General features: G+C 36.3%; 3 protein-coding genes across 6 annotated transcripts; 1 reads left to right on the top strand and 2 right to left on the bottom strand.

Moving 5' to 3' along the window:
• LOC109231252 (peroxisome biogenesis protein 19-1-like) lies at nucleotides 13,893-18,018 on the top strand. 3 transcript variants are annotated; one of them, XM_019396853.1, is made up of 5 exons: nucleotides 13,893-13,959; nucleotides 14,369-14,417; nucleotides 14,639-14,930; nucleotides 16,837-17,153; nucleotides 17,833-18,018. In XM_019396853.1, exons 3-5 carry the CDS (start codon nucleotides 14,676-14,678, stop codon nucleotides 17,876-17,878), a joined length of 618 nt encoding a protein of 205 aa, XP_019252398.1. In that variant the 5' UTR covers nucleotides 13,893-13,959; nucleotides 14,369-14,417; nucleotides 14,639-14,675; the 3' UTR covers nucleotides 17,879-18,018. The 3 variants fall into 3 exon arrangements, with proteins under 3 accessions (XP_019252398.1, XP_019252396.1, XP_019252397.1); XM_019396851.1 differs by lacking the exon at nucleotides 13,893-13,959 and adding an exon at nucleotides 13,964-14,117; XM_019396852.1 differs by lacking the exon at nucleotides 13,893-13,959 and adding an exon at nucleotides 14,124-14,229.
• LOC109231251 (probable pectinesterase 68) lies at nucleotides 19,515-24,091 on the bottom strand. 2 transcript variants are annotated; one of them, XM_019396850.1, is made up of 6 exons: nucleotides 24,006-24,091; nucleotides 23,617-23,812; nucleotides 22,444-22,633; nucleotides 21,425-21,631; nucleotides 20,045-20,283; nucleotides 19,515-19,888 (listed from the first exon to the last, which is right to left on the bottom strand). In XM_019396850.1, the coding sequence occupies exons 1-6, from the start codon at nucleotides 24,016-24,018 to the stop codon at nucleotides 19,732-19,734; spliced, it is 1,002 nt and encodes a 333-aa protein (XP_019252395.1). In that variant the 5' UTR covers nucleotides 24,019-24,091; the 3' UTR covers nucleotides 19,515-19,731. The 2 variants fall into 2 exon arrangements, with proteins under 2 accessions (XP_019252395.1, XP_019252394.1); XM_019396849.1 differs by lacking the exon at nucleotides 24,006-24,091 and having other exon boundaries at nucleotides 23,617-23,986.
• Nucleotides 29,505-36,411, bottom strand: LOC109231250 (putative glucuronosyltransferase PGSIP8). The gene is made up of 5 exons (XM_019396848.1): nucleotides 35,746-36,411; nucleotides 31,214-31,472; nucleotides 30,923-31,124; nucleotides 30,661-30,808; nucleotides 29,505-30,355 (listed from the first exon to the last, which is right to left on the bottom strand). The coding sequence occupies exons 1-5, from the start codon at nucleotides 36,015-36,017 to the stop codon at nucleotides 29,812-29,814; spliced, it is 1,425 nt and encodes a 474-aa protein (XP_019252393.1). The 5' UTR covers nucleotides 36,018-36,411; the 3' UTR covers nucleotides 29,505-29,811.

Genomic DNA, 50,598 nt, shown 5'->3' with positions numbered 1-50,598 from the left:
ATCTTTGGTATGTATATAATTTGTCATTTCATTGCACTTTTCGTACGTTTTTACTTTGGGTCTCTATATAAAGTTACGTTCTTATGTATATATTCATTCTCCCTATTGTATATTCGTCTAAATCCCCTCTTGTACATATTCATTTTACTTTCCGCATTTTTCCTTTCTTAGCTTCTTATTTTATGTTCGTAGCTTCTTGTTTTGAGCTTTTGCAATAAGCCTTTGGTTTTCTCAATGCCACGGTTCTTTCCAAAGGTGGAATTTGTATGAACCGAGTGGCTCTTCCCGATGATGGATGGCATGACAACCTTCTTAAGGGTTTGAGTCTATTTTTTCTTTTTGCTTTTTCGTAGTTAGTTGGTAAGGGTTCCTCAAGCAAAGCTTCACTTGGGCCTAACACATTTTCCTTTGATCCTATGGTCAAAAAAAAATCGTTGTGTATAGGATGGTGAAAGTTGTGACCTTGAGACTCTTGTATTGGCCGATAATCATCAAGTGGTTTTTCGGGACCATTGTGTTGCTCAAATCTTATCTAAGGTTGTTTTGGGCCCCCGACTCTGCTTCTTTAGCAATCCCATAGCTTGTGTGGTGAGAATTTGAATTGCAAGTCCAAGTCCCGAGCCATTGGTCTAGAACTTGACCTGAATGTTTGTCTAGGCGAAATCCTAAGTGTAATTTGACTTGAGACATGATTATAGGCTCTCCTTGATCCCAATGATATCTTGAACACTTCCATAGCCTACCAATGATAAAATCCCTAGTCAACCCTTTTGAGCCATAGACCTTTTTCTTTCAAGAACCATGATACAAGCCTTTACCCGTTCTAAAATACCCTCTCTTGGCACCCGATCTTTCCTTAGCACAAGGCAAAAGTATAAGTTTGGGGGGGAGACGAGGAATGCAACAAAGTGGTAAAAGGTACAAAATGAAGAAAAGGAAAGGCAATGAAAAAGAAAGAAAATCAAAAAGACAAAAAGAATGTTCAATGTAGAAAAGAATGAAGGGATTCAATAAAAGTAAAGAGATGAAAGGTGTGGAAAGTTGAGAAAAGGAGAAAAAGATTTGAAATGAACAAGAAAGAGTGACAGTGTGTCTCTCTAACCCCTTAGAAAGAAGTGATATGACTTAAAAAGTCAAGTAAATATGTGCAAAAATGAAGCAAAAGAAGTGCTAAAGGGAAGATGGAACCTACCTAGACCAAACATTTCCTACCCTGAACCAAAAGCCTTCACTATGTCTCCATAAAAGCCCTATATGATCTAGAGTTGAATGAAGCTTACATTAGTGGTGACTCACATAAGGGGCAAGCATATGGTACCTAGAGCCGGACTTGTGAATTTTCTTTGAGAGAGATGGGTGTATTTCCATTAACCTCGTTCTGAGTGCTACAATCCTAAGGGTGAGGTTTGCTTAGGGAGAGTTGAGGATGTGTGAGTTTGGGTTCCACAATGACCAAAGTAATAGAAAGAGTTTCTTTGATGTGTTGAGTCAACTCTTGATGCTCTTGTGTCGCACTAAATCCATGGTGTTTAAAAGATTGAATGTTGTTAATGATTTATTTGAATTGAGGGCAATTGTTAGTCCCAATTGATGCTAGATGAGGTCACTTTAGGTCAGCTGAATTTTCTTCGATTTAATCTTAAGGGGTGGGTCTTATTTTGTTTGCTTGAGGACAAGCAAAATCTTAAGTTTGGGGGAGTTGATAACTAGGGATTATGATGCATTTTACACTCCTTCCTACTTGAGATTTGATTAGAAATGTGTACAAAATAGTCCCAAATGCTTACATGTTATACTTGATTGCAGGGTTTGGTCAACAAGGTGACAATTCACCAAAATCAGCTCAAAAAGGAGTGAAACATGCACAAGTACCAAGAACAAGTCCAAGCACGGTGTAACAGGGCCAATGCGGCCGCACTCCATTCTGTGCGGTCCGCAAAGAGGAGGTTCAAAGTTGGTCATTTCAGGCATTCAAGCAATGCGGCTGCAAAGCATTTCATGCGGACCGCATTGGCTTCATTGCGGCCGCGCTCGATTTTGTACGGTCCGCAAAGCTGGAGTTCAGAGAGTTGCCAAGTTGGGAAAACATTTCCAATGCGGTCCGCGTTCCATTTGTGCGGACCGCAACAGAAGCCACCGCGGCCGCGGTATATTTTGTGCGACCTGCGGTGGCCAAGTTCAGAGAGCAGAAGTTTTAAGCCAAGAGCCTCAGTGCGCCCGCACTCGATTTTGTGCGGTCCGCACTACCTTCGCAGGGGTATTTTTGTCCAGAAAATTTGGCCTAGTATAAATAGTTTCTTTTCCCATTTTTAGGTTATCAGTTGTAATTTAAAGCAGAGCTGCGCTCGTGAACAGTGTCCCTTTACTATTTTGAGTAATTTTATAATAGTTTTATCATTGAATCTTCAAGTTTTAGCTAGTAATCAAATATTATGGGTTTTTCTTCATCTATTTCTTCGTTTTCTTCTATTATCATGAGTAGCTTGACCCATTAGCTAGGGTTGTGGCTCAACCCTAGTGTGGGTAATTGATAGGTCTTGTGTTTTAAGGCTTGAATGTTTATGGGTGTTTGATATTTGGACTAATTTATGGTTTTAATGTTGAATTAGTCGTTGCAAACACTAGTTTATGCCTATTTGACTTGGGCTCTTCTTGAGAAAGAGAGCCTAAGTCTAGGAAAATTAGTCCAATAAGAAATTGGGGCGTACTCAAGAGATTGATAGGCCCAATTAAAGGGTTAAACCTAGAGATAGTAATACCCGACTTGAACCTCAATTGCTTGCACAAATTATCATACCCAATTGATCTTGAGAAAGTCAATTAGGGCAAAATCACTCAAACTACCGAGAGGTATAGAGTGAGTAGAATCGTGCAATGGTTATATCGTAATCCCCAAATATGACAACCTAGCCTTAGACACGAGAACCCGTCAAGTATCCACCTAGGAGAAAGTCACTTCCCTAGTGCCTTTTAACCATTTAGACAACCTTCAATAGTTTACTCTTAGCTTAATTTAGCATCTTAGTAGTATAAACTTAGAAGTAATATCAAAACCAACTATGTTTAGAAGTGCAATTAGGAACAATTAGGCAACTCCAATTTAGATAGAAACTCAATTCTCATCTCTAGCTCCCTGTGGAAATCGATCCCGACCTTCTCGGGTAAAAGCTGCTTCGACCACTCTTGCTACTTTGTAGTAGTGTAGGGTTGGCCTCGATCACTCTTACGCATTGGGTCGGTACGACCTTTTGATTTAAGCTGGCAACAGTGGCTCTTACGTGTAGGGTCGGTACGACCTCTTGATTTAGGCTGGCGATAGTGGCTCTTACGCGTAGGGTCGGTACGACCTCTAGTTTAGGCTTTATTTTTCCCTCGTTGAAGTTTTTTGCATTCGTCCGACTCTTCGACGGTTCGATAAGAACCTCGATTGCGGGCCGTTATGTGACGATGGGCGAGTACCTGGGGAGGTTTCGCTCGATGGCTGTGTTGTTTCGAAGCCGTTTTATTGTTTGGAGCTGATGCAATCGAAGCTCTTTTACTTATGTCGAGCGTAGCCTGGTTAACCGGTTCTTTTCGAAGTATTTTAGAAGTAATTTGAAGGCCTGTGAGTTTTATGGCGACGGTCGGGTGTCCTCGAGTCGCGTTAGTTCGGCTGGTACAACCTTGTGACTGTAGTCATTGTATTTGGCCGTAGCCTTTTAGTCCCCGAGTGAAGTAGCTTCAGCGTCTATATCGTGGGTATGCCTTTTTAGGGGTCTTACAAGTTCGAATATATAGCCTTAAATTTAAGATCGGGATTATGCCTTTTGTAAAGTCTTATAAATTTGAACATGCCTTGCTTGAGGTCTTACAGATAGGTTACTTGGTACAAGTATGATTCATGCCTGGTCTTGAAGGTCTTACAGTTTTGGTATTTCCTTATGGAGGTCTTACATTTTCTAACATTGCCACGTGGAGGGCTTTCGGGCTCGAGGTCGCCCGCGTGGGGTCTTATAGCCTCGAATTCTTGATACCTCGATGGGGTGACCGTCAGTGACAATCCCCGAGAGGTCGAGGGTTTTTGGCTCGGGAGTTGTTCCTTATATATTTTGATGGTTCCTCATTGAGGGCTTACGAACTCGGAGTTTCCGGCTCAGAGGTTTTTACGGCTTCGAGTTTTTGATGTTAGTCCCCGAGTGTTCGGGAAATTTCTGGCTCTGGAGTCGTTTCTTGAAAAAATAGCGGATTTCTTTGAAGCGCAAAGTGTTTTGATGGAAAAATATTCCTCGATTACTTGTCACAAGTATACATGTTTTCGTTGTCAAGGGTTCAATTATTCTATGCGGACACGGTTTATTTTGACCGTTTGGCCCGGTACATCATTTTCCTATTGAGACCCTTTTTGGCTAATCTTGACTTTTTCGAGGGGGTGATCTCCCGGGGGGATGCCCCCCAGTATTCAAGGTTGATTGAAGAGAAGCCTTTGAATACTTGTTAAGTTCTCCTTAGGTAGCATATAGATGTTGCCTCGTTACAAACCTTGCCGGTAAAACCCTTTTTGGGATAAAATTCGATCGAAGGAAAAGAGTGCAACGCATGCTTTTAAAACCCAAGGTCTTCGAGTCAAGGGATGCTTCGGCGTCTTCCATCGGACACCTTAACAGTAGTAGCGTTTGAGCATTGATATGTTCCAATTGCTCGGAAGTTGTTCGCCTTCCATTGTACCGATCTTGTAGGACCCTTTGCCAATTACTCCGAGGACGCGGTGCGGTCCTTTCCAATTTTGGCCTAGCTTTCCTTCATTAAGGTTTCGGGTGTTCAGGGTGACTTTCCTTAGGACCAAGTCCCCGACTCCAAAATGTCGGAGATTCATTCTCATGTTATAGTACCTTTCGATCTTTTGTTTTTGGGCGGCCATTTGAACCAACGAAGCTTCTCGCTTTTCATCCAATAGTTCGAGGGCCGCAGTCATGGCTTCGTTGTTTGAACGTTCGGTGGCGTGTCGGACCCTAGAGCTTGGTTCTCCGACCTCGACCGGTATCAAAGCCTCGGTGCCATATACCAGAGAGAAGGGCGTTTCTCCTATGCTTGATTTTGGAGTTGTTCGATATGCCCATAGCACTTCGGGTAATATTTCTCTCCATTTTCCCTTTGCATTTTCTAACTTCTTTTTTAAGTTTTGAATGATGGTCTTGTTTGTGGACTCGGCCCGACCGTTTGCACATGGGTGGTAGGGTGTCGAAAGGATTCTTTTGATTTTGTGGTCCTTCGAGGAACTGTGTTACTTTGCTTCTGATGAACTGCTTTCTGTTATCACATGTTATTTCGGAAGGAATCCCGAATCGGCATACGATATGGTCCCAGATGAAGTTAATGACTTCTTTTTCTCTTATCTTCTCGAAGGCCTGCGCTTCCACCCATTTTGGGAAATAGTCAGTCATAAATAGAATAAATCTATCTTTACCTGGTGCCATAGGTAGGGGTCCGACGATGTCCATCCCCCACTTCATGAACGGCCATGGTGACAAGACTGAATGTAGCTGTTCACCGTGTTGGTGAATCATCAGCGCGAATCTCTAGCATTTGTCGCATTTTCAGACGAATTCTTTGGTGTCTTTCTCCATGTTGTCCCAATAGTAACTGTCACGACCCTAAAACCAACCCGATCGTGATGGCGCCTATTGTGGAACTAGGCCAGCCGACACAACTCCTGAATTAACCATTATTCAATGAAAGTCATTTTTATACCCTCTATTAATCAATAATCTGATGATGTAAGTCTAAATGAATAGTGCGGAATAAATACACAAGCCCGACATCGGGGTGTCACTAGTCATGAGCATCTACTACAACTGCCTAACAACATAAAGACCAACATGCCAGGAAAAATCACAAGAATACATAAGGAAGAATAAGGAAGGAGGAAAGCAGGGCTGCGATCGCCAGGCAGTTACCTTGCTAACTCCGATGAACCTGCCACCGAGCTCAGAAATACCTGAATCTGCACACAAGGTGCAGGGAGAAATGTGAGTATGCCAACTCAGTAAGTAATAAAAGTAAATAAAGACTGAGCAGTAAGAAATCACGTAAACCACGTCATAGCGCCACAGTGGGTACAACATGTTTCCTAAACAGGGTACAAATCAAATCATCTCGTTTAACTCCCATTTCGGGAAAAATCGTTTGAAGAAAAATGTCTTCCTCACAATTTCAGTAGGAGTTAAATGTAATTTATAGTGAAAGTGATAAAAATCATAATCGACCCCACGGCCAAAACATAGTTCGTATACTGCCTCTCGAGCAACAGAAATTCAAAACCATCTCATAACTTAAAAATCTCAGTGGAAGTAACAAGACCACATCAGTGGCTAAATTCTGAACACCTCGTAAAAACTCCAATTTAATGAAAGTTATTTAAAAACATTTGTTTAACATCTTCGATAGAGGCTCAGTATAAAGATGAGGGAAAGCAGTAATTTAATCAACATATTCAATAGAGACTCTCACTTTAAGGAGGAGTGAAAACAGTAATTTCATAAACAAGCCTCTCAGGCAAAACATCACTCGTATATAAAATATATATATATATATATATATATATATATATATATGGCCCCTCGGGCAAGCCACTCAGTCCCTCATGACTTAACTCTCATCACACAGTACTCACACTCAGCACTCAGGCTCAATGATGTCGTATAATAATAATAATCATAATAATCGCTGCGGCGTGCAGCCCAATCCATATATCGTTGCTGCGTGCAGCCCGATCCGTATATCGCTGTGGCGTGTAGCCCGATCCATATATATAGTCGACTGCACTCACTGGGGTGTGCAGACTCCGGAGGGGCTCCTTCAACCCAAGCGCTATATCGCTGCGGCGTGCAGCCCGATCCAATAAATATATATTATATCGCTGAGGCATGCAGCCCGATCCACTAAATATATATATATAATATCGTTGCGGCGTGCAGCCCAATCCAATAAATATATACAATATCGCTGCAGCGTGTAGCCCGATCCATATAAGTATCGCTGCGGCGTGCAGCCCGATCCATATAAGTATCGTTGTGGCGTGCAGCCCGATCCATATATATATATATATATATATATATATATATATAATCCTCACGATTAGGTCCTCAACCTCTCTCAGTCATCAACCTCACAACTAGACCATCGGTCCCTCTCAGTCATCAGCCTCACAACCAGACCCTCGGTCCCTCTTATTCATCAGCCTCACAAGCCACTCGGGCTATCAGTAAAACAGGGGGGATCAGCCCAAAATATCAATTAATGCATAAAAACAGAGTAATAGAGACTGGGTTATGAAATCAGTAAAACGTAGCATGACTGAGTGTAGATATTAGCCAAAACAATGAGGAAACAGTAGTAAAAAGCCCCTAAGGGTCCAAACAGTTGGCACAAGGCCCAGATATGGCATTCAGCCCAAAACATAGTAATATTTTCAAAAACACAATGATATCAAACAATTTTTCAATCAAATACGCGACTTAACAGTCGCACGGGACGGACCCAGTCACAATCCCCAATAGTGCATGACCCCACGCTCGGCATCTAGCGTGTGTGTCACCTCAAAGTAGTACTACGATGTGAAATCCGGGGTTTCATACCCTCAGGACAACATTTACAATCATTACATACCTCTATCCGGTCCAAACTCTAGCCCGCAATGCCTTTGCTTCTTGAATCGACCTCCGGATGCTCCAAATCGATCCAAAACAGATTTATACCGTCAAAATATGCTAAGGGAACAAAGCCCACTCGAAAATAACCAATTTACATCAAGAATCCCGAAATTGACCAAACCCAACCCCCGGGCCCGCATCTCGAAATCCGATAAAAATCACATCAATAGAATCCTTACACTCTCACGAGTTCGTGCATATCAAATATACCAAAATCCGACCACAAACGACCCTCAAATCCCTAATCAAAGGTCTCCAATTTCAAGCCCTAGTTCTTCAATTTTTAGGCTTTAGATTCCACAAATTTCATGTTTAAACCAGTAAGAATCAACATAGGATCGAGTTTTAGGTTCAATAATTTTACCTCAAAGAAGTTCTCTTGAATTACCTCTTCAATCTCCCTCAAGAAGCTCCAAAACCGAGTCAAAAATAATGAACTTAGGCCAAAATCGTGAAAATGGCCTTTTTAAACATTCTGCCCGGCTATTAAATTTACTTAATCGCGATCGCGAAGAACAAACTCTGCTGGTCCAATTTTTACCCTACACGATCGCGAATATACCCACGCGACCGCGATCCACAAGGTCTTACACGTACGCGATCGCGAATGAACCCACGCGTTCGCGATTCATCACCTGAACAACTCACGCGATCGCAACTCCAGATACGCGAATGCGATGAACGACCTGGAGTGCCCATACCAAAGCTCTACGCGATCGCGAGCCTCCTCACGCGATCGCGAAGAAGGAAAACCTGCAACAGAACTGAAGCCAAAATCTGCAACTTTTCAACATGCAATTTGATCCGTTTAACCACCCGAAACTCACCCGAGGCCCTCGAGACCTCAACCAAATATGCCAACATATCCCATAACCTCATTCAAACTTGTTCCAAGCTTCGGAATGCTCAAAACAACATTAAAACAGCAAAATCATATCGGATTCAAGCCTAAGAATTCCAATAAATTCCAAATTCTGCTTTCGATCAAAAAGTCTATCAGACCTCGTCCGAATGACCTGCAATTTTGCACACATGTCACAAATGACACAACGGACCTACTCCAACTTCAAGAATTCCATTCCGACCCCTATATCAAAATCTCACCTATCAATCGGAAAATACCAAAATTCCAATTTCACCAATTTAAGCCTAAATCTACTCCGGACCTCCAAAACACATTCCGATCACGCTCCTAAGTCCCAAATCACCTAACGGAGCTAACCAAATCATAAAAATTCCAATCCAAGATCATATGCTAACAAGTCAAAACTTGGTCAAACCTTTAAATTTTTAAGCTTCCAACTGAGAACTGTACTTCAAAGTTCATTCCGATTACCCTGAAAACCAAAACCGACGATTTACATAAGTCATAATACACCATACGGGGCTAGTCATGCCCAATAACTGGCGAGCAAAGTGTAGAAGCTCAAAACGACCGGTCGGGTCGTTACGGTAACCTGCTCTGATCACCTTTCGGACTAAGGAATCGGCACCGGAGTGGTTTCCGCAGGTGCCCTTGTGGATTTCTCGGAGCACGTAATTTGTGTCCCCCGTCCCTAGACATACTGCTAGGGGCCCATCAAAGGTTCTCCTATACAGAGTCTTTTTTTCATCGAGCGAGAATGGGTCCAGGGGTAGCTTCCCACTTTCCAAATAATCGATATATTTGTTTCTCCAATCCCATGTTAGGCTAGTGGAATTGATCTCGGCGTGGCCTTCCTCGCTCACTAATTTGGATAGCTAAACGATAGCCCCGGGAAGTATGTCATCTTCCTCGACAGATGATCCCAGGTTTGCAAGGGCATCGGCCTCGCTATTCTACTCTCGAGGTATGTGGATCAGAGTCCATTCTTTGAAGCGGTGCAATGTGACTTGAATTTTTTCTAAGTATCTTTGCATTATGTCTTCTCGAACCTTGAGGCTCCCATTTACCTGATTTACTACCAGGAGGGAGTCACATTTTGCTTCGATGACTTCCGCTCCTAGGCCTTTGGCCAATTCCATACCTGCAATCATAGCCTCATACTCGGCTTCGTTGTTAGTCAATTTTGCGATTTTTATAGATTGTCTAATTATGCCGCCCGTAGGCGGCTTCAAGACTATACCGAGTCCGGACCCTTTCACGTTCGAGGCGCCGTCAGTGAACAAGGTCCATACCCCCGAAGATGTGCCTGTTTTTAACAATAGTTCTTTCTCTACCTTGGGCACGAGGGCAGGTGTGAAGTCGGCCATAAAATCTGCCAGAATTTGGGACTTGATAGCCGTTCGGGGTTGGTATTCGATATCGTACCCCCCGAGTTCGATCGCCCATTTAGCCAGACGGCCTAATAATTCGGGCTTATGCAATATGCTTCGGAGAGGGTATGTTGTTAAAACACAAATACGATGGCATTAGAAATAAGGCTTTAATTTTCGAGATGCGCTTATTAATGCAAGAGCTAACTTTTCTAGGTGCGGCTACCTGGTTTCGGCATCTCCCAGGGTCCGACTTATATAATATACAGGGAATTGCGTACTTTGCTCTTCTCGAACCAGCACACCACTTACCGCTACCTCGAACACAGCCAGGTACAAATACAGCGTTTCATCTTCTTTTGGGGTGTGAAGTAAAGGTGGGTTCGTAAGATATCGCTTCAACTCCTCTAAAGCACGCTGGCATTCCGGAGTCCATTCAAAGCTGTTTTTCTTTTTGAGTAGGGAGAAGAAATGATGACTCCTGTCTGACGACCTTGATATGAATCAGCCCAAAGCTGCTATTCGCCCAGTCAGCCGCTGCATGGCCTTCATATTTTTTACCACCGTGATCTCTTCGATGGCTTTGATTTTATCGGGGTTGATCTCTCTCCCCCTGTTTGACACCATAAAGTCTAAGAATTTGCCCGAACCCACTCCGAAGGCACATTTCTCGGGATTGAGTTTCATGTTGTAGCTTCTGAGGATGTCGGATGTCTCCTGCAAATGAGTTAAATGGTCCTCTGTGCGCAGGGACTTAACTAGCATATCGTTAATGTAAACTTCCATGGAATTTCCTATTTGGTTTTCGAACATCTTATTAACTAGGCGTTAATACGTGGCCCCCGCATTTTTTAGCCCGAAGGGCATCACATTGTAGCAGTATGTACTGTAGTTTGTGGTGAACAAAGTTTTTTTCCTATCCTCGGGGTTCATCTGAATTTGATTATACCCCGAGTAGGCGTCGAGAAAGGTGAGGATCTCGTGGCCAGTCGTGGCGTCGATCAAGAGATCGATGTTGCGCAACGGGAATGAATCTTTGGGGCACGCTCTATTCAAGTCTTTAGCAGTGCTGAAAGTTAATATATTTACGTTTTCTCTAACTGTTAAAGGATGACAAATGACTTTGGCGCTATTGAAATCGGGGCTAGTTGCGTAAAAAGGGAAAAGCATCCTCCTTGGACGCTTTCCAATTAATAAATCCAAGAGGAAATGAGGAAAAATATGCAACGGCGATTTATAATAATCTGAAGGTGCATAAGGTCTTCAAAGTCCAAAACAAAAATAAAATAATACTATCATATAATGGCTTAAATATATGTTTTAGAATTACGGAGGATTCCTTTCAGATTACAATTAAAGCAGTTTTAATCTCAACTTTGTTTATGTGGGATAGGAATAATAACTAAGCAGAGATCATCGCACACAATTATTACCGTTTTGAGATGACTTCTATTGTTATGATGTACATGTTCATATCATGTATATGTACAGTGTATATTAACATTGGACTCATGTCATTGATCATGTATTTTTTTCTCAATATAATGTTTATACATGTAGGATCGTCAATAAGATAATAAGAGCCCAATGCTGCTATGTTGATGCTGCTCAAAAAGATATTTATTTCAAACTGGCAAAAGCAAAGTCTTTAAGAGATGATTCATTTTGAAGAAAAATGCATCTACTATATTACTAAAAAAATTAGATCTCTCAAATGGCTTACATAATTTACAAGGATGGTAGATAGAGGTTTTGACAGTACTATCATATTTCCAAATAAACTTTCGCCTCCAAAAAATAAAGGATATTTTTTTCAATATACTTTTGTTTTGCAATGACATAAAGGAATCACATGCCTAAATAATAACACAACATGTTTTCTCACACGAACAATTATATGCTAGACTTTCAAGAGAGATTATCAATATGACAATAACAACAGTTCTGTGATGAGTGATGACAGATCGGCCAAAGTGATAGAAGGGAATATACACTAAAACATCAAGTAATAGAAATATTATGCACGTAACTTAACTAAATTTATCATCTTTGTAGTTCAGACGATATCAAATTATTTTGAATTCAAGTGTTATGTAAATATAAGTAGCATTGATTTTGACATTTAAATGTTAGTTGCATTTTTCCACGTCATTACTTTATGATATGATCATTTTTCTTGAAAATGGTATTTTAATAGTTATAAATATTATATTCTTTCATATAAATAATGGACTGAAAATTTACGTGCAACGCACGTACATAAAAGCTAGTACAATATTAAAAGCACGAAGACCCTTAGAGAATTATTGTTCGTCGTTTTTACCCTTTAAAACTAGCTTTCATGTTGGACAAAATAGTAATTTAAGTTATTTTCCTAAAATGTAGGTTTGGCCATTTAATTATTTCCCTAATATTTAAAAATAATCTCTTAATTATTTCTCTAATACTTAGGACTTTGGTCTAGAGAATTGTGTTATTTAATTAATTGGAGTCCTTCATATAAACTCTATCTAGGTTTAGGGTACTGAATTCCAAGCACTTCACAAACACTCTTTTTTAAAAGGTTTACGAGTATTTTTTCTTTTTCTTTTTTTGTTATAAAAGTTTAGGTTTAGTTGTCCTAATTTTTCTTTTTTTGGTTTTGGAGTCCTTACTCCCCTCTCCCCCGCCCCGTTTTAACCGTCCTTTTTCAAGGTTTACGAGTATTTTATTTAAATAACAACATAGTTATTTAATTATTATTTTTTTATATTTTGGATTTTGATCAACTAAAGCTTTTGTTATTAAATCATGCTTGAGAGCAAGAACAAATATCTAACGATCATAGACATAGTAATCTCAAAAGTTCATCAATTCTATTTTTTTTAGAATTGAAATATCAAGCTTAACTAAAAAAATATTTTAATTTTAAGAATACAAAAAAAAGAGAAGTTTTGTAAGATACAATAATATTAATGGTTGAACTAATGAAAAAATTCAAGAGTGATATATCATAGTGATTTTTCTATTACTCTGAACATGAAATTCTTATTGGATAAAATTATAATTACATTTAAATATTTGAATTTGGGATGAGCTAATATTAATATTTGAATAAACAAAAATAAATTATCCACTTTAACATTAAGAATAAATTATTAAATCCTTAAATTAATTAACCAAAGCATTATTTGATTTAACTAATTTGCAAAAAAAAATCCAAGTCATTCTTTACGAAATTCATCATATAATCGGTTATAGTATAGTATTAATTGTTAAAACAAACATTAAACAATAAAGATAAAATATATTTTAAGTGAGTTGTTATTAATTATTTTCTTTATTTTGGTATTCATTTAAACAAATGACAACTTTCTATACTTTTTTATGTACTAAGTTTCTTGTTGTAAAATATTAACTTAATGTAGATATTTTAAAACTTAGCATTTGATAATTTGATTTACATGTTCTTCTTGTACTTTAGTGATTGAAGCTAGACACACGCGCGATGTACGTACACTAAAACTAGGTTGTTAAAAGAGAAATTGCAAAATTATAAAAATTTAAATCAAACATATGACGTACGATTAATTAAAGACCATCAAAATTTCAATTAGTATTATAAAGTCGTGATTATTTTCCATCCCAATTTATTGTTTACTTTTGCTAGAGTGTTATTTCGATCAATTTTTTAAGTTAAATCAAAATTAAATAATACTGATAATTCGAGAATAATAGTTTAATTTAATATTCAGATATTACAGGTCCAGGAATTTCTTTCCTTGAAAAATAAACGTATAAAATTCACTGCTATGATTGAATCTGGAAAAGTACAAAACATCAGCAATATTTTGGGACACAATATAAATTGTGTAAAAAATGAAGAGAAAAAAAACAAAAACAAAAAGAATGAAAAAATTAGCCTACATATTTTTTTGTAAAACACGATAAAAAAGGTTGTTTACCTTTACCAACTAAATCTGTCTCGGGAAGTAAAGCCCAAGGTCGGTTGTTAAGACCAAAACGGCGCCGTACATTTTCTTTGAACCCAAACCTTGTATGATCCCATCCCTTTTCCCATCTTCTATGTCAAAAAGATTCATAAAGATTGGATTTTTATTGATATTTTAGGTGAATACACTAAAACCTACAACATATACAATACTTCATCCATGGCTACTGACCACTCTGATGATTTAGACCAACTCCTTGACAGTTAGCATCTTCACCCTTTTCCTCGTATATACTTGATTACATGCCTTAGAACTGCATTTAACTGAATTGAATTAGGTTATTCAAAGTTACCCTTTTCCCCGTTTGTAAATAGGTATCTGTCTTTGACTGTTTTTTGGTCATATATATATATATATATATATATATATATATATATATATATATATCAGATATATATGTAATTAAATGGGATTATTCAAAGTTGCCCTTTTCTTAATTTTCGTTTTTTTCAGGTGCTTTGGATGATTTTCAGAGCCTCAATCTAGCTTCTGGTTCTCAAAGGTTTCTACTTTCTCTTGTGGCATTATTTATCTTTACTTGTGTTTAAAGCTAACGGGTGGAAGCAGCCACTAATGCTTGCATTAGATTAGACTGTCTATATCAAACCTAGGAGGGGACACCGCATAAATGCGGGACCCCCTCCTTTTTCCTTTTTTGTGTTTTAAGCTAATGGGGTTGAATTTTGAGCTGTGAATTTAAAAGGGTTGCTTTTTTGATTGTAGAATTGGGGATGGGGAGGACAAGAAAGATAGTTCTCTTATGCCTGGTAAGGTTCAAGGATTAGGGATGACGTTGCCCGATAGGAATGCTAAGAAAAAGGGGAAGCAAAAGGCTTCTGCTGAGTCAAAAGATTCGCACGTAGCTGAAGCTCTTGATAAGCTTAGGGAGCAGACTAGGGAGGCTGTTAAAGGATTGGAATCAGTGGCCGGGCCGAGACCTGGTGTAGATAACTTGGGGAATGATGCAATGATGGAGGAGTGGGTTAAGCAGTTTGAGGAGCTTTCTGGATCTCAGGTATCTTGTCTTTATGTTTCTTCAATGTTAATGGTGTGTGGTTTTACGGCTTTTAGTTCTTTTTGTAAAATGCTGAACATGGGAACTGCAAAAATATACGTCTCTTTATGAAGATCCATAGTTGAATGCGAAGTCCTCGTTCAGGTATTTGCAAGGAGGCTATGGTATTTCATTCCCAGATGGTGGATTTTTATTTAATGTTTTCTTCATTAAATTATTTAGTTTCAGTAAGGCGGGTGTGGGTTGATACACTGATATAGCTAGACTGTTCAAGAAATAATTTTGCCTTATTTTCATCTTCTTTTTCCTACCAAAGGATTGCTTTGGTGCATCGAAGTGTTGTGCAGTGGGTTATTATGACTAAACATTGTTATCCTGTGCTATTAAAGAACAGTCACCCCGTTGACGACTCGTCGGTGAATTCTTTAAAAGCCTTTATAAATGTAGACCCGGATTCGTTTTGCTCTAAAATCTCTGTACGTAGCTGGATTTCCATTGATCTTTTATCCTGTTTTAAATTAATTGCAATTTTGGCTGTTGAGCTTTAGTTTTGGGCGGATGCTTTATGTCATCTAGTTGCTTCCTGCTATTAAAAATGCCAACTGAGTACGGTCATGAATTGAGGTTAAGGAGTATCTGGGTGCCTGAGGCAGCATTCTGACATATTCTTCTCATAGTACAAGTTCGAAGAATATTGGAATTTTAATGACAGTAATCTCTTAGTAATAAAAGAGTGGATACATTTGGATAGATTCGAACACTTTGCTTGAGGAAAGGACAGAGACTGAATAGGAGAGATCAAGGTGGAGAAGATAATATCTACTACAATGTGGAGTAGCATTCTTCTACGAGTAAAGTTTTTGAAGGTTTCTTTTGGTTTTAATGTGGATATATTGGTGTTTGAAAGGTGAATTGCTGAGGAAAAGACTGAATTTGGGAGATTAATTGACCCTTGCATCAATTACTAAGACAAGGCTAACCTGAATTACACCAAAACCCTATAAGTCATAGAGAACATTGCTTAATATTTGAGTCTAGCAATCCTTTAGTTTACGACTGCAATAGCTAACCTAAATTCAAACTCTGTTTAGGTATCTCCTTACATTCCTTGAAAATAGATTCTCACTGTGGGGCCAAAGATAATTTCTCGCTTTTACTTGTGGTGTATGCTTCATGTGCGCAAGTTTGTGTTTGTAAAGCATGCCTGTAATGGCAGATTTTCATCCCTTGCTGATGTTTTCGTCCCTGCTTTAGTCCATTCTCTGCACTCTTTTTTGGTAATTATTCACAGGTATCCTAGAGACTTTGATTAATTGTTACATAAACTAAGAAGATAGATTAATTCCATTATTGGAATTTGTGATGAAAATTAAATGTATATGAAAGGTATTATCTTAAGCTTGATTTTTTCGGAGTTACTATAATATTTTGGGGATCATAAAACCATTTCTTGATCTATATGTTCCAAATAGGTGAATAGGAGACAAGCAAAATGTAGAGCCTGAAAAATGTAACAAAGAGTCTGCTCCTTACTGTAGAGCATCTCCTCATGTTTTGAAGACATTCAGTGATGTTTCCTATAGGCTATACCCTCATCAAGTTAAGGGTTAAAGCTAACTTGGCAAAATACATGGAAATGTGCGAGGCTTTTTTTTCTTGAATGTAATTCTGGATTAAGTTTTATGATAAAGAAGCTGCATGGTAGGGTCAAGGTATTTTTCTCTAGCAGCAATGAATGGTGTTTACAGCTTTGGATTTGGTTTTGAATGATTGGTCGAGGGTCACTATAAAGAAGTTACTGATGCTTTTTTCTCTTTTACGTGTTCTCATTATGCATCATCTTTATCCTGTAGCTTTTCACTTGCTCTAAGTGGATATATGATTATTTTGTTCCTCCGAGTCGTAGGACATGGAGTCGATAGTAGAGACCATGATGCAACAGCTTTTGTCAAAGGAAATCCTTCATGAACCCATGAAAGAAATTGAAGAGAGATATCCTAAATGGTTGGAGGACAACAAAGCTAAGTTGAGCACGGAAGATTATGAACGTTACAGACACCAGTATGAACTTATAAGAGATCTGAACAAAGTTTACGAGACTGAACCTAGCAACTTCAACAAAATTGTAGAGCTTATGCAGAAAATGCAAGAATGTGGCCAACCGCCAAATGATATTGTTCATGAGCTTGCTCCAGACTTTGATATATCATCTCTTGGACAACTGTAAGTGTTCTAACGTTTTCAGGATTTTGTTCATATTGAGTTAACGGCATACTGACAACTAAGTGGTCCTGATTTCCTTTGTAGAGAGCTATTTTGCCAAGGTTTTTGACGTATGCATGGTTTTCCCAAAAAAAATTGGGTTGTGGTTTAAATTCAACTCAACTACGCTTCAATATCAAACTAGTTAGAGTCGGCCATGAACCCTTAGTAGACATTCTGTTTTATTACAGTTCCTAGCAGTTCATAGTTTGACTAAGTTTACGCTGGTCATTGACGTATCACAACCCTCTTCCTTTATTTGGGGGCGATTTAGAAGTGCGGAAGTATCTTTCCTAGACTATTTTGGGGTTTGCTTATTGTTTACATAAGTAAAGTTTTAGCTTTTGATAGTGATCTCACTAAGTTGAAGTTCATACCTTTGATTATTTTTTTACAAATGGACACAGATCAAGGTTAGCATTATAGTTGTAAAATTTGAAGCGCGGCTTATATGTGTTAAGATCTTTTCAATACGGGAAAAGAAAGGAAATACAAAACTCATCATACGCATGATCTCTACCATCCATAGTGTTTGAAGATAGATTGCGAGAAGTGTTCGATGTTTCGTAATACCTCATTAGACAACCATGTTATTGTGTATCCTTTGGTATATTTAGCTATCTTTCTCGTTGTTTTGCAGATCCCCAGAGATGTTGGAGGGCCAACAGAACTGCTGTGTTATGTGAAAACTGAAATGTCCCCGTTCGAATGTCCTGCTTGTTTTCTTTGTCACCATTGTCACAGTTTGCATAGAACATTTGTTTTGCCCCGGATTCTATTTGTAATCTTATTGCTGTTAATTATCTCGGTGCCTTATTTCCTTTTCTTTTTTGGTGTTCACATAGGAGTCCTGTTAGACAACAAAATGGTTGCAATTCTTAAAATGGTGGAATAAGAACGGGTGAAGTGCAGCAATAGCCACTTTTAAGCCCGCTATTTAAAATATATCGACAGTTTACAATGTATTTAAAGATTAGCCAATTCACCCAAATTTCGAATTTTCGAACTTCGGGATACAATTTTCAAACATTAGGATACAATGTCCTGAATTTTTGAACTGCTAATTTAGAATTTAGGACATAAGATTCGAACTTCACGATACAATTTTTGAACTTTAAGACACGATGTTCTGAAGTTTAAATCTTGAGGTTTAAACTCTAGGACGTCGTGTCCTGAAATTTGAGCTTAATTGGCTAATGTTTAAATACATTGTAAACTGTAGATATATTTTAAACAGCATGCTTAAAAGTGACCACTTGAAGGGGTGTCAATGATTCGGTTCGGCTAGTTATTTTATAAAAGTTGTACTATACCAATTTTTCAGTTATTCTATTATGTATAACCAAAATTAGACTTTTCGAAACCGTCTCGATCATGTCGGTTTCTCTTCGGTATCGGTACAGTTTGGTTAATTTTCGGTAATATTTTGAATGTCATGTAAAAGTCACTAGTAGAAGTAGAATGCAATAACATACGTACTTTTATATGACTTAGCAAAGCTCTTTAGACATTTTTACAGTTTAAAAGGTGATGAATTAAGAAAACATGAAAGATGGCTAGTGTATAGATCCATCAACTATTCTACAACTACGTAAAAGAAACTAAGCAAATACAATAAAAATATAAATTACACGAGTAGAAAGATATTAACCAAGCTAGCACTCAAGAATAAATTCTATAGAAGATTAAATATTCAAAAAGAAAAATCCAAATCATATGAAAGGAAACATATTCAATACATTGTAGTTTGCTACTCATAATCGCTACAATACCTTGTGTCTTGCTAGTGAATATGCTGGAAATAATTTAGTTTTAATAAGAGTAGCATATAGGTTTGGGAATTAGGATTTTGAGTTTAATTACTTGTTGGCTTATAATTATTTCATAATTTCAAGGCCCAAGAAAAAATTCAGTGCTTTATTATTTTTAAACTTAATATATAAATATATTTTTCACATTTTAAATTTATCCGGTACGGTTTGGTATTTTTTCTGTTTATTTCCATAAAATAAAAAATCTACCCTAATTATCGGTACGGTTATGGATTTAGATAAAAACATACGGTTTTATTAAAAGAAATCTAAAAATCGGTTCGGTACGGTACGGTTCGATCGGTTTAGTCGGTTTTTAAATATCCATTGACACCCCTACTTGATGTCATTTCCACAATAAGAACAACACAGATACGGCCAGCCAGTGCTTTAAGTTTAAACAGTAATAGATGATAATAAAAGCATTGATCTAGTTGCTACCGGAGTCACACAAGACTATCTAAATTGATTCACTCAATAGTTGCATCGAAGATTTTCACTTGTTCATATATAGAGTCCAATAATCATATTTCGTGTTGATACAAGAATGGAATTCCCACTAGCTGGAGACAAAAGATAGAAGAGAAAACATAAGTATACAAAGGTACAAAGAGATCACTGACTATGATTACAATCATTTTGTTTCTATATAAACAAGATGAATGGAATGGAATTAAAGAATTGATTAAATGGCAACAGAAACAAACAGTATTCTGTGCAAAAAATGTTTAAGCGTCAGATGGAGCAATCCAGTGGCGTCCGTTGACAAAGCTCTTGGCTAGAAATGGGTGGGCCGTGTCGTAATCCAGCTCACGGGCCCATGATACTCCCATCACTGCTGCTGCTCCCGGGCCCCAGCATTTGTACACTCCAAAAAATGCAGTCCTGGAATTTTTCATACAACCCAGCCCAGTTTAGGATTTAACTCAATATTGGAAGCCCAAAAAAGAGCAAAAATACAACAAGAACTGATTAAAATACCAGCGGATGTATAACTCATCTTGTTCTATTAATGCATATAATCTATATATGTTATCTTACTTGTTCTTGTTGCTGACGTGGTCCCAGTCATCCCAGCCACCATGGGCCACAACGTCATCGAAGTAGGTGTAGGAATAGACAATTCTGGAGTACTGGCCCATAGCACGGCCCACATAAAGTGGGCCAGACCCTGTAACCCTGCACCCTATGAATGCAAATCCAGACTTCTCATCTGGGGATCTTCTATCTTGGGCTGCTATGGACCCAAATCTTGTGGCTATTGAATGTAGCTCGCAGTCCTGCACCAACACAAGCAATAAACAGTTAAACCTCCCTATAACAACGTCATTTGTTCCGAATGTTTTTGGATGTTATAGCGAAGTGTTGTTATAGAGAACATATATTATTATATAACATAAAAATTGGTTCTGGAAAAGCTTGGCTTTTATAGTGAAGTGTTGTTATATAGGGATGTTGTTATAGAGAGGTCCGACTGTATTACAACAACAACAACGACCCAGTAAAATCCCACTAGTTGGGTCTAGGGAGAATAGTGTATACGTAGATCTTACTCCTACCCCGAGGAATAAAGAGGTGGTTTCCAAAAGACCATCGGCTCAAGAAGACAAAGAAGCAAGATATTACACTTTTCTTAATTTTATTTGGACAGTTATTAATAATTACAACACCAACAACTATGTCTCAATCCTAAAGAACTTTGGGATAGGAATAAATTATTAGGAGTATTAGTATGATATACTCTCTCTATCTTAAAAGTTTCACTATATATCATTATTTGAGGATCCAAATAAATTTTTCTCTTTAACTATATTTTCATACATATTTACACTAGGAACCCTACTAGTAATTATTTTGGACGTAAATAGTTGCTTGTAGCATTGTTTACTGCAGCACCCATATAGTAGTCAGGGGAGAAAATTGACCACCATTTGTCAAAAAATTATACTGTTTACAAAGGTAAAATATTAGATTTTAGAGGTATATAACATATATTGAATATCCTTAATTCGTCAGGAAATATTTTTTATTTCTTTCAAGTTTGAACACTCTTGTAGAAATTCCTAATTTCGCCACTGATCGTAATATTAATTTCTAATTAGTCGTGAACGTTTAAAATAATGGAAAAAGCAATACTCCTTTTATGCTACAGACATTAAGAACAGACAAGGATCCAGCTTTAGCAAATCGGTGCAATTATATCTTACTTTTTGAAAAATCTCTTGTACTATTAGTACTATTATCTTCTTTTTCCTCATCTTTTCCAATGCAAGTATGCAACCAAATATAAAACAAATTATATTACTTTGTGCTGATACTTGTAAGATTCATTTAGATGTAACGCAACTTTAAAAGTTAGCTAATTAAATAAGGATTGCCCATGATCATATATAAGAGTAAATTAACGTTTTAGATATATACCTTATACATGGAGCGACCATTGCCAAAAATGAAGTCAATAGAGCCCTCAATGTAGCATTCTTTGAAATAATGGCGGCCAGCGTCGTCGCAGAGAGTGTCCTGTGCGCCGTAGAATCCACAGCCGGAGAAGAAAGCCTTGTCGCCTGATATCCGAAATGCCACTGCTTGCCATCCTTGCATCCCTGGCAATGGTGCTGGTGCTGTGTTCTACAACAGCCAATTACCATTCCATTCAACAAAAATGAGAGATTTTCTTGTGACAATTTTAATAGTGGTAAAAATATGACAATACACTACTAAGTAATAACAATGCATGAATTAACTTATATACAGTCAGACATCTATATAACAACATTCCTATATAACAGCCATTCACTATATAAAAAAGTCCAATTTTTATCGAAACCGATTTTAATATTATGTTATAATATATGTCCTATATAAGAATACTTCACTATATATAGCAGCCAAAAAATATCGGAACATCTGAAATTGTTATAGAGAAATTTGATTGTATACATGTAATTGTCTATAAAAATGGATAAGCAACTTGTAGAATAAAATAGATTAGCTGTTACAGACTAAAATATATTAACTAATTGTGTAAAAATTCTTTAAATTGTAAGTTAAATCCATAGAGATTGGATAAGGCTTTATATATATAGGTTGGGATTTTCAATATATTCTCCAAATTATCTATAGAAAACCACTACAGATAATTATCAATATTTAACGTAAAGTGTAACGCCTAGAAAGAGAGTAAATTACATATAGTATAATCGATAAAATTTTGCAAAAAAATAAAAGATTGTGTAAAAACTTAAATTCATTCTCCGATTGGTGCAAACTGAAAAAGTTTTCTGACATTCTTATCTAGTGTTGTATTTTTCCAACTTTGGCCACAGATAGTGATATGTAACTGTAAAATTGCCTCTCTCTCTCTCTCTCACACACACACACACTTTCTTGTTTAAAAGTTAACTGGAAAGAAAGAAACAAAAAGGAGAAAAAGACCATACTTTGAAGCTAATATTTCGAGCAGAGAAAAAAGGAGCATAAACAGTGACAGAAGCAGTTTGATAGGTACGAAGCTGTTGTCCATCTGCGCCTTTGTCCTTTGCTCTATCATGCCATTCTATTATCGTCAATTCCTTCCCTGCTCCTTGAAATGTTATGTATGGCTTTGTTTCTGGCACCACCACTTTCTCTCTACGTACAGCAAAACCCATTTCCATTAACATAAGAGAGACAGACACCCGTGAACTAGAAAAAGATTGATGAGTCAATTAATGAAAATGTACGAAACATGTTCACGTACTTAAACTAATAAAAATAAATGTCACTATATGTAGATACTACTTGCATGGTATATAAGAGAGATTGAAGAGTTAATCTAAATAGTCGCCAAACCAGCTGCTTAAACTAATAGTCGATAAATGTACGATATATGTATAATTTATTTGTAATATATGTATAACTATATATAATTAATGCATAATATATGTATACTTGTTATAGGAAAATTAAACATGAATTAGTCCAGCTATTTGTATAAAGATCCCTATAAGATATTGAATTATACCATTTGAAACTCCCGAAGGATTTTTGTTTTGAGTGTCTCGCGCAGGTGAAGACACTTGCATAGTTCAAGAAAGGTGTGAATCATTAAATACACGCTTGATATCCTATCTTTCATCAACTCTCTTTAAGTCATGCCTCTTTATAATTTACAATTTAAGAAAAGGATATTTTTAAATTTCTTATGTGTAAAAGATAGATATTTTATGCGTAAAAGTAAATCTCTCATATAAAAAATAGGTTGGGTCATAATTAAAAACTATTGTATTGTATAAAGAGACACAAAACCAAAAAAGATTTAACGTCTACACGTGACAATATAAAAGAAGTTTCATATTATCGAATAATCAATTACATATAATCGTTCATAAAAAAAAAGAATTAGTAAGCTCGAAAATAAATAGGAGTATATTTTACGCACGGCCCGCTTATATAAAGTGAATCCAAAAATTAATTTACCCCGTAATAATATATTTTATAATTAGTAAAGAACTTGATTGCATAAATATTTATTTTTTTATTACACTATTAGTACATATATATATAGAACATAAACATAACGCGTGAAAGTAGTAAAACAAGAAGAGGATGGGTAGGAGGAAGAAAATAATTACATGTAATAACCAGGGCAAATGTCAATAATGACATTCATTCGGTTGTTGTGTGGAATAGAGTCCACAGCAGCCTGAACTGACTGGTAATCTCCAAAACCATTAACGTTAACTGAGATATGGCGAGGGCCTGAAGGTCCGATCCATTTATGGCGGCGGTGCTTGATAAAACTGGAAGCTGCTGACACACTTCTACAATCTGCAAAAAAGAAGAAGAAGAAAAAGTAATGTACGAAGAAAATGGTGAATATGGTAAAATAAGAATAATTGAAAACAGCCATTAAAATAGAATTTAATATCCTGAAAGAATTTGAGAGAGAATGTAATGTTGGGAAACTGGGGAAGAATGTTATTAAGTGAAGGAAGTATATATATGTGTGGGAATTTAGAACCTGCAACGGTCATATTTTCTGTGTTCCCTCGCCTTCAGGAATATATTGTGAATTGTATAATGTGCTACTAATAATTCATTTTGTTATGCGTGACCATTTTGCTCAAAAGTCAAGAACTTGGACTCTTATATTTGTTTCCATCATTTGTAACTTAGATTTCTGTGCTGATTAGCAGTAAAAGGCATAATCATACATTATTTAAAAAGAAGAGGATAAAGGAAACACTTTATTAGAATAGTAAGTCTAAAATGGGCCGGGGAGATATGTGTTTTACGAGGGAAATTAGAAATAATCAGATTTATAACTGATAATTGAAAAATAATCACAATTTCAAAAATAAAATAATTTTGTCGCTTTTTCATGTAAAGATAAAATTTGAAAAAAAATACCCTTAAAATCCGGGAAAAAATCTAACATAATATGTTGGAGTTCGAATTTTTTACATATGAGATTCCAGCATAATGTGCTGGAATTTCAAAATGTGTTAGAGTTCCAACATAATAAGCTGGAAGTTTATACGCAGGAGCTCCATAATCCAGCATATTATGTGGAACTTTTCGTATGCTGGAGTTCCAACATAATATGCTGGAAGTTTATAGGCATGAGCTCCGTAATCCAGCATATTATGCTGGAACTTTTTGTGTCCAGCAAACTAGTGACTATTTTTCAATGACTTTGCGAACGTTACCTATTTTTTAATTACCAGTCCGAAGACTTGCTAGCCGTGCTATTTTCACATGTTTTGTGACCATTATAAATGTTAGTTTAGTTATGCGACCCTTTTATAGAAGTTCGCTAAATATACTGTAACGTAGAAGATACGTAATTAAATAAAACATGTACAGAAAGATCTTAGTATGGTCATTTTATTCAATTCATACTGTAATTGTATTTGGAAATTAGATTATTTACAAAAAATATATCGGTGTGATTCCACAAGTGAAGCCTGGGGAAGGTGAAGTATACGTAGACCTTACTCCTATCTTATGTGAGCTAGAAAGATTGTTTTCAATAGATTATTTTTTATTTACTAGAATAGTGAGTTTGGACGAATTTAGACTATATAAACTGGGAATAGTAAGTTTTAAATTATAATTCTCACACTTCAAGATTTAGCATAATTAATAACTATATTATAAATTTAGCCTCCAAAAAGACAAAGAATTCTGTATTTGAACTTCTGAGAGTTGCCAACTTAGGTGCACAGTTATTATTACATCCCGAGTACAGTTGAAACATCTCTATGACAGCCGCGTTTGTTTCAATAACTTTTGCATGCTATAATGAAGTGTTGTTATAAAGGACATATAATATAACATAACATAAAAGATTGGTTCTGAAAAAACTTGATTGTTAATGGATGACTGTTATATAGAGATGTTGTTATAGAAAGATTTAACCGTATAAATGTCCTATTTTTTTTTTCCGAGTGAAATCATACAAGTATAATATAAAAAACTCATTTTTAAAAATCTAAGTATAAATGGAAGATAACTAAGATCAAAGACCATATATAACTGTTTAAAGTACCGACTTATAAGCTACATTAAAGAAAAATTATGAATAACATCCTTTGTCCAAAAAAAAAATAGCGTGGCAACTGGAAGGACATTGATGCTTTTATCTTTAAAATAAAATCACATGCTTGAATCAGAACTGTACAAAAAGTATTATAACTCAATCTTTTATAGTTAAAGATATATGAATTTACATAGAATAAAACTATAGTCAGAGATAAAGGTTACTGCGCTATCCATATATAGTGGATCACTGGATTGTCATATTCTTTTCAGAAGATTCTTTCAATTTGCTAGAATTCGTTATTTGAACTAAATTACATCTTGTAAAATCATATTGAAAATTAAACGATACATTATGTACCTTGTTAAAAACCCTGATCTTTATTTATCGAACACACATTGTCTAACCAAATTCAATTCTATACATTAAATGCAGACTACAAAGTGGTTCGAATGTTTAGCTGTTATTATCTCTTACTCCCTCCGGTCCACAACAAGTGACTAATTTACTTTTTTATTTTGGTTCAAAATAAGTGTCCATTTATATAACCAAGAAACAATTCAATTTGTTTTTCCAAAAGTACCCTCATGTGCGTATCCCTAAAAAGTCTTTTATTCCTCGCATTAACTATGCTGCAACATTTAATTAAGGGTAGTTTAGTCATACTAATACTTTAATCTAGAATTTAGTAGAAAGCAAATTAGACACGTATTGTATTGTGGACCGAAAATAGATAGATAAAAGGTTGAAACGGTCGTGTTTATTAATCTGCATGTGGGGAACACATAGGAGTAATAGCGATAGTGGTGTGCTTGAAGGGGAAAAATGGTCCTAGCATGGCCTATACATTTTTGTAGTAATAAAATACTATACTGTAGTTGCTTTCCCACTGTGGAGACCCACTATAAGTAATTTATATTTTGTTTTTAATGTTCATGGATATGGGCCCTTGGAGTTTAAAAGGCAGTTTTTTCCGAACGTTAGAAAGGGGGGGAAGGGAACTTTATCCACACAAAGGGGCGATAAGACAAAAATTCCAAACTTGTATAAAGATTGATCTTTTTAAAAGAAACAAGAAAGTTATTTATGATGGGATGTTGATTTTGCTTAATTTTTGGGCGTAGGCCCTCAAATCATTGAAGAAACAGTTTAAAAGAATGAAATACTGTTTAACCATTGAGCAATTAATAGTAATTCTTGTGTAGAATGAAAAAAGAATTTCTCTAAACGAAAAGTTAGTAGTTAGTGCTATTGTAGTAGTATTTAATTAGTAGATTTCGTTCACGAACTATATAAGATTTGAGAACGTAAACTATATATATATATATATACGGATATATATTGCAACTCACCTACATGAAGCCGAAATTGTTAATAATCGCCGGTTAACCATATGGCAATAAATTCGTTCCTGAGCGTTCTACACAACGCCCGACACATTATGGGGGCTGACTATGCCCGAAATCGTTATCTTCATCACATGCGGAAGACAAAAGGTTAACTATGGCTATGATGAGTGGTTTTGTTAGAATATGCAATAATGGAATTGGTGTTTTCGTAAATCATGATGAGAGAAGGATAATTATACTGCAGCAAACTCTTGAAATTGCAAAGTTTCCAAATAACTATTTTGCACCTTTGATTGTACCTCACCGAAAATCTTGTTATTGCGAATAGTTATTAAAGTCACTTCCTCTGATTGATCTACAGTATCAATATGTTTGGTATTAACATTGTTATTCAAGATGTTGGCAGTAAAAATGACTACAGATTTGGCTTTTCTTCAGCGAATTATTATTATTATTATTATTATATATATATATATATAGGTGATCAGGCAGGACATGGTACGAATGCGGATTTTCGAGGACATGGCCCTTGATAGGAAGGTCTGGAGGTCAAGCATTACGGTTGTAGGTTAGGAGGTAGTAGAACTTTTCTTACTTCTTTCTGGGGGTGAGGCGGGGTTGGATTAGGGTTGGCCTTAGATGGCTTGCAGTTTATGTTGAATACACACTATACTTGCTGTTTATCCGAGCCCCGGGCCTGGTTACTGTTATTGCATGTCATCCATCTTTTGATTGTTATGCTTCTGTTACTATTACGATTTCTATTGGAGTTACCAATGAATTGTCTTTTCTTGTTTTTCTTATTTCCATCTTTTTGAGCCGAGGGTCTATCGGAAACAGCCTCTCTGCCCTATCGGGGTAGGGGTAAGGTCTGCGTGCACATTACCCTCCCCAGACCCCACTTGGTGGGATTTTACTGGGTAGTAGTAGTTGTTGTTGTTGTATAAAGATAGCCAACTCTATTATCAAAGAAATAAGGAAAGGGGCGACAATTTGGCACCAGATATCCGGAGGTGTGGAAGAGCACCTGTGAGAAGCGGAAAAACCATCAAAAAACGACGATTGTTCGTGGAGGTTTCTACAGAAACGACCCCTTGGTTCTGGCAAACGGATCACAATTACAGGTACCTGGGAGCATACCGATGGAATGAACGAAATACGAACAGTTAACATAATATGGTCATAGATCTTAGGTTGTAACTTGATCATGAGCGTAATTTGTTGATGTTGCCACCCCCGACAACCAAAGTAGTGTCCAACAAACCTAAAAAAAATATAACGACGAACGACCAGCCAACGACCCTGCCATTATGTGGTATTTCTCCACACTCTTTCTCCTACCAAACTCCATAAAACATTAGCAAAATAGACAACCCAANTATATATATATATAAAATCCGCTTTAGATACTTTTATTTAATCAATGGTGTTAAATTTGTGATAGGAAGGTGGCACATTTTAGGATAAGGCATGGGAATGATCCCTCTAGCTATGAATTTGGAGAAAACAATCTGACAATTGCTTTTATTAGTAGGCCACCATGTCCAACAGATTTTTGGTTGGGGTATCGCGCCAGAAATTATTTATATCTGGTAGTCGTAAAGGTGTATAAAATTTGTTTAATTTTTTTATATAACATATAGAATGTATATATATACAAAAAAATATAAATTTTATACATTTTTTCGTCTATTATTTTTACAGCAATTATACAATATCATTTTTCCTTTTTAGTTTTACATTGGGGGACTTCTATTTTGTTTGCAGTTTGATGGAATTCTTTTGGTTTAATCCAAAGCCTACTTATTCGATTAATTCTGATTTACACTGGATAGGCCAATTAATATGGCTAAAGCATTCAATCCTCTGCAAGAGTGGCTGTAATTTGTAGCGAGAAACAATTAAGAATATAACTATTAGCTTTTATAATTATTTTATTTTAAAAATTATTTTTTTAAATGCTTTTCAAAAAAGTACTTTTAATAAGCAGCAGTTTGTATTTGGCTAATTAATTTAAAAAGCACTTTTGAGCATTATCGTTTGGCTAAACTTTTAAAGAGTGATTCTAAGTGCAGTTTTTCAAAAATGTATTTTTGGAAAGAAATTATGTTTTTTTGCTTCTCCAAATCTGATTTTATTTCTACACAAATATATTTTTTTTACTTCTAAAAGCTTGTCCAAACACCTTAACTTTGGGAAAAATCACGTTTGACCTGAAAAATTACTTTTTGTTAAAAAGAAACTTGGCTAAACAGGCTATATTTTTTTTCTACACAAATATATTTTTTTTACTTCTAAAAAAAATTTAAAATATATTTTTTAGTTTTTAATTTTATTATTTATCGATTTAAAGGCTCAAAATTTTACAAGTTCCAAAATTATGAGTTCAGAGGTTTATGTNAAAATATTTTCCGGAAAATGTTTTCCACTTACCAACCAAACAAGAGAAAATAAGTGATAAAACCACTCATTTTCCATGAAAACATTTTCTAGGAAAACATTTTCCATGGAAAACATTTTCCTTCGTACCAAACACACCCTTTGTTATTGTTGTTGTTGTTGTTTTTGTCAACTGACGGCATAAATGTTACCAAAACTATATCCAGGCCAGTCCAAGTGATCCAGCACAAAGAAAAAATTACTGTAAAAAATAAACTCACCCACATTGTCTAATTTTCTTTACAAATGCATCTGTTTCTGGAATTACAACATAGAGAGCTAATAGAGTTGATAAAAAATCCAATTTCCATTAGTATAATACACCAGTTCATCCCATTTTTACATTGTGTAGTTCATATCAGAATTTGGAACAGATCAAAGAATTTCTTTAGCTTGTGTAACAGCAAAGACTCTAAGAACAGCACAAGCACACTTCCACAAATATTTCTTTGAAAATTTCCCCTTTTGGATATCTTCAATTTTCAGATTCCAATTCATCAATACAGCTTGTTAAAACCAGCAGGTGCAGCAGAATCACTCAACCTAGGCAAGAATCCTTCCCTCTCAAGTGAAACATGTAGACATGACATTATTTTTACTAATGCTGTCCATGCCACAGGAGACGCGCAAAAGGCGTATGCAAATACAGCTAATGCTCTAACAACACCATCAGAATACCAAGGATAAGCCATGACCAAAAGTGCCCCAAGAATTCCTAGCCATGGCATAAGAACAGGTAGCATTGGCAACAAGAATGCATTCAGTGCTATACATGATAGTGCAAATGAACCTAGTAAGTAGAGACCCCATCCGATTATTGGATGAACTGTCCGAGGTATCAAGAAGAAAGGAATTATGTAGGCTGCAAGAATGGACCATATAGCGATCAATTTCAGTCCTGTTCGTATTAAGAAGATGCTCTTGGTGTCTTCACGTCGATAGCACAATTTAGATAAGTTAGGACGTGCTAGGCGTGTCATTATAATTATTCCAAGGTAAAGTACAGTTTGAATCAGCACAAGTGGCATCTCTGCATCATACCTGCAGAATGACAAACAGGTTAAATTTTGACGAATGCACTTCATCAAGCTCTCAAAATGTTCACTAAAAATGGTGATTTCACTAAGGAGGTGATAACATCAGGGATATGAAGAACGGGAAACTGCTTATTGATATTCTAAAGAGTACAATGTTCAATGTAGGAAAATCTTTGATGTGTAGTCCAAACAAAGGTTAAAGGGAGCGACATGGACAGTGAGAATTCATATACAGACCCCAACTTGCTCAGAATTGAGGCGTAGTTATTTATAGTCCGGACATATTATAAGATAGGATTTTAGTTTTACCCAAGAGTTTGACGTCGCTGTTCATGCCACTGAATGCCCAAAGGAAGAACAGGCCATGACCACCAATACCAAGGTTTTAACCATGGTGCACCAGGGAAAGTAATGACACTATTAGGTCCACATGGTACGGACCAACGTAGTCTGAGATCTGAAAAAGAATTAAAAGTAACAGTCATTATATTTTTGTCTCTGCCTCAGAAATGTGTATTAGTGAGATATCACAAAGCGTTGTCCAAATAAAACACGCCATCTCTAAACTTACAATAATAAGAGGCATCCATTTGATAACCAAGAGGCAGTCGATAATTTCCCTGGAGCCTGGTACCATTAAGGGAAGGATGGAACATTGGCTGATCAAGTAAATCAGGGAAATAGCCGCTTATAAAACCTTGATCCGCGCCATCTGGATTGTCCATTCCAACCTTCAACTGATAAAGCATGTCCTTGAATACCATTGTTGATGGCTGCAATTCAAAATTTATAAGTAACATTTATGCCATCACAACTAACAACTAACAACTAATAAAATAAATTGGTCGCGCAGAAAACTGACCTGCAATACAAATAGACCAGTGTGGAAGATACAAGGATTGATGAAGACTGCACAAAAATGACCACATTGGAACAGTTCATCTGTTTTCTGAAGGAAGAGGTTGTCAGAATCAAGCATTACAACCCGTTCATAATTTGTTAGGCTCCACGCGTAAAGTTTGTTCAATGTTAGCTTGAATCTCCAGTTAAAATTGGACTGTCCTTTGTATGGATTGTTCAGATTTTCAACTCTCACCACCTTTGCACCATCTTCCTGCTCTCTGCACACCAAGTACATAATGGAATATATTAGTTTTCAGGGTTGAAGGGGAGCCTTGGAGCAACGGTAAGGTTGTCTTCGTGTGACCTATAGATCACGGTTTCAAGACGTGAAATCAGCCATTAATGCGTCCATTAGGGTAGGCTGTCTATATCACAACCTCGGGGATGCGACCCTTCCCCAGATCCTGCGTAAATGCAGGATGTTATGTGCATTGGACTGTCTTTCAGGGTCAACATAGTTCCAATGAAGATTCACATTTCTATTTTGTTGTGATCCAAGCTAATAAAATATCACTAACTTGATTGATAGCATTGTAGAGCTATGACATGTAACAGTCACACGTATATTTACAATATACATAGGAATGTTATTCTGGTCCAAGAGCAATTTTGTCAACTTTTAGGTACTAACATAGAAAATTACATAGCTCTTATTTAGGTTTGTCTAGTCAAATGTTTGTTGGCTTTCAGATGCATCAAATAATCCGTCACATATCAGAAGGTCAGGAAATTGTTGATTATATTAGGATTATGGTCTTCCACGACAACAACATACTCAGTATTATCCCACACTATGGAGTCTGGGGAGGGTAGTGTGTACGCAAACCTTACCCCTTTCTTGTGAGGATAGAGAGGTTGTTTCCAATATACGTTTAATGAGGGTTTTCACATACTCTATATTTAAAATTCATCATGAAAGTGATGAGCTCAATAAAATCCACTCCTAACACTCTAAGTTCGTCTCTAGCATCTGGGCCAGCAACTTGATTATTTTATTAGGTACGTACTTACTATCTCCCATCAGTATATATATCGAGTAATTCTTCATCAAATTTTAAATAGACCTAAGAAAGATTACTAATATTTTTGTTTCAACTGAAATTTGATGACAACTTAGGCTTTTTTAAAGATGAGCAAGGTTTAGCAACCAGTTTATTTCTGAACAAATTTGTTTTTCCGTTTACTTTTCTAGCGTACGTAATCCACACAATTCATTGACGGAGAAGCCCCGATGCCCCGGTGAGGAGTTGTGAGCGGCTGGCGGTGGTTGGCGCGAGTCGAGGCTGAGGGAGGCCCAAGAGGTATTGGGGAGAGGTGATTAGGCAGGACATGGCTAGAATGCGGATTTCCGAGGACATGGCCCTTGATAGGAAAGTCTGGAGGTCTAGTATCAGGGTTGCAGGATAGGGGCGTCTAGAATTTTTCGTACTTCTGTCCCGGGGCTGGGAGGGGGGGTGGGGGGGGGGGTTTGGTAGGGCTCTCCATAGATGATCTGTGTATTGTATTGTGCCCCCTTATGGTAGTTACTGGTCGATATATTTGCATGCCATTTTATTTATGGTTTATGTTTAGATAATTATTTATGTGATTTTTGCTGGAGTTACTAATGCTCTTTTGCTTTTTGTTTTTTGTTTTTATTTTCCTTTTCCTTTTCCTGAGCCGAGGGTCGATTGGAAACAGTCTCTCTGCCCTTTCGGGTAGGGGTAAGGCATGTGTACGTATTACCCTCCCCATATCCCACCTTGTGGGACTATACTGGGTAGTTGTTATTGTTGTCGTTTGTTTGTTTTGTCATTTTCTAAATTGGGTGGCAGAATCAGGAGACACATCATAGCTTATGAGGTGGACATAATCCTTGTTTTTATCCTCAAAACCATCACTTTGCTTTATAAAAAAGATAAAAACTTTTTCTTTGTGCTATTGGCCGGTGGATAATGTCTTTAGCACTTAGAATATTGCATGTCTTTGGTATACACTAATACACCAATGAAAAGGACTAAAAATAATTACACCTCAAATGATAGAATTGGCATGAGCATGATAGCAACAAAAAGGTGGTTCATCTATTATGATAATATATATTTTAATTACTTTTGTTTGAACGTTAAGTACGTAACAAGAGGAATATCTAATTTTAAAATAATAAATCATTTTTGGGTTCCCACTAAGTTCACTTGAATATGACGTCTTAAAGAATTAGCAATAAAGGCGACATTATATAAGTGAAAACACATTATACCTAAAACAAAAATCGACCTGATGATAAATTTAAGTAGCACAAATAATCTATTTTAGACCAAATTAAGGTCAGGAAGCAATTGTATCCGAAAGTGCTCTCTCAAGTTTCAAGTTTTGCTTTTGGGGGCTTTTTACCTTTAGAAAAATACTTAAAAGTGCACAAAAGACGGAAATATCAGGTCTTAAAAGTGGCTATAATTGAAAGAAGTGGCCAAATTGTTGTGAAAAACAAAGAAAAAGGAGCACTTCCTAGAAACAACCAATTCATGCACGTTAATCAAAACTTTGCCGTATGCCACAAAGACTTGTAATTATCACCACCAAAGTCCCTTCTTAATTGTGATAAACTATACTTTTGAAAGCAAAAGTTAGTGAACGTCTTTCTCCCTTTCTTAGAAAAAGTAGCTTGACCTAATTTTTTACTCCTTTTGTTTTGATGACGGAAAATTTTCTAAGTGTCTGTAGCGCATTATTCGAAATTCAACGGATTTTTGGCTCGCCTCTCTACCCTTCTTGAATTTCAAAGTTTTGTCTACGGTAGAATTTAAATTTTATAACGTGTGTTTAATTCACACATCACGTGTTATGCTTTATTACTAAACCAAAAACTCGTATAGCTTGACCTAATTTCTTACGTACTACTTTATGTCCAATGGTTTATCTTTGATTGTCGTGTTAGTTAACACAGCACGATAACATAACAAAAGTTAATATGATATAAACCTAATATTAGTTCTCCCTTCAACAAAAAAAAACTAATATTAGTTCTAATATATTATAGAAATTCTCTTTTCAGAAACGCGTATGTGCTGGCAAAATCAAGAGGGTGATTGCTTAATAATTCCCTAATTAATATGCGACCCCCTCCTTTCACGGAAAACAATTTATTTTCAAAAAAAAATAAAAAATAAGATGAAACAAGAATTGACCAATTCCAACTACATATTTTAAGTTTCTTCCAAGAATCATTAAATTTCCACTACCCATTTGACAAACGTTTAAAATTGCATTACGAAATAATTGACCCTCATTAAAACTCTCCTTCTTTTTGACAACCTGGTCGACATGACGAGATTTATGTGGGCCTTTCATAGTAACCCAATTTGCAAACTCACTACCTATCTGGAAAATTTAATGCTTTAAAAAAACCAAAAAGAAAAAAGAACACAAATAAAGGGAAAAATATAAAATTTTAAACAAGATCGTACTCAAGTAATAGCCTGTTTGGCCAAGCTTGTTTTTGGCCAAAAGTGCTTTTTTTTTTTTGCCCAAAAATTGAGGTGGTTGGCCAAGCTTTTGGAAGAAAAAAAGTGCTTTTGAGGAGAAGCAGAAAAAAGTAGCTTCTCTTCAAAAGCACTTTTTTGAGANGTGTGGAAGAGCACCTGTGAGAAGCGGAAAAACCATCAAAAAACGACGATTGTTCGTGGAGGTTTCTACAGAAAGACCTCTTGGTTCATATATATANAAAGTGCTTTTCAAACTAATTAGCCAAACACAAACTGCTTTTCACCAAAAGTACTTTTGAGAAAAGCACTTTTGAAAAAAAGCACTTCTCAAAATAAGCTTATTTTTGCAGCTTCGCCAAACGGGCTATAAATCAGTAAACTCAGTCTAGTAAAATGTTGTACTGGCCAACACCAAACAGCCTAGATACTTGGATGTCCGGTGACGTTAAAATATATTCTATAACTTTTCTCTAATATTCCGATTACCCTTTTTATAATCCAGAAATCTCCATAGTTAGTGACACAAAATTCAAACCAGGGGTGAAGCTACATTAAGCTTCGTTGAAAAATTACGATGAGTATATAAATAAATATTAGGTTTTAGGTATGTAATATATACCGAACAATTTTTGTCAGAGAATTATTTGTACACTAATTTAAACCCAATCGGCTTTCAACTGCGGCATACTTCTACTGTGCCCATGGGCGAAGCTACACTATGGTAAGGGTGGTCAATTGATCACCCTTCATCGAAAAATTATACTGCGTATATAAATAAAATATTAAGTTTTAGAGGTATATGACATAAATTGAACACCCTTTACGAGGAATTTCTTTTACGTCTTTCAAGTTTGAACACCCTAGAAAGAATATCCGGCTTCGCCATTGACTGTGCCGTAATGTACTCTTAACACTAGACCATCAGCATATCACGCGATGCGTTCTTACTACTAGAGTAAAGCCGTGGACATGCAACTTCTGAGTGAATTTATGTAAAAGAGAAGAATGGAGGATTTTTGAGACTTACAGAGTTTGGACCCAATGAAGAGGAACATCGAGTGAAGCAATGACGACGAGATCAGCGTCAACGCCAAGCCGAGAAAGTGATCGTAGCATGACACGTGTCGCAATGTAAAACTCATAATCTCTTGGTGTTCCCATATACATCATGGTAGCATATGCATTTCTGTGCACCCCTTTACCCTCCGCCGTCGCCGGAACTCCGCCGACCACCGTCGTTAAAGCTATAATCAAAATCCAAAAACCCCATAAAAAGAGTAAATTCAACCTTCGTATCATCTTCCCTACTACCCCTTTATTTTATTTTTTCTCCTTTTTTGGTCCTCACAAAGCTAAAAACCTCAGGAAACTAAAAAAAAGTTAAAAACTTCATAAAAGGAATCTCATTTATTTTCTCCACGTTAGAGTATAAGTTATTGTGCTCCTATCCTTAAAAAAAAGTTAAAAAGTTCGCCGGGGAAACAAGATTCCGGCGACAAGATAGCTAGACGAGAGCACCAGAACAAAATTCTGATCAAAACCAGCAACACCAATCTGAACAAAGTACAAATGAAAATTTTGTGTGTGTATGTTGTTTGTTTATTTTTTGGTGTTTCTCTTGTGTATGGGCTGTGGGAAAAAATAGAAGGAGATTTGAGGGTTTAATTAAGCAGATTGTATCGAAGGAAGGTACGAGGACTATATGGAGATGAAGCGGCATTTTATATTAGTACTACTTGTAGTTTTTTTTTTCGAGCGGCTTTTAATTAAAAATATCTCCCTGTTATTTGACCAACAACTTTTTCTAATTTTTAAAAAAATTTAATACTACTGTGATAATTCTACCTATTTAATGATAGTAAAATAGACATTATCCCAAACTCATATAAAGAAAAAAGAGTTATGCTGGTATGTTTAATTTAAGCTCAATGTACGTTAGGAATTATTTTAGTCTTATTATTTTAAAAATTATGTATATATACCTATGAAGAATATAAAATCTTTTAGTCTTATTATTTTCTCCTTATGTACATTATGACCAATTGGTAATAAAATTCTTTATTTACCAAAAAAAAAAGATTCAGGAGCTAATCGTAATTAGATTGAAATGAAATTTTTGTTGTTGTATGGGCACGCTCTTGTGTTAGAATAAAATAATTTTGAATAGAGCAAAATTAATAAAAAAGATTCATATAATCGAGATTTGATTGATTTACTAAAATTAAAATGTATATGTGACTGCATATGTTGAAGGTGATCTGATCTGTTAGATTTTAATACGTTGACTAGATTAACGGTCGAGCACGAACACTAGTGTATTTGGACTAGCTGATAAAGATACTTTTAATATTTGTTTCAGTAATTGAATTAAATATTTCCTTTTAAGGAAAAATCTAATAAATATATCTTTCCTTCTCTATGTCCAATTAGTTTCAAGATCCATTGGATGGACCAGCCAGTTAGTCAGCTGCAGTTTTTTCCGAACAGAGACCGTGTCTTTCACGCTGTTCTGTCTGAGAAATTATTATTTTTTCAATAGATCATTAAGGTCTGATTTTTTTTTGAACTTCATACATAACTGGAGCTTAGTGCATCGATTATTTGACACCGTCCACAAAGGAACAAATTTTAGTTACAGTACACTAAAGTAAAACAGCCGACTCATGTTTCATCCAATTAAATGCGTAAGTACTGGAGTAGTAACATTTTCTCCTTGTTTTAAAATTGATATTTGAAATTTAAACATGTATTTAAATTTCTTATGTTGAGAGGATTATATAATTTTTGCATTATTTTATGTGGTACAACTTTCCGAAAAAAAGGTGATTCAATTGAATTCCCTTTTTCGCATGTGGCTCCGTCGTATGAGAGCATAAAAACTTTGAATCTTGAAAATTAATATCTTTCCATTAAGTTACGTAATATCTTCAGTTAAATTCATTTAATCTTGTAAATAGAGAAAAAACTTAAGCGCATTTTAGCCCTTTTAAGGATTAAAAAATGGCGTAGCAAATAAAAAGAAATATTGTTATGAAATAATAAAAAGAAGAAGAGTATTGCAGAGAAAAGTTGAGAGAAAGAATTTTATTGATTTGGGATGAATTACAATGGAATAGAACCCTCTATTTATAGGGAGATGATGACTTAGCCACCAAGTAATAAACCCTAGAATCTCTTCTAAATATAGACATTCACCATAAATACAATTCTATTTATAAACATTCCCCTTGAATGTCTATTCAACAGATAATGTGCCTCGTTAAAACCTTAACTAAAATAAAACCCAATGGGAAAAAAAATTCTAGAGAATGAAAAGTACACATATCTAACAATACGCCTTTTGGTTGCCTCGTTAAAAACCTTGCAAGGAAAACCCAGTGGGACAAAATCTTGTAAGGGAAAAAGAGTGCAACGCGCATTAACTCCCCATGATGAGATCATCAATTCACATCCTTGAGCCTTCGCATTCCAATCTTGTGCACCATCTTCAAGAGATCTTTGGTAGAGATTTGATGAACAAATCAGGCATATTAACTTGAATGAATATATTGGCACCTTGATATCATCATTCTGATAGATATAATATGTCTTCATATAATGTCGTGGAATGGCTCTTCAATATCTCCATAGAGATTCTCGCTATCATATTATCATGCTTATAATTATAGCAAGATACATTATATGCACAAATTGCACTGAGGATGTAGTACTTCATGATCAAGAATTGTATATGCTTCGAGCAACTTAAATCTTCATGGATTGCATATAAGCCATATAGTAGACTTTAGATGCATATCAAGTTTTCATGTCATGCAAGACATATAAGATATCGAAAACTGATTGCACATACCATTGACTTTATACTTTCAAGTGTTTGAACTACATGCATGTTCAAAACTACATGTCTTTCATATGAAACTAATTCTATTCGAAATTGTTTCACCAAACTTAAGATCCTCATATATATTTAGCGGTATCATAGATATCGTCGACGAACATTTTATATCGGTTTCAACATTTTTAATAAAGACATAACATAGAGATCTCTTCATTCATTTCAAGTACCTAAACCTCTATTGAGATTTTATGAAGCATTATGTCATGTGATCTTCTAGATCACTCGTCTCCTTTATTATGATTATTTTGATCATTTGCTCATCTTCTTTATCAAGAAGTTTATTTGAAACCAATTTGTCTATATGCTTTAAGCGTACCATAGACTTTGTCCTTCTAGGTAATAGGAGCATTTGCAACGAGAATATAGTTACTTTCTTTGGGTCAGCAAATGCGTTTGGCATGCTTTGCAATATATTGCAAATGAATTATCTTTTTATGAACTTCAAGTTCATATTATCTTATTCGAGGATCGAGATGTATAAATAATAATTCATTCCATGTAACTTTTTCTCAACTGTTTACCATGTCTCCCCCTCATGTTAGAAAAACTAACTTGTTTCCTCAACTTTGAGAACCCATCTTTGTGCGTTATGGTGTTAATCAAAATATACACCGCACATCAATAATAATAAGATGGAATTATTTGGTTCCTGACCATGACCACTTGTGAGGGGAGAAATTAATATACTTTCGTATATAACGTATATCAAACTGGTATATAAAACTTTGTTCTCATAAGTAATTGTTTAGCTATTAAGTGGAGACACTCAATAAATCATTTTGCTAAACCAGCTGTGATGTAGACCAACTTATCAAGATGAACTTCTTGAATAGAAAATCTGGAATATGCTCTAAATTAAATTATTGAGCAAGTTACCTCGCAAACACCATGTTGCGGGTTAATAATAATCGCACATGTAACCATCTCATAGATGCATCTTATGTGGTATACATGGCAGGTGAATGGGCCCATATTTACCTTTGATATTTCCAGCATTCATGGGATTTTAATTGGTTTATTAATTATTGAGAACAAGCAATATAAGAGAATTCGTAAAGAACTTTCTAGTTCTTTAATATTTACCCATGTGAATTCTCTTTTATTTTTGCACATCATACTTGAATTAACATGGCTAAACCAAGTATGCCAACTGGATAAATTATCAATATTGATAAACTTCAGGTTTATATCAATAAATATCCACTTCATTGTGGTATTCTTTTGTTTATGTAGTACAAATTGGAGAATAAAGCGGGTAGCTTTTCACATACATATTACCCCGCTACAAGATGTAGTAATAGAAGATATTAAATCTTTCCTTTATTTATAGTCTCAATATAATCAATCGCTTTCGTGTATACTTTGGAAACTGAATAAGTTTCTTTGAGACTTACTACAACACAATACCTTATTGGTAATTAATTCTGTTTCTCCAAAATAGTATAATTGGCTCTTGCAGAGTTCTCAATTAATTTTGTAGTACCACATATTCATCAACACCCATATGGTGAATATTTCTTTTAAAGAGAAAGTTATACCATTATGGTTATGGTCAAAATTATATGCAAGATCTGTTTCTTGCATTACCGTTGTCTTTTAATAATCACAATGCCAAAATATTTTAGCGTACAATAGGTACGTGACCAATGACCATTCATGCCATAATAATGATATTATTTTCTTATATCATCTCAAACCTCCTTCTAGAGGTGAGTGTGGTATATATCACTAGCACGCTCATATTCTTCCAAAAATGAATATGTATTCTTAAATCAGATGTTGTCACATTCACATCATGAATAGACCATAATCATCTATATGCTTTATAAAGTCTCATGTCAAATCGATGACAAATATTTTCACAAGTGGGGGATTATTTTGAGAATCCTTATTATTCTCATTATCACAATGATAACGATTATAATTTCGTCTATTGCCACGTCCACATCCATTGATACATTCATAGTGATAATTTTGTCTTCTTTCAGACTTATCACATACTGCTATCACATTCTCTTAAGGGAATGAGAATGGAGCAAATTCAATGGGACGGGTTTCCACTTTTTGTGCCCATAATCATACATGAATTTGATCATGGCAAGACATAGAAACTTTTACCACTTCAGGTGGTTATAATTTCTTACAAACTCCATTAGAGTTATAATCAAACTTTGTTGTCTTTGCTTGTATTTAAAATCAAAGTATAGAATAAAAGAGAAAAATATGGTAAAATACTTACCTTAAATCCAGAATTTAATCATGAAGGAAGTTCATGGAATAATTGACAATCATTATGCTCAATCCCAAAGCTTCTACTCAATTGGTTAGAGTGTCGTGCTGATAACGTGTTATGAAACAATAAAAGAAGAAGAAGAGTATTGCAGAGAAAAGTAGAGAGAGAGAGAATTCTTATTGATTTGGGATGAATTACAATGGAATAGAACCCTCTATTTATAGGGAGAGGATGACTTGACCACCAAGTAATAAACCCTAGAATCTCTCTAAATATAGACATTCACCATAAATACAATTCTATTTATAACAATATTAACTAAATAATGGAGCAATGATTTATATATGAAAGCTTATACACAACTTACCACAAACTCACAGCTTAATTAATGGGAGTTGAGCCATGACCAAATTAAATGATAATGATTAACTAATGGGGCAAAGTTGTTCTCCCAATTTTTTTGAAGGCCGACATTATTCGCTACTTCTTCCGATCCATTTTAATTGAGTTTTTGGCTATTTTTACACAAATATTCATCTTTCAATATTAATTAAAAAAAGGCCAAAAAGTAAGTAAAATGGACGGGAGGAAGTATTGAATTTTCTTCAAGTAAAGCAAGTGGATTAAATTAGGACCATTTCGTCAACGATCCGTTGACTATGAGCCCGTTGGGATGTGCTTGTTGTAAGTGACTTTTAAGCCAAAAGTAATAAGTTAGGAATTTTAGCTTTTGGCTTGTTTTTGTCATTTTAGCTTAAAAACAAGTGCTTAAAAGTACTTTTTTATTTTATTCAAACTCTACAAAATGGCTTAAAAATTATTTTAACTTAAAAGCACTTAAAATAAGCCGATCCAAAGGCTATTCCTACAAAGTGGGCTTTTCAGCTTCTTCCCATAAATGACGCAACTAATGTGGGGATTGGGACTATCAACGGTAGGGCCGTGGATGACAGGCTAGCTCACCAAAAATATTAAGCCAGGTTGGGAAAGACTTGGTTGTGACAAGTTAAGGAGAGGTTCGGTCAAAGAATTTTCAATACAAGTCAAACAAAAGGATCTTCTAGGAAAGAAAACAAGGACGACATTGAAAATTTTTAATTGAGGAAGATTTTGTTAACCAAAATCAGAAGAAAAAAAATAGACAACATTTGTATTTATACTAAGTTAGCGTTTGGCCATAAATCCTAAATTTATTTTGAAAAATCTGATTTGGGTGAAGTTTGGTTTGAAGATGAAAATGTGTTTGGACATACGTTTTCAAAACATATTTTCCAACTTTATTTTGGAAAAACATGTATATAATTCCCAAGTTTTGGAATTTTGGCCCAAAATCAGCTCGGGATTTGGAATTTGGGATTTGGAATTTGGCCAAAATATGAGCAAAGTTTATGGCCAAACATGAGTTTTGAAAATAAATCCCAAATTTATTTTGGGAAAACTCATGGCCAAACGGGGCCTAAATGTTAGTAGTAGTTTAATTATCAATCTTTCGAGATTTTTGTTCCCACTTAAAAAAATATTTACCATTTTAATGTACCTTTCACTAGTACAGTATATGTATGGGTCCAAATTAAATCAGAGAAATTCGACACGCGGAGACAATTGTCATGAGTAACCTGCGAATTGAGTTGAGCTGTCTTGCCGAGGTCGAGCAGTGATCATCAACAAGGCCGAGGTCGAGCAGTGATCAACAATAAGGCCGAGGTCGAGCAGTACAGACAGAAGTAACGGCTAGTTTTGCTTTGGAATCTTCAGAAGGAATATTCTACTGAATATTCTCTCTAATTGTACTGTTTTGGGCTCCTTGGGATATGCCATATAAAGAGTATGAGAGATAAGGAAAGGGGGAGGGAGGGGGGGGGGGGGGGACTGGAATAAAGGACTTCTCAAAAAGCAGACTCTCTCTCTAAAAAAAATACAAACACATCTCTCTAGAGAGATTAGATTATCTGTTATCCCACACTCTCCATCAGATCTGAAAAGGATCCTAAGATTCTTGTATTTGTCTATCATTCATCTTTATCAAATGAAAGAAGAACCGCCTCACTCAAGATTGGGTGAATCTTCTCCTTTATTTATATTTTATTTTCATTTAATATTATTTAATGTACGGTCTTTTTCGTACTATTATATCCGACTATTATATCCGGCCATAGTTACTGCTAGCACTTGTACTCAACTATATTCTTCTATTCATGTTATCAATCTCAGATCTAGAATTAATTATCCTTAACTAGGATTTACCCTCTATCTTCTTATTTAATTAGTTTAACAAAAGGTCTCATACTTTTTGGTCAAACAATTTGGCGCCGTCTGTGGGAATTTTCTAGTTAAAATTTTAGTTTCCTCTATACCTAAATTCAATTCTAGTTCCACTTTAAGCTCATTGTAGCGTCATCCTTTTGTTGCAAATGCAAACTTGAGAAATTCGTAGGCAAGCTCTTGAAATAGTTAGACCAATCAAGATTGGATCTTTGCATATATGTATGAAATATTTTACAAGTTTTCGGTGGATTATATTGTTGCCGCATGATGCTGGAAAGCATGTTGGTTATGCTAATGGAATAAGGTTGTGACTTGTGACTTGTGGAGATTTTGTAAAAGCGAGAAATTAAATTATGTTTGATATCAATATGAAAACTACATTTTGTTGTAGTAGTAGCTTTGGTATGTCATGAGTGTAAATTGTTAGTAGGATTATGGCCATTATGTATTAAGTACGTCCATAATTCTATTGACATGTTAACGCTAGACATCAATTTATATCTTATATATATTGCTCTCTCTTTTAGAGAGGGATGATAGCTTATTGTGTGACTCTTTGAAACGATAAACTTGTCCTACCTTTATGTTTATAGTATGACTTATGTATCCTTTAGTTTTGTGCACCCAAGATTGGGGTACAAACGCGTCGGGATCGGGACTGGGACTTGAACTCGAGCTCCCAACAGGCGAAGTAATTTTCCAGTCCATAAGATGCCCAGATACGACTAACAACGAAGCTGAGCACAATGCCGTGATTGCAGGTCTAAAGCTAGCACTCGAGTGCAGAGCAAAACGAGTCATCCTACGGTGCGACTCTCAGCTCGTTGTCAATCAAGTCACAGGGACTTTCCAAATCAAGGAACAAATACTGCAAAAACATCAGGGCGAGATTTGCAAGCTGTTAATCGAGTTCGATAAATTCCAGCTCGACCAAATCCCTCGAACACAGAATATCGAAGCAGACGGCCTTCCCAAACTGGTAGCAGCCACTAAAAGCATAATCGGAGAAGGGACGTGGTCACTCCCCTCCACTCGTCGATCGATCAAATCGAGGTAACGAATGAATTCATTTGGTTTTAACTGACTATTTTTCTAAGTGGGATAGAAGCAGGAGCATTCTCCTAGATACGCGAACAGGGAACGATCGCCGTCATATAAAAAAAATATGGTGTGCCGCTTCGGCCTCCCCAAAAAGATCAGTTGCAACAACGGACCCAAACTCTCAAGAAAGAGGTCGCTGAATTCTCCGAGAAGTAGCATGTCACAAGAATACTCTCCACGCCGTACCGCCCAGCAGGCAACGGGCAAGCAGAATCCTCGAATAAATCGTATTGAACATCATGAAGAAAAAACCGGAAGACGCCAAGAGACCATATAGACTGGGACTGGATTGTCAGCCGAGAAAACATGTAAATCTCTCTGATAGGTGTAGGCAAAGCATGAGTGCATGAAGCTCACCTGCATTTTCGCCAAAGCGACGCTACATCAATTAAACAAGTTATATTCAACCCCGTTCGAAGTAACTACGGGTTATATTTGACCTCGTTCTAATTCACGCCCATACTGCCCCCGATCATTATCAAACAAAGGTTACATTCGACCTCGTTCGAATTTACATTCGACTTCGCTCGAATTAACTCACATTCGATATCGCTCAAATTCACATTCGACCTTGCACGAATTAACCCACATTCGACCTCGCTCGAATTAACTCACATTCGACCTCGCTCGAATTCACATTTGACCTCGCTCGAATTCACATTCGACCTCGCTCGAATCAACATTCGAATCGCTCGAATTAACTCACATTCGACCTCGCTCGAATTAACATTAGACCTCGCTCGAATCAATAATCGACCTCGCTTAAATTAACTCACATTCGACCTCGCTCGAATTAACTCACATTCGATCTCTCTCGAATTAACATTCGACCTCGCTCGAATTAACTAACATTCGACCTCGCTCGAATTTACATTCGACCTCTCTTGAATTAACTAACACTCAATCACGCCTACCAACGATCCCTTTAAAACCATCAATCGAGGAAAACATTCAAGAAAAAGAAAAATAGAATCAGAAATAACCAGCAAAAATAGCATTCCAAATCAAAAGAGGTATCTGAAAGGCACTTTACAAGGGCCAAATCGCCGGTCCAGATCTGAGGACGTGGATGACCTCCTCTGATGCCGCCATTCTTGCCAAAGCTGCCATCCTGGCCTCGTTGGCCTTCTCCAAATCTACCGTCTTCTCAATCAATTCATCACTCGAGTCATTGGCCCTGGTCGAACTCTGCTCAAATTCAGCCCGCAGGGATACCACTTGGACCTGAAGATCGGCACCCTCAGCCGGGATCCTTACTATTTGACCTCCCCATCCGAATTTCTCGAACTACAATTAATGAATTCCGCTCACCAAGCTCGACCAAATGACGACCTCGATAAGCAGAGGGACTAACTGTATGGGTCAAAAGCAAATCAGAGAAATTTGATATGCGGAGACAATTGTCATGAGTAACCAGCGAATCGAGTTGAGCTTTCTGGCCAAGGTCGAGCAGTGGTCAACAACAAGGCCGAGGTCGAGCAGTACAAACAGAAGTAACGGCTAGTTTTGCTTTCCAATCTTCAAAGGGAATATTCTACTAAATATTCTCCCTAATTGTACTGTTTAGGGCTTCTTGGGATATCCCATATAAAGAGTATGAGAGATAAGGAAAAAGGGGGGGGGGGGGGAGTGGAACAGAGGACTTCTCAAAAAGCAGACTCTCTCTCTAAAAAAGGTACAAACACATCTCTTTAGAGAGATTAGATTATCTGTTATCCCACACTCTCCATCAGATCCGAAAAGGGTCCTATGATTTTGTCTATCATTCATCTTTATCAAATGAAAGAAGATCCGCCTCACTCAAGATTGGGTGAATCTTCAACTCTATTTACATTTTATTGCCATTTAATGTTATTTAATGTATGGTCTTTTTCATACTATTAGATCCAGCCATAGTTACTACCAGCATTTGTACTCAACTATATTTTTCTATTCATGTTATCCATCTCAGATCTAGAATTAATTATTCTTAACTAGGATTTACCCTCTATCTTCTTATTTAATTAGTTTGACAAAATGTCTCATACTTTTTGGTCAAACAGCATTGACGTTGCACCCTTCTTAAAAAATTAAATAGTATTTGCTAGGAGTTTGGTTTATTAAGTTACTCTTATTAATGGTTATTAAAATCCTAAAATAAAGCAAAGATTGGAAAATATGGGTACTTAATGCTAAACGTAATATTAGAATGAAATAATAAAGCTATCTTGATTGTTAAAATTAACAAGTAAGAGAAATATTTTATTTTTAGTGTATTTGTGTTGGGTTTTTAAGTATATTAATGCTTAAAAGATGGTGAATGGAAATTGAGGGAAAAATGAAATATTTGAGTTTCATTTGAGATTCCCTCCTTGATGAAGGGACATTGTCCCATATTGGAAGAGGAAGAAGTTTTTAATGGATGTATAAGCAATTGCTCTTCTTCTAACTTTTAAAGAGTTGAGAAGAAGGCAAGCCTCGCGCCGTCGTCGTCGCTCGCTCGGCTCGGCCTCGGATTCGGATTTGGTCGATTTATTGATTTGGACCAAATTTATTTTTTAATAGTAAATATTAACAGAAATGTTATTAATTAGATTCGGATTTGGATTTGGATTTGGTCAAATGATAGATTGATTGATTAATTTTTTGGACCAAATTTGTTTGTTAATAGTAAATATTAACAGAAATATTATTAAATATCCGTTTTAATAACAAAAATATTAATATTAAATCAAAGAATATTAATATTAAAATCCAACCGTTTTTATTTTTCCGTTTTCTGTTTTTGTAACAGAAAATTAACTACCCTATTCAATTTTCTCTCTTTATTGTTGAGTAAATAGCCATTTATGTTATGGCATTTATGCTATGGCCGTTTTGCACAAACAGCCATTCTGAAGAGTTGCACCTCTTCAGATTTCAGCCCAACATTGGCTATAAATACTAGTCCATTCTCTCAGATTTTCCATACGGTTTTCTGAGTTTCTCCTCCTTCTTCTGCATTGTTTTAACTTCAAAGAAAGCAACAGTAAGTGTGATTTGCTACCGAACTTTGTGTTCACTGAAACACTGGGGTTTGAAGTACCACTACACTAGTGTGTAATTCGTTCTATCCTGGGAGGAAATAATCCATAACCTTGGTACTAGGAGGGGATTAAATTCCTTAAGGGAACACTGTGAATTCAGTGGGCTCGGATTAATTTGTATTTCGTTTATATTATTTTATTTTCTCCAAAATTATTTTACAAATACAATTTACTAACAAGTCGTTGGAACAATTTGGTTTCCGTTATCATTAGTCATTTCTGTAAAAGAATGACACAAGCACACGTTAAAATCACGTAGATTTTAATCTCCAACGGAGTAGAAAACTACAAAGGTTTTAATCTCCAGAACAGTGAATATAACACAAATACAAAAAATAATTAAACTCCTTAAAAAATTTAATTGTTTTCTCTAGAATTATTTTACAAATACAGTTTACTAACAATTTGGACTAGTAAAGGAAATGGAGGGGAATATTTGGATAGATTCAAGTCGACTAGTGATTTAACATCAACTATCCAAATTGTCAAATGGTCAAGTAGATTGAGTCAAAACTCGTTTCGGTTGACATGATCATTAATGTGCCTTTAATACTTCTTCCAACTTCTAAAGGGATAAAAATTACTAGGACAGTCTCGCACTTAGGTAGTTGAGTTTCTGGAGATTGTAGAAATTTTCAATCAATCTTAATCATTCTTTATTAAAGTAAATACAACAATTTCAAAGAACCTTTTGAAAATGACACATACGGTTTTTCTTTTTGTTGCCTAAAATCAAAAGCAAATGATGTGCTTAATTATTCCCATTTGGACATATACTTGTGACGTTTAAATTCATGTTTACAAATTAATGTCAGAAATAATTGTTGAATACAGTGGTACTTTGCCGCGCTAACTTAAATTCTCATATATATATATATATATATATATATATATATATATATATATAGGGGTGCCAAATGAACAGATTAAACTGATTTTAGGCGGGTCAAAATGGGCTGAATCATAAATGGATGGGTCAAAAATCGGGCCAAAATGGGTTGTCATAAATGGGCGGGACCCGCCCAAAAGTTACTTGTGTTGAGATGAGCTGGGTCAAGATGGCCTAAAAGTTGGGTATTGTAACGACCCGGCCGGTCGTTTTAAGAATTAGCGCCCCAATCACCTACTAACTGCATTCCCCGTATTTGTTTCTGCTATTGTGAGTTGTCGGGAGGGTTCGTTTTGAGTTTCGGAATGTTTTGGGACACTTAGTCCCCAAATGAGAGCTTAAGCTTTAGAATTTGAACCGTAGTCGGAGCAGTACGAAGACGGCCTCAAAATAGAATTCGTCGATTCCGTTAGCTCCGTTGGGTGATTTCGGGCTTAGGGGCGTGTTCGGATTGTGTTTTGGAGGTCCGTAGCTTAATTAGGCTTGAAATACCGAAAGTCAAATTTTTAAAGTTTCCGGTTCGATAGTGAGATTTTGATATCGGGGTCGGAATGAAATTTCGGAAGTTGGAGTAGATCCGTTGTGTCATTTGGGACGTGTGTGCAAAATTTCAGGTCATTCGGACGAGGTTTGATAGACTTTTTGATCGAAAGCGGAAATTGGAAGTTTTGGAATCCTTAGGCTTGAATCCGAGGGTGTTTTGATGATTCGATGTTGTTTTGAGTGTTCAGAAGATTGGTACAAGTTTGAATAGTGGTATATGACTTGTTCGTATTTTCGATTGAGGTCCCGGGGGCCTTGGGATGATTTCGGAAGGTTGTCGGAAGAATTGGGAGTTTGTTTGAGCAGCTTCAGCTGCTGAACTTATGTCATAACCGCACCTGCGGATTGGGGACCGCAGGTGCGTGATCGCAGAAGCGTGGGAGCAGCCGCAGATGCGGTCATGCGCTAGAAGACCAGAAGTCATAGGTGCGAGAGTTTGAGCGCACCTGCGAGACCGCAGGTGCGGTAAGGGAAGCGCAGATGCGGTTTTTAAGAGGTTAAGTGAGTTTCGCAGATGCGAACCTGGGACCGCAGGTGCGGGTCCGAAGGTGCGAGAAAAAAGGATGCAGGTGCGGATTTCCTGGGCCAGAACCTATTTAAGGTTTCTTTCGCGATTTCAGCTCTATCTTTCACCATTTTCACCCGACATTGAAGCTTTTTGGGAGGTTTTTGACGGAGAATTCAAGGGAGCTTTGAGGAGGTAAGATTTTTGGAACCAAAACTCGTTTATATGGTATTATTCTACTGATTTGGCAAGAAATTTATGGAAAATGAGGGTTAAAATTGGGGGTTTAGGGTTTGAAATTGGAGACCTTGATTTAGGAATTTGAGGGGTTGTTTGTGGTCCGATTTTGATGTATTTGGTATGTATGAACTCGTGAGAGTGTAAGGATCCTAGTGTTGCAAATTCTATCTGATTCCGAGACGCGGGCCCGGGGAACTTTTTGGGTGATTTTTCCTAATTTCGCGTGTTAGCTTCGAATTTATTAGTTGAATTAGCTACTTGAAGTTATATTTACATCATGCAATTAATTTGAATAGATTTTGGCCATTTGGAGTCGGGTACTCGTGGCAAGAACGTGGTTTCGAGTTGATTGAGCTGGTTCGAGGTAACTGGCTCGCCTAACCTTGTGGGGAGGGGGGGGGGGAACTCCCCTTAGGATTTGGTATTGTTGATATATGAAATGCCTTGTACGTGAGGTGACGAGTGCGTACATGTGCTAGTTGTTGAAAATCCTGCTTTCATTAAGTAACTATAATTGTGTTTTTCTTCCTTGTGTACTACTTGCAATTTAAGCCTACTGTTAGTTTAGAGAAACATGTCTAAGTGACTTAATTGCTTTACTTGCTCAAACTGCTTTATTTGAATTTTGTGCAGCATGTTAGGATAGAAATATCTGTGTTTCCTTGGTACGAAATTGGATAAAATTGAATATTCTTCGTGATATTGTTGTGTGTTTACTTTGGGACTACGGGCGATATCCCGGGAGATCCCCCTTGCTTGTTTATTTGGGACTACGGATTGGTATTCCGGGAGATCCCCCTGCACATTTTTATTGGGACTACGGGACTGCACCCGGTAGATTCCCCCTGTACTGGATATTTACATTTGGGACTATGGATTGGCATTCCGGGAGATCCCTTGCGCATTATGAACTGGACTACGGGACGATATACCGGAAGATCCTTTGTGTATTTACATTTGGGACTACAGGACGATATCCTGGAAGATCCCTGTTGTCATCTCGGTGTGGAGTTACATTCTTTCTGTGATTTTCCTTCCGTTATAGTTGCTATTATCTTTATTTTTCCTGTCTCATTTCATACTGCTTTATCTTATGCCGTATATAAGTATATAACCAGTAGAGCCCCCACCTTCCTCGTCA

Source organism: Nicotiana attenuata, chromosome 8 (genome assembly GCF_001879085.1).
Source record: "Nicotiana attenuata strain UT chromosome 8, NIATTr2, whole genome shotgun sequence".
NCBI lineage: Eukaryota > Viridiplantae > Streptophyta > Magnoliopsida > Solanales > Solanaceae > Nicotiana > Nicotiana attenuata.
This window is presented reverse-complemented; position numbering and strand designations above follow the sequence as displayed.

Excerpts from the sequence above, each read along its gene's own strand:
- LOC109231252 (XM_019396851.1), top strand. The coding sequence starts at position 14,075 with ATGGCTACTGACCACTCTGATGATTTAGACCAACTCCTTGACA. Across the intron at positions 14,418-14,638 it reads CTAGCTTCTGGTTCTCAAAG|AATTGGGGATGGGGAGGACA; the intron begins GTTTCTACTTTC and ends TTTTGATTGTAG. Across the intron at positions 17,154-17,832 it reads ATATCATCTCTTGGACAACT|ATCCCCAGAGATGTTGGAGG; the intron begins GTAAGTGTTCTA and ends GTTGTTTTGCAG.
- LOC109231251 (XM_019396849.1), bottom strand. The coding sequence starts at position 23,894 with ATGGCTGTTTTCAATTATTCTTATTTTACCATATTCACCATTTTCTTC. Across the intron at positions 22,634-23,616 it reads ATTTGCCCTGGTTATTACAT|AGAGAAAGTGGTGGTGCCAG; the intron begins GTAATTATTTTC and ends TGCTGTACGTAG. Across the intron at positions 21,632-22,443 it reads CTCGAAATATTAGCTTCAAA|AACACAGCACCAGCACCATT; the intron begins GTATGGTCTTTT and ends TGGCTGTTGTAG.
- LOC109231250 (XM_019396848.1), bottom strand. The coding sequence starts at position 36,017 with ATGATACGAAGGTTGAATTTACTCTTTTTATGGGGTTTTTGGATTTTG. Across the intron at positions 31,125-31,213 it reads CTGGTCTATTTGTATTGCAG|CCATCAACAATGGTATTCAA; the intron begins GTCAGTTTTCTG and ends TTTGAATTGCAG. Across the intron at positions 30,356-30,660 it reads CAGCGACGTCAAACTCTTGG|GTATGATGCAGAGATGCCAC; the intron begins GTAAAACTAAAA and ends GTCATTCTGCAG.